Here is a 72,089-nt window from a genome sequence, read left to right on the forward strand (position 1 = left end):
GAGGAAGATAATTTTGGGAAACTCATTTAGAGACAATCTTCACAGGAGAAGGAGGTGATGTTAATAAAAGACAATGCAATGTTCTATCATAACTGAGGGTTAAACAAATACCATATCATCTCATTGTTATAAGCTGATGAGTCATAGGACATTCAGTTTACAGCTATAGGCTGAATGAAGGACAGGTGTTATGGTATTGGAAAGTCTGTCTCTTCCATTTTCTGAGTTAGCATCTGCCAATGAGAAGCCCTCTCATGAAGTTTCAAAAGTGGGACCAAAAGAGAGAGTTGCAGGCAGACAAGTAGACAGATGGCAGTTATGTGATTTGCAGCAGTTTCTGACAGTTTCCAGCGACCCACCAAATGCAGTGCAGTTGGGACAGATGGCAGAAAATTCTTGCTAATCACTTGAGTTGGTACTGCAAATTGAGATAGTCAGTAGGAGGCTCCCAGAGGTTCTTAGATTCCCAGCTGTTTCTAGGTGAACTCTTGAGAATCACTCAGCTTGATGCTCAAATTACGTTTGTCTTCTCTGACCTCTGATTTCTCACCCCAGCCAACACTTATATAAGCCTCCAATCTCCTGAATACATAGTGATTTGTTTTGTTTTGTTTTGTTTTTTTTTGAAGCCTGAACTGATACACACTGTCAAGTTCAATATCTTGAGTATCAGAAATTAATTTCATGTAAAATCTGGCTCAGTTATTTCTGGGAATACCTACAGCTGTACCTCCAGATCATTTATTGGATACAGTCACTGAAATGCATCATGTATGACACCCGTAATCCCACTTTTATGTTATTTAAAGCCACTTGAAAAGCTTAACCACTGTCACTGCACATGATGACCAAGAATATTCTCCATTAAAAAAAAATTTAACATTTATTTATTTTTGAGAGAGAGAGAGAGAGAGTGTGTGAGCAGGGGAGGGGCAGAGAGAGAGGGAGACACAGAATCTGAAGCAGGCTCCAGACTCTGAGCTATTAGCACAGAGCCTGATGTGGGGCTCGAACTCATGAACCATGAGATCATGACCTGAGCTGAAGTCAGACGCTTAACCAACTGAGCCACTGAGGCACCCCAAATATTCTCCATCTTAAGCGAGATTTTTATGTATGCTCCCAACACATTTGTTATTCCCACCCAGAAGCAAGTAGAATGACCTTTTCCCTAAGTCTTTTGCAACTTGGGCTTATATTGAACCTAGAGTTTCATAAATCTCTCTGAATTAATGATGCAAGCATTTAACAAATGCAGGAGTGAACAATGCCTACAAAAATAATGGGGTTGACTGGTTACTGTTGTTGTGTTGACTCATTGGAGAAGATAATGACTGAGGGCTTTTAGCAAGCAGTTTTATGACTAACTATGAAGAACAGGGTATCTTGTGCAGGAGAACACACACACACTTGAATAACAGACTGAAAACCTAATTGTTAGAGCTCTAGGGCTGCTAAGATGTTTGAATGCTCACCAAGTCAGGTATACTATGCAAAGTTCATATCACTTGTCAAGAAAGATTGGGATATTAGAACATGGGATAGATATATCTGCCTGCATATCTCAAGGACGTTGATTCTGCAACTACCCTGGGCCTCTAGGCTTGCAGAAGTATGTCACTCTTCTTTAGTTAACAGCTAGTGTTTCCACTGTGCTAGAAGATGCTGCAGAAGCCTCTTTACCACAAGGCAACAGATGTCCCCCCACCCCGCCACCGCCAACACACACACACTCCTGCCCTCAGGAGCAGCTCTGACATCCTCTTCTGACTGTCAGACTGATAACAAACATTAAATCTCAGCATCACCTGTCTAGAAATGTGCTAAGCCTGATAAGAAGGAAAGAGAATATACATCTAAAGAATTACAAGAATTAGCTTGCATTCACCAAAAATAATTAGGGAACACTCCTAGCATTTGATTTTGAAGGTTCTTTATCAAAGGGGGCCAGCATGTAAGACTGGATACACACGAATTCGTTGATTTGGGGGCACTTGCTCAGGACATGGGACGCAACATAGCAACGACCCAGGAAATGGAATAAACTCACTGCTGAGGTGGCTCTTAAAAGTATGAAAAAAAACTTAACATCCATGGAAATGATGGGTTTCTAAATAATGGAAGCCAGGAGGCTGTGAGCACCATAATAGCCAGTAAACTTAATATGTATCCCTTGTATTTGAGGTCTGAGTAGACTGGTATCTCACTCCTGATTAAAAAAAAAAAAATGTAAATGGCAAAAGAATGGCTGTTGAAATCTTGTGGGTGAGCTGAAGGAGAGGTGACTTAGTTTGACAGGCTGCACAGCTAGAACTTGTATAGCTTGTCATGCAATAAAACAGGAGTGTTTTCTGTGAACAAGATGGGACATCGTAAGAGACATAGCCTAAATGCAATGGTCTTAGATCTTAGCCAACAGGGCCTCCTGGAGGGCATAGAGAACTCAGCAGAGAGAAGCTGAAGTGTATTTTCACTTGTCTAAAGGATGAGGAAGAAAGAAGTAACACTCCAGAAAAGAAATGCATTCACCCACGTGAAGAGACCTGCAGAAGAAAGCTTGCCAATAATAAACAGAAATCTCTATAATGCACGCAGTAGCGGCAATGAGATAAAGAATCAGGTCTCACACCTTCCAGAATTCTCATCTCCAGGTGGCTTGGGCTGGAAAAGAGAAAAGTCCTCAAAGTTTAGACAATCACAAGATTGTATATTTTAATGATTAAATTGAGACTGTTTTTTGACCCCTCCAAAGCCTTATATAAAAGTCATAATGATTGCCTAAAGTTTTCTCTATGAGCAAGGAAATTACTAGCCCAAATGAGTAAAGTGGGAAACAAATAAACTTGCTTTGGGATTGCATCACATAAGTCATAACTGATTAACTTAATAGGTACGTAAACCAGGGAAATTATTGATGGAGGCCTTAGGTGGCTAAAGCAACTGACTCCCCAACGAGCTAACTAAAAGTATTTATTATATTATATTATATTATATTATATTATATTATATTATATTATATTATTACTAAGGTATGTAAACCCAGGTTAGACTGAGGTATCCACTGATTAATATTGCACTGTGAGAGTATCAAATGGTCAATTCTAGCTTAAACTTTTTATAACATTTTCATTCACTTTATTATCATACTTTATTTTTATACCCATAAATTCCATTAACATTTTGAATATTTTCTCATTCAGATCACTGGCTTTTTTTTTTTTTTTTTTGAGTAAGTAGATGGATTTCCAAAGCAAAAGAAGCTTGAGAAATGAAATCATTAAACAACTGTCACTTTTGTGTAATTCCTGTAAGTTTCACACCTCTTCAATCTCCTTATCTCCATATCAGAAATGGCAGAACTTGAGAGATGTAGCTTATGATTTCCATATCTTCAAAGATACTGTATTTCTTTGTTAAGTCCAGTGTGGAGCCCAACACAAGGCTTGAACTCACCATTCTGAGATCAAGACCTGAGCTGAGATCAAGAGTTGGACATTTAACTGACTGAGCCATCCAGGCTCCCCAAGATACTGTATTCTTATAGATCTTCTCCAAGCTCACCTATAAACCTACTTGACTGTTCATTTTTAACAGACAGTGTGAAAGTGATTGACATGCAATTAGTGCTGGCAGTGAGTGGTTTGGCAGTTTCAAACAGGTAATAAAACCATTTTGTTTACATAAGTTTAACAATTTTAAAATATAAAAATAATTTTATTTTTAATAAAGTACATTTTTTTTTCTAAGAAATAGTCACACTTTTAAAGACATGCATGTATTGCAGAGATATGTCAGTCTGTTGGTCTTGGCTACATAAATTTCCCAGGGTGTGGTTCATCTTACTTAATATTTCCACAATATTTTCATGTAATTTCTAAATTTTGTTATATTTGAATTTTAGTTATTTTCATTGGGTTATGTTATGTCTGCATATATATTATAAATTAAAATAAAAATGAGTGGAACATACGTTTTATTTAAGTGAAATTAGTTTTACATTGTACTTGTGTGTATGTAATTTTACATTTTACACATATATATTTTACATTATACACATATATATTACACATATATATTTTACACAAAAACTGTATAAAATGCTACATACATGTAAATGATGAACATAATTTCACCATTAATATATGCAGATCTGAATTTGGATGTTTAAGAACAAATGAACTTATAAATTTGATGATTTTGTATAAACAGTTAAAATGAAATGGTAAAGAGGAAGTACCATTATAAATACCTACATTTGAATGTTACTGAATTCATGATATATTTACACCCGGCTCCCTGTCTATTGTTTGTAGCCGGATAATGGCATGAAGCTTTTGAAGCTTTCATGTCATTTTCAAACACTGTGCAGTGACCTCCCTAATAAGCTAATTTATTTTCACAATAAAGCACAAGGTAATTCTTTTCATTATAAAGTTGATAAAATGCATCACCAGAAACAGAAAAAAAGCCTAAAGTATAGGACATCTTTCACGGTTGTGGTCCTCAGTACAAAAATTAGTACTATCTCTGAGAAGCATGTTAAATCAGCCAAAAGAAGTTACAGGCAAATGTGCTCAGAAAAAAAGCAGATGAAGCATTTAGCAAAATTCCTTTAATGAGACACACTCTTTGTGACAGCAGAATACCTAAGACAAGCAGTGAGGAAAAGCACCTATTTCCATGTCTGTGCACCAGATGCACAATTTAATAAATGTGTTGAGTTTAGAACGTGACTCAGCTCTTGCTACATATGAGAAAGAAGCCCTCAAACACTTTGTTCTGTTGTTTATTGATGAAAACTCATGCCATGACACAGTGGAAAATATTTTGTCTTGATTAATACTATCTCTTGAGTTGTGTCCTTCGCAAAATTCCTTTATGTGGAAGCTCTACCCCTGTCAATGTGGAGAAAAGGTCCTTAGGAAAGAATTAAGGTTAAATGAGATCACAAGAGTGGGACCCTAATCTGATAAGACTGTGGTCTTATAAGAAGAGGTACAAAGCGATGTCTCTCTCTTTCTCTCCCCCACATGAGGACGCAGTGAGAAGGCAGCCATCTGCAAGACAAGAAGAAGCTCTCACCAGAACCCAATCATGCTGCACCCTGATCCAAGACCTCCAGCCTCTGCAACTGTGAAAACAATTTTTTTTTTCTGTTAGCCCACCCAGTCCATGGTATTGTGTATGACAACCCACGCCGATTAAGGCAATTAACAATCCCTTTGAGATTCATGATGTAACTTGGAAGAGCTGGTATATGGAGCATTGGCTGTATGAACATGGATAGCAGTGAAGGTTTTGTTAAGAGAGTAAGAAATATAAGAGAGTAAGAAGTATCTGAAAGCCAATGCAATAACAGTTTTAGCTACAGAGAACAGATAGTAGCAAATACTATGCCTCTCAATTTTGATTCAGTACTGAACCAAAAATACCAATTGGGAGAAATGAAAGAATACAAATTGAAACTTTAAAAATCACAGCCATTAAACATACATCATTTCAATCTGGTGTGCTAAAAATGGACACCAGGCACAGGAGTTTGTGTCTCCACACTAAATACATTGACCAATGATGGGTTCAAAAACTTCAAAAACCATCATTTTAAAGTTAAAAACGAGACTTACAATGAGATATCTCTATGAAAATATGACTAAAGCTCATCCTATAATTCCAAGTGGATTTCCTCAGTGACACTACTCAGCAATGTAGTCTACTACTTTAGGGTCAAAATATCACAAATTTTCAAGAAAATGAGAAATCACAGATTTGGAGAGGATATTTGCAAAACACATATCTGATAAGGAACTGTTATCTAAAACATAAAAAGAACACTTAAAACTCAGCAATAAGAAACGATACAACCTAAAGAAACAATAGCAAAACACCTGACAGATACCTCACCAAAGAAGGTATATATACGGCAAGTAAGCATCTGAAAATATGCACATCACATGTCATTAGGGAACTGAAAATTAAAACAATGACATACCACCGTATGCCTATTAAAATGGTAAAAATCTGAAACACTGACCACAACAAATGCTGACAAATATGTACAGCAATAGGAACTTTTATTCATTGCTGGTGGGAATACAAAATGGTACAGCTACTTTGGAAGACAGTTTGGCAGTTTCTTACAAAGCCAAACATGCTCATATCATGATCCAGCAATCGTGATCATTGGTATTTACTCAAAGGAGCTGAAAATATATTCCTACCCAAAAATTTGCACATAGGTGGTTTATAGTAGCTTTATTCATAATTGCTAAATCTTGGAAGCAACCAAGATGTCCTCCAGTGAATGGATGAATAAACTACGGTGGTCCATCCAGACAATGGAATATAATATTGTACTGAAAATAAATGAGCTATCAGTCCATGAAAATACATGAAGGAATCTTGAATTCACATTACGAACTGAGAGAAACCAATCTGAAAAGGCTACATACTGCATGATTCCAACTACATGACATTCTGGAAAAACTATGGCAAAACTACGGAGACAGTAAAAAGATTAGAGAGAGGATTGGGTGGAAGAGAGATCAGAGCCCAGAAGACTTTTAGGACATTGATGGTGAATATATGTGTTATACATTTGACAAAATCTACTTTTACAATCAATTTCCCATTTTTGTGTGCCTGTGTCAGTCATTTTTAAAAATGTGTTTATCACACATTGAAATGAAAATTGTCACTACCTGACAGTGACTTTCATTTTAACAAACACTTAAACAAAGAAGATTTAAATAAGCTTCTGAAATAGGGGCGCCAGGGTGGCTCAGTCAGTTAAGCATCCGTCTTCAGCTCTGGTCATGATCTTGCGGTTTGTGGGTTTGAGCCCTGCGCCTGGTTCTGCACTATCAAAGCTTGGGATTCTCTTTCTCTCCCTCTCTCTCTGTCCCTCACCTGCTCCTGCAGGTGTGTCCACTCTCTCTCTCTCTCAAAATAAACTTTTAAAAAAGATTCTGAAACAGACTCATTAAACAATATTTTTGCTTCATTTTAATGACTGAGACTAGGGGTGCCTGGGTGGCTCAGTCAGTTGAGCATCTGACTCTTAATTTTGGCTCAGGTCATGATCTCACAGTTTGTGAGATGGAACCCCAAGTCCGGATCTGTGCTGACAGCATGGTGCCTGCTTGGGATTATCTGTCTCTCCCTCTCCCTCTTCCCTTCCCCCATTCGCTCTCTCTCAAAAATAACATTTAATGACTGAAACTAAGATAGACTTTATTGCAATAAGACATTTTGTTAAGGAAAGTGTCTAACTGTGTCGCTTGGTAGCCTGGCACTGAGGGATGGAACATACAGCAATGCAAAATAAAAAGAAGTTCCAGAGGCTTGGATTGGGCTTGCCCATTTAATAAACCAATTTCTTAGCCTGGAACATTGTTTCTTATGGCAAACCATCTACAGGATAACGATGTTTGAATAAAATAAATTATCATGGATTATGTGTCATGAAAGTGCTCATTTATAATTTAATGCTATCTTACTATGTATAACATTTTTTTCTTTTCTGTCAAAAGTAAAATCATTAGGTCAATCTTAAACACATAAATTTTATTTGAAAATGTCACTACAAACAATGTCACCATAAACTTATGAGTCCACACTGAGTCAAAATTAGTGTTTTTTTAAACAAAAAAATGAGAACAAACTGAGGGTTGATGGGGGGTGGGAGGGAGGGGAGGGTGGGTGATGGGCACTGAGGAGGGCGCCTGTTGGGATGAGCACTGGGTGTTGTATGGAAACCAATTTGACAATAAATTTCATATTAAAAAAATAAAAAATATTTTTTAAAAATTTTAGTATAGTTGACACACAATGTGACATTACTTTCAGGTGTACAACACAGTGGTTTAACTTGTGTGTACATTATGCTATGCTCACTGAGAGTGTAGCTACCATTTATCACCATACCACACTACTACAATATCATTGACTGTATTCCTTATGCTGTGCCTCTTATTCCCGTGATTTATTCATTCCATAATTGGAAGCCTGTATCTCCCCCTTCCCTTCACCCATTATACCCATCCTCCAACTCCCTCCCTCTGGCAACCACCAGTTTGTTCTCTGTATTTACAGGTATACTTCTGCTTTTTATTTGCTTCTTCATCATAAACAAAAGCAGTCTTTAAATAGAACAGTGATTGAATTGCTTCTTGCATTTCCAATTTAAGTTTATAATATACCATCATCCAGATAGAACTCACTATGATTCAATGGGTTTAACTTTATGACATTTCTTCCTGTACATATTGAGGCTATATCAGATCACAAAGTTGGTAAATAACAAGGTTTTTTTAGTTGAGCATTCAATAATTAGAATTTACTTTAATCTTAACATTAACACCTAAAATAGTAATAATAATAACAATTCCAGAGTGAACCTTCACATAAATCCTAAGGATTGTAAAAGTTCGTTGACTTTATACCAAATGTTATGAAGTAAAGACTTATTTAACTACCTGTTACTTCTCAAATTAAATCAATTTCAGAGAAACACGGAACATTCCTGAAACATCATTCTTCTTTGCTGCTATGTTCATTTTATTCATTTCAATGAAACAAATTTCATTTGAAAGGCCTCAAATAGAAAACTTTGACAAACTCTTCTCTATTCCATTATATTCTCTACCCCTCACTTTAAGAAATATTTAATTTATCTTGGCAGGCAATTCCAGTCATGCAGATGGCTAGAGTGGTAGGATATTGACATGGGCTAATTGGAGAAGTGATGAGGCAAGACATCCCTCTCAAAAATACTTTCACCTCCTAAAAGACTTACCTCTTTCACTGATAATATGATACTGCATCCTTAGCCATATTAAAATGAGAAGATCAGAAAATATCATATCTGAAGGAAAATATTTATTTCAACTCCATTCCCTTATTCAACTAAGTCTCAGAGATATTCAATTATTTGGCTGAAGTCATCCAGACACACAAATAATAACACAGGACTAAAGGCTGCCTTCTTATTCCCCACCAGTATACATTTGCTTCATTAAGCTATTTTAGCAAGATCATCAAAAAATAATTGGCTTGACTAAGTAAATTTGGCTTTCTCTTTCAGTTTCTCATCCATCTAACCCAAGGCCTAAAGCCAGGTATAGCAGAATGTATTAACAATTTGCAAAGACTTCACCCTTGTCTGTAAGGTAAAAGTCTTAAACAGCAAATTCCATTATCCAAACAATTAGGACCCATAAACTATAACTGCCCTGAATGCCTTCAGGCTGAGGCAGGCTCATTGTTACTTCAGCAAAAGTCAGGAATAAATTTCATACAACCTTTCTAATGGAATAATACCCACCATAGGCAAAATTCCCACAGCGTACATGTCTGAAGATTATGTCTACTAAGTATTTTCCTTAGGCACTGGAACACTTCTGATAATAACACTGAGGTATAAATAATGGGGTTTTCAAGACTGGGGCAAGTTAATGCTTGCCTTTTACTCACACGGCAAGGCACCATCCCAGAGGGCACACGTGGAACTGTCAGAAACAGAAAGTTTACAATTGTTAGGGATCCCCAAGCAGTGTTCCATGTCCCCTCAACCCCTCCCCCCCCCTCATATACCCTCCCTCAGGCCTTCCAGTTTAGTCCCAGTAATTCAAGTTCAGTTCAGCCATTGTTGTCAAGGGCGTTGCCTCGGGAGCATTCAGTTTCAAGCAGTCCTGTTTGCTTATGCTTATTCATCTGTCCCACAAGGTACAGACATCTAGAAGTATCCTTTGGGGAAAGAGCAGTAGCTGGGCCATCCCATGTTCTCTCACTGTGAAAATCTTCAGGAAAGGATGATTTGCTTGAATTCAAAGTGCTTACAGCCACTTGGAAAAATTACATGAGGCAGCTAGCTAGAAGAGCTGCACAGGTAGTTTCCTCCTGGGGAAGTGCTGGGAGACATTTCTGAAAGACAAATATCATTAAAGCCTCTATCTCTATCACCCCAGGAGTCTAAATTGTTCCCCCCACTACCCTGGGTGCCCTGGGTTTTGCTTGCCCCTACTTTGTTACAAAATCTTTGTGTCCCATTTTGGTAACTACAGCCTCACCTTTTTTCAATCATTCCTTACTGGACCTCTCAAAAAAAAAAAAAAAAAAAAAAAAAAAAAGAGGTTTTTCACAAAATCTCTTTCATACCATTTAAACATACTTAAATCCAACTGTCCTAAGCCCCCTTTCAGCCAAGCTGATCTGAGACTACCCTTAGGAGAAAGACGGACATCATTATGCCCCAGAGACTTGTCAAAGAGAAATCCTGAAATGTACAGTTTTTCAGATTAATCTATATTTCCCCACCCCTTTTGTTCTGATTATAACAAAATAAGAATTCTAGTGAGATGAGCTCTATTATATGCCATTACTTTTTATGATTTATTCTAATCTTCTAAACAATCCTACACTGTTATACCTGCTTTATGGATGAAGAAGTTGAAATTCAAAAAGGTTTAGTGACTTTTCCAAAGACATGTAGTCTTTGGTACATTTAGTAGCAGGTAGTCCCAGAATGAACTCAGTTCTAGCCGCACCTGAACTTTTTGTACATTATACTTCAAAAATCTTTAGACTGCTCCATAGTGTGCTTTAGGGTGGAAGAGAGAAGAGGAATGAGTTTGTGAGGAAATGGGGGCTGGTTAGAAGGAGGTGAAGGGGCACATCATGAACTTTCCACCCCTATTTCAACTAGAACTCCTCTACTTTAATGATGGTAGATACATAGATGATAGGTAGGTAGATATAGAAAGATTCTGAATAACATTTAGTTTGAAAGGAATAGACTTTTAAAAGAAAAAAATTTTAAATCACTATGCTACACCATGCTGTATCTCCTTAAAAACAAAAAAGTTAAATTCTCATGTTAAATAAACTTCTTATACTTCAATAGTCCCAGAACATTCTCTCGGTTTAGATGTGAAATTTTTACTGGTGTTCCTGAATATTTGGTAGACGACGGAATTTCGAAAAATAAATCATCTATAAGCATGTGCGTGTATTGTTTAGGCTAAATTCATCTTTAAGTACCAGTTTAGGAATGTGTTGAGGAAAGTAGCACTTAGACACACTGGAGGAATGGTTAAATGACTGGAGAGATCAAATGTAGAAAGAAAAAAAACAAGATTTGCCCATATTTACTATTAGTCTTAGTCCTTTATTAAGTACTGTTAAAAAAAAAAAAAAACAGAAAAAATAGAAGCTATAGTTACATGTCTAAGTCTGGCCCTGTTGAAGGATGGCCCATTTTGACCTGGTTTGAAATAAGTCTATGATAAGAAGCCTACTTCATAAAGTACAACAGAACACGTAAGCTCAGATTTATTTTGAGGGTAATAGTGGTAAAAGAAGTAATGTTGGGGCATCCAGGTGGCTCCGTTGGTTAAGCATCCAACTTCAGTGAAAGTCATGATCTCATGGTTTGTGAGTTCGAGCCCCACATCGGGCTCTGAGCTGAAGCAAGGAGCCTGCCTCAGACCCTCTGTCTCCCCCTCTCTCTGTCCTTCCCCCACTTGTAGGCACATGCACACACACATTCTCTCTCTTTCTCACTCTCTCAAAAATAAACATTTAAAAAAAGTTATGACAACAAAGGTAGTGACATTAGTACTATTAGTAATTATAGTAATAGTCAACACACTTGAGGGCTTTTGATGTGTTAGGCAATATAATAAAAAGTTTTATACATAAATTACCCCATTTAATTTTCACTTCAATTCTCTGAGAAATAAAAGAGGTGAGTTCTTATTCAAGTCAAAAGGAAGTCTGGGAAAAAAATTATTTAAAAGAGGTCCAAGGGATTTATTTTGGGCTTTCCCTTCTGTCCAAGATGGAATAGCAAAATCTAGATTTATCCCCCTGTCTAAAACAATGAAAAAAATGAACATAATGGTTAGGACAATGGTTTTGAGACACTGAACACAGACAAAAATGACAGTGATTCTTGAGAGATGGAAAATATAAAAAGGGAGTCTATGATTTCCCCAAGCTTATTGCCATGAAAGCTATTATGCAACTCATGGTGGGAGAACCCAGGCAGATCCCAGCAGACAGGGATGAGAGTCCAGGGAGAATAAAGTATCTAGACTATGAAATTCAAAGGGCCCAAAAGAGATTAAGCATATTTGAAAAAGAACAGAGTTGAAGGACTAATTCTATATGGTTTCAACAGTTAAGAGTTACAATAATCAATACAGTGTGGCATTGGCTTAAAGACCAATACATCAATGGAACAGAATGGAGATTTAAGAAAACAACCCAACACATGGAAACAACTGGTATTCAAAAAAGGTACACACGCTGTTAACTGAAAACGGATAGTCTTTTCAACAAATAATGTGCGATTAAATATCCACATACCAAAAAAAAAAAAAAAAAAAAGAACTGCAATACATGTCTTACACCATATTAAAAAATAATTAAAATTAAATGTACCTAAATGAAAAACCTAAAATTTAAAAACTTCTGGAAGAAAAAATAAGAAAATATTTGTTAACTTGAATTAGACAAAGATTTTTAGATATGGCACAAAAAGCCCATAAAAGGAAAGATTGATTGGTCTGTTCAGATTTTCTATTTCTTCCTATTGGTAGGAATATAAATTGGTTCAGCCACTGTGGAATATAGTATGGAGGGTCCTCAAAAAATTGAAAGTAGAACTACCAAATGATCCACTAATTCCACTACTGGGTATTTACCCAGGGAAAACAAAAACACTAAGAAAGATATATGCACCCCCATGTTCATTGTAGCATTATTTACAATAGCCAAGACATGGGAGCCAGCCTAAGTGTCCTTCAATAGATGGATAGATAAGGAAAATGTGATGTGATGTCTGTGTGTGTGTGTGTGTGTGTGTGTGTATGTGTGTGTATGTGTGTGTGATGTAATATTACACAGCCATAAAAAAGGACAAGATCATGCCATCTGAGACAAAGATGGACTTAGGGGATATTATGCAAAGCAAAAAAATTAGACTGAGAAAAACAAGTACCATATGATTCTGCTCATAAATGGAACCTAAAAAAAATGAATAGACAAACAAAAAGCAGAATAAGAACTGTAAATGCAGAAAATAAACTGGTGGTTGCCAGAGGGGAAGCGGTGGGGAGAGTGGGCAAAATGTGTGAAGGGGAGAAGGAGATACAGGCCTCCAGCTATGGAATTAGTAAGTCACAAAAATAAAACCAAAGTATAAGGAATACACTCAATGATATTATAATAGCAATGTAACAGGACAGAGGGTAGCTATACTTGAGGCAAACATAACATAATGTATAAACTTATCAAATCACTAAGTTGTCCACCTGAAATTAATGTAACATTGTGTATCAACTACACTTCCACATTAAAATTTTTTTTTAAATAAAGAGACTGCTATTTTCCCATTTAAAAAAAGAAGGGGCGCCTGGGTGGGTCAGTCAGTTGAGCATCCAACTTCGGCTCAGGTCATGATTTCATGTTTCATGTATTCAAGCCCTATGTTGGGCTCTATGCTGACAGGTCAGAGCCTGGAGCCTGCTTCAGATTCTCTCTCTCCTTCCCTCTCTGTCCTTCCCCTGCTCATACTCTGTCTCTCAAAAATAAACAAACATTGGGGCGGCTGGGTGGCTCAGTCAGTTGAGCGACCGACTTCAGCTCAGGTCATGATCTCACGGTTTGTGAGTTCGAGCCCTGCATCAGGCTCTGTGCTGACAGCTCAGAGCCTGGAGTCTGCTTCAGATTCTGTGTCTCCCTCTCTCTCTGCCCCTCCGCTACTCATGCTCTGTCTCTCTCTGTCTCAGAAATAAATAAACATTAAAAAAAATAAAAAAATAAAAAAGGAAAAAAAAGTAAGAAGATTAATTCATTGAACTTGATCAAAATGAAAAGCTTTGACTCTTCAAAGGACACTATTATAAGAGAAAATACTTGCAAAGCATATATTTGATAAAGGATTATATCTAGAATATACAAAAAACTTTTACATTCAATAATAAGAAAACAAGCAAAAGAATAAAAAAGTTCAAAAGGTGTGAAAAAACACTTCATTGAAGATATATGAATGGTATATATACACATGAAAAGATGCTCAACACCATTACTTGTTAGGTGAATGCATATTAAAACCATAACAGTGTACCAATATATATATACTCGAATGTCTAAAATTTAAAAGGCTGTTCACAGAAAGTAGTGGTGAGAATGTGGAGGAATTAAAATTTTTGTCCACTGCTGATTGGAATGTAAAACAATAGAACCACTTCGGAAAGCAATTTGGCAGTTTCTCAAAATGTTGAATATATACTGAACATATAATCCAATCTATTCCTAGATATTTACCCCCTCTCTGCACAAAATGAAAACATATGTCTGCACAAAGACTTGTACACAAATGTTCCTAGAAGTTTTATGAAAATATCCAATAACAATATGCCCATCAAGAGATGAGTGATAACAAATTGTGGGACTTCACCAATCCACTGGAATATGACTCAGCAATAAAATGCAATCAACCACTGACACACACAAAAAAGTGAATGGATCTCAAAATAATTACACTGAGTAAAAGAGGCTATGCAACAAGGCTGTATATTGCATGACTATTTTTATAAAATTAAAGGGAATGCAAACCAATCTCCATGACAGAAAGCAGAATAATAGATGCCTGTAGATGTGAGGAAAGATCAAGGAGGGGAAGGAAATATTTTAAAGGGACATCAGGGAACATTTGGAAGATGATCGATATGTTTATTATCTTGATTGTGGTCATGGGTCATAAGACACATGTCAAAACTTATCAAATTGTACTTTTCATATATATGCACTGTATTATATATCAGTTATATTCCATAAGGTAGTAGAAGGAAGGAAAGAAGGAAGAAGGAAGGAAGGAAGGAAGGAAGGAAGGAAGGAAGGAAGGAAGGAAAACTCTAGCTTCAGATGCGTTCTGGTGAAACTAGGTTGAATTTAAAGTGTGAAAATGAAGCACAGAAAAAACTCAATATCTGCGTTGTAATATTATTTCAACATAGCTTCCCTGATTTTAATATATTCTTATTTTAGAAAATGCCTCCATTAGACTTATTTCTTCCTGTAAAAAAACTCTTTTGAAAATAATCCTTCTTGTTTATGTCTAGATAGGTCAAGTTAAATTGAATTGCAAGCAAAGATTTCCATGTCTATCTTCAAACTCAGAACTGACCAGGCTATAATTGATCCCAACCATTCTATTGCAAGGAAATCACTTAGACTTTCTTAAACCTACTGAGATGCAAATTAACCAGCTGTTTCCTAGAGTGCCAATCACACTGGCTTGTAAACTTCAAGTGCTTTATTAACCATTTTTGGGCTGACCCTTCTTAAACTTCCAAGATCTCAGAGGGAAAAAGTGTAGAAATAGCAAAAGGATTTTAAATTTCTCAAGTCTCAGCATCAATTAAGGAAAATATCATAGTACGTAACTGGACATTTTGGGAACTCTTAAATAGATTTAGTATCAAAACAAATCATTAATTTGATAGAAATTCATGGGTATGCTATTGTTGAGAATTGTATTATGCTGTTCCCACACTAAACTTGTGCTTCATTCCCTCTTCCTCCATCTGGCCCTTTCACACTATCCTCCACAACACTATCCCATTATATAATTCCCTGCTATGGTCACAAATCATATATAAAACAATATGAGTTCCACTACCTCCAAGGCATACATGGTCATACCTTGTTAAGAAGAAATTTTGGAGAAGATAGGTCAAATTGTTAAATGAAGGATATAGGAGAGTTGACTTTTTAAATTTTATTTGAGAGAGAGAGAGAGAGAGCATACCAGGGAGAGAGGCAGAGGGAGAAAGGGTGAATCCCAAGCAGGCTCCATGCTCAATGCACAGCCTGAAGAGTACTCCATCCCACAACCTTGGTATCGTGATCTGAGCAGAAATCAAGAGTCAAATGCTCAACTGAATAAGCCACCCAAGAACCCCTAGATAGGATGGCTTTTTGAAAATATTTACAAATGTCTAGATAAAATATAATCTTTAAGATGTTATATAAAGCACTAATATTTGCAGGCAAATAGAAAATAGAGTATAATAATCTGTTCATGCATTCCTTAGTCAAATAATTCACTTTCAAAAGACAAAGTCCTTTGCCTATATGACAAGTAGATTGACAGAAAAATCAGTGCATATAATTCAGTATGTCTGTCCATGGGATTTTTATCTCATATTTGTCTATATTTTAAATCACTGTTTTTTTCTGTGCAGAGACTTAAAACATGTGATGTGTTTCTCAACATTTATATTTATATCTCTCACTGTACTGAAAGATATCTAGCTAGTTGAGATCCTTGCCCCTCAAGTTGAATTCACTAGGTAGCTTAAATATGTCAGACCATTTGAAACAAACCATCTAAGTCTGATGAAAAAATACCAGATATATTCAAACATTTCAGTACAAAACAGAGAAATGCAAAACTTCTATTTTATTAAACATATTAATCTGATAGCAAAATCTAAGGCATATTAGAAGGATGTATCAACTGGTCTTACACATGACTTGTGCTGCAACACTATGATGAGCAGGGCAAGAATAGAATACCATATAAACATAATCAACATCCCAGGAGATGCCAGGGTATACAGGTGCGTATTCTAGAAAAGAGAGCATTCTTAGAGAAAAAAGGGAGTGGAAGAATTTCAAGCTTCCAAGTGCTTTACCCCTTGTCTGAGCTTTCCTTACTCATTTATCCCATGTATAGTAAAGAGATTTTACCAAGTGCCTTAAAAAATAGAAATTAATTTCTCACAGTTCTGAGGGCTAGAAGTTAGAGATCAAGATATTGGCAGAATTGATGTCTTCTGAGGCTTCTCATATCCCTGGATGTAGATGGTCATCTTCTCTCTGTATCTTCACATGATCTTTCCTCTGTACCTGTCTGTGTCCTAATCTCTTCTTCTCATAAGGATACAAATAGTATTGGAGTAGGGCCCACTCTAATTGCCTCATTTACTTTAATTACCTCTTTAAAGCCCCTAGTACCAAATATAGTTACATTCTGAGATACTGAAGGTCAGGACTTCAACAATGAATTTAGTGGGGTATGATTCAGCCCATGACACCATTCAACATGATACTTCATCCTATACACACACACACACACACACACACACACACACACACACACACACATTCCTTTTTAGCCCATTCAGCTAAATCCCACTCTAATCTGAGTCCTGGTGAAAGAAAGAGAATAAATCCAATGAAATGTTGATGTTGAATGGAAGGCTCCAAGCAGGTCAATAGTTTTCATTCTTCAACAATTTCATAATGTTAAGCTATCCCCCAAGCTTCTGTAAAGTGAAAATGAATGACATTATTAGGATGTGATTGATAGGGAGGAAATGGTATATAGCTCTACAGGGAATATATTTGTCAGTAACAAACTCTGTGAGAATTCTGTCTCAGATACACATACTTCTCAGGGGAGAAGAGTGTTGGAGATTACTGTTGATGGAGAACATTTTATTAAGGTAGTACTAAACGTCCAAGTTTTCTTAAACTATAGGATTATGTGAAAGCTTTGAATATATATCTTTATTACTCTGCTACTTAGAACACGTTTCATTTTTTTTTATTTCTGACAAATAGTATACAGCAAATATTAAATGAATGAAGGCCTCAGTAAATAGGTGCACTGAATGTTTTGAATTCTGTCAGTACACATTTATTAATGTTATTTATGTTTGTGAATTTTTCCCTTATCAGACCATTACAATGCAGAGAATTTATCAATTTAAAGAAGAAAGCAAGAGGAAGTATAGAATTTGGGAACATTAAGAAGTGGAACCTCTATATTTATAATAATGGTCTCAACCTCAGAAACACTGACCTCACTCTCAAAACTAAATTAAATCTATTAGGAGTAGGACAGGTCAAAATGAAACTACTGATTTCCTCTAGTTCTGAAAACTTACCCTACCTCTGTCTTCTCCTTAGATCCACCACTTTATTAAACCAATAATCTAGGAGTGATCCTAGAATCTTTTCATTTTCAAAGCAGCCACATTCATTTTACTAGTAAGTTTTGACAACTCTATGTCCAAAATATATCTCAAATCAATACATTTGATTCCATTGTATTTCTACTACTCTTGTCTAGGCCACCATCGTCTACCACATAGATTACTCTAATAACTCTTCACCACCCGAAACACATTTTTCACCCAGTAACAAAGTAATTTGGCTAAATGTAAATCAGGTTCCATCACTCCCCTATTTACAGCTATCTAGTGTCTTAGAACAAAACCCAAATGTCTTATTCTCTCCTAAAAAGAATATCATGATCTGGTCTCTATTTCCTAGGACTTCCCTTCCTATCATACACTCCCATCATACTTTTCTTTCTATTATCTATCACATAAGGTTTGCTCTCTCCTTGGGGTCTTAGTTTTTAATTTGAGAGAACAGTTCTACTAGCTGTCCTCTCTGATCAGAAACTCTCTGCCTAATCTTCGTATGTCAAGGTCTGCATGTCATTTAAATCTTAGCTTAAACACCTCCTCCAAGAGTTCTTTGTGATCCTAGTTTTAAGTAGCTTCAAAATCTCTATCACCCTATTTCAGTTATCTACACAGCACTTACAGTTGTCTAATATTTTTCTTGTTCATTTGTCTTTATTTTCTATTTCTTCTATTTGTCTATATACTCCATGAGAATTTGGACCTTGACTGTCTTGACTGATGCTATAGCCCCAGAATATAGAGCAGTGCATGATATAGAGTGGCACTCAATATTTATTGAATACATGAATGGCTAACTGCTCTTCAGAAGGATTATGTAGGATTCTTGAACTTATAAGATGATCATCCAAAATCACCCTACAACTCTGTCTTTTAGCTGCCCTAAATGTCTCCTAGATCACTCCAAGGAATGAATAAGGCCAATTGTGGATATATCTTTATTTCTTTTCACTCATGAGTCAGCACTTTGCAACATACAAGTAGGTTATGTTTGATAATTGACCCTCGGGAGCATCTGATTAGATACACTATCATCTGATTAACTTAGTCACTAATGACTTTTGGCAGAGTCTGAAAAAATCAGGAAATCATCCCCATCACATTTAAATATTCATGAGCTGCTTATGGAGGTAACTATTAGCAGCTGAACACCAGAAGAACTTTATACACAAAAACATAGGCAACAAGAGTAACAATTCCAAAATGGAATAAAAAGATTTGACTACTCAGACTTCCTACAGCCATTTTTCCTGAACTTTTTGACTATGGTACTGTATTAATAAGCTTGAGGTAAATAGAGTGTGTGGGGGGAAGCCCCAGGACCATCCAGTTAGGTTGAATTCTGCATAATTGCATAGATTTACTCCTTTAGAAAAATACAAATCTACAGGTTGTTCTCTTGAACATAAAATATGACAAACTTCAACAATGTGAGAGATAATAGTTGCACTACCCTCTCTGATAATCACAGAGTTCTCTCAGTGTATGTGGACCAAAAGGAGCACCTCAAAAGCCAAGGAAGAATTAATAATTACTGTATTTGAGCAACAAGATCTAAGACCATTTCAATTAACAGGATGTGTCTTTTGAGGAACAGCTGGTGGTTTTTAACTAGTGCTTAACTTAGAAATACAGAGTTGAATATATTTTAGTTTTACTGTTCTTTTCCAATTGATAAATTATTTTCTGTCTCTGGTCACTCCATTTTGCTTTGTCTTGACAAAGGACCTCATCGTGTATCTTATTACCAACTGAGCCACCAACCTTAAGTAAGAAAAGATTCAAAGATCTTGGTTTTTTAGGCCCAAATAATGATATTAAAGACTTTACTTTCTAAGGCAGTCAGTCATTTATTCACTACCCTGTTGATGTTTTGGGTCATGAATCACTATCCACTTTTGGCTTTTCTATTCTTAGTACTCTCTGCCTCTACCTTGAAGAGTGACTTCTTCCTTTATCTAGTTCTTCATTTCCCTCACCTATAGGTGTAGATCTTTTTTCACCAGAAAATGTATGTACTGAGAAGCATTCTTTGTATATCACACAGCTTCCAAGAGAAGGATGGAGATTTATTGGCAAGAAAGAATGTTAACGTGTCAATTTCTTAGAGGTTCTTGGATTGTTAAGTTTAAAATTTGGGTAGGGTGGGGAGTCTGAGTGGCTTAGTCAGTTAAGCATCCAACTCTTGTTTTCAGCTCAGGTCATGATCTCATAGTTGGTGAGATCAAGCCCAGCGTTGGGCTCTGTGCTGACAGCATGGAGACTGCTTAGGATGTTCTGTCTCCTCTCTCTCTGCCCCTCCCCCTGCTTGCTAGCACTCATACTCTCTCTCAAAATAAATAAACTTAAAACAAAATATTTGAGTAAGGAAAAAATAATTTGTCATTAATTACGGTTATTCATTTAACTTCCTTAGTCCAATCAAGCAGCACAAAATTTATGAATGACATTGAATTCTTCGGCCAGTTATCCAGTTTGAAATTCCTCCCCCAAAGAGGATGCTTGAGGTTGCATATACTAATTGCCTTTCAGTGAGTAACGGTGAGTATGCAGAGTTACATGTTTAAGGAAAGAAGTGAGGCGGCTGGACTTCCTGCTACTCAGTAACAGCCAGGCCGTGTGTGTCTAACTCAAAAGCACTACTTGACAGGAAAGACCTTATTGTCACAATTTCTCATGGTTTGTGGTGTTTTTCTAACAAAGTTAGCTTTTCACCTGAGGGCATCTTACCTCACATGAAGGGAGATGACTCACAGGAACTCGGAAAAAAAGGAAAACTGACAAATTTCCTTGAATAACTCTGCCTATTGCTCATATAATTAGCATTTTTCAGGAGACATTTTGAGCAGTATTATTTGGCCACTCATTTGGGTAGCCAAAAGAAGGGGTCCCTTAATCATGCTAAGAGAGTGAAATACAAAGGGTTCAGAGTCCAACAGTTTGATTTGAAACCCAGTTTTGGCATTTATTAACTATATGACATTTGGAAAATTACATAATCTCTGGGTTTTAGTTTCTTCATTGGGAAAACATGAATATAGTAAGAATGCTTACTCTACTGGGTTCTTAACAGGATAAAATTAAGTAATACACTTAATCTTTGTGTGGCACTTTGCAGTTTTTTCACATATTGTATCAATAAAGTTTTTGTTTCATTATTATTATTTCCAAGAAAGGTTACTAATAGTTCAGCAACTACTTCAAGCCAAAAAAAAAAAAAAAAAAAAAAAGAAAGAAAAAAAAGAGAGAGAGAGAGGAGAGAGAGAAAGAGAGACAGAGAGAGAAACTAAGACAGGGATTAAAGAATTTGCCCAGATCACATCTAGTTAGTAACAGTTAAGACTAGAACCCACATTTCTAAATTTCAGAGCTATATTCTTTCCATACCTATAACTCCTTTCCAATCATTGCTTCAATAAAGACTATTTCACTTTACAGTTAGAATCATCAATTCGTATCTCATGCAGCTGGTAGAGGGAGGTCATTCTCTGTAAGAAAGAACATTTATGTATTGAAAAAAAGAGACACAGATAATATGTTTTTCTGGTTAGAATTCAGAACCAAACTGAGGACCATCTCCACTATAAGCTGGGGCTCCCAAAGTGCTGTACCCTCAAGGTTAAGGAAAACTAAAGGTGAGGAAGCTGTTACATGGAATATGGGCCCAGATTTAACTTTCTTGGATCAAATAATCTCAAAGTTAAACTTGGTTTAAGTAGTTGCAGACTGGTAATGTATGATAAAATAATCATGCATAAGGAAATAAATATATTTGTTGGCAGTCTCAAATTCTAATTAATTCAGAACTATAATAAGAAATGTTTTGTTTACCAAGTTTAAGATAAAAGGAAGAAAAATCTGACAAATCAAAAAGAGAAAGTCATCCTTCCTATGATAATAATATGTAAGTAGAATATCTCAATATAAGTGTTTCAATGATTAAAAAACACTCTTGTTCCTCTCAACAAATGAATTAGAAAAAACGCTTTGTACGATTAACAGGTTTCACTTAGTATATTTGCAGGGAGGAGCTTCAACTGTGTATTTGTACAGTTGAGTATACATAGCAATGAGACTGAAAGAACTATCTCTATTTCTTTTTTTTTTTTAATACTTATTCTTAAGAGAAAGAGAGAGAGTGCATGCATAAGTGGAGGACGGGCAGAGAGAGAGAATCCCAAGCAGGCTCCCCACTGCCAACACAGAACCTGTCGCGGGGCTCCAATCCATGGACAGTGACATCATGACATGAGCCAAAATCAAGAGTTGGATGCTTAACCAAACGAGCCACCCAGGTGCTCTGAACTAGCTCTATTTCTATAAGTAAAGGTTAATGATTCATCAGACCTATAGGCCAGAATGCCAGCAATGCCTCTCCCAGCCCATTTTAGTGAATTTTCTAAGGGTCACCTTTTTAAAAAAAAATTTTTTTTAATGTTTATTTATTTCTGAGAGAGAGACAGAGCATGAGTGGGGGAGGGGCAGAGAAAGAGGGAGACACAGAATCAGAAGCAGGCTCCAAGCTCTGAGCTGTCAACACAGAACCTGACGTGGGGCTCAAACTCACAAACCATGAGATCATGACCTGAGCCGAAGTTGATTGCTCAACCGACTGAGCCACCCAGGCGCCCCTCTAAGGATCACCTTTAAAAACATACAGAAAAAAAAACCTGATAATTACCAGAGGGGAGGTGGGCGGAGAGATTGGTTAAATAGGTGATGGGGATTAAGGAGGGCACTTGTGATGAACACTGGTGTTGTATGTAAGTAGTGAATCATTAAATTGTACATCTGAAGTTAATATTACAGTGAATGTTAACCAACTAGAATTTAAATACAAACTTAAAAAAAATAAAAAAGTGCTTGAGTAGTAACTGTAGGTAGGTATGGTCAGTATGGGGATAATCTTAGAATATTTAAGTAGAGTACAGATGTAAACATTTAGAGTCCTTTTTATTATACTGTTGTGTAATAACCTGATTGTCTACATGTAGTAATGCTTCTCTCCGGATTCATGCATCTTTTTACCTTAATGTGCATATGAATCACTTGGGTATCCTGTTCAACTGCAGATTTGCAGAGCTGCAGATTCACCATGGCTGGGGTGGGCCTGAGATTTTCAACAGGCTCCAAGTGATGCTGATGCTGATGGGTGTAACTAAGAGGATGCAATGTAAAGGTTCTCAAACTTCAGTATGCATTAGAATCACCTGGAGGGCTCTGTAAAAAAAACAGATTCCTGGACTCAACAGCAATTACTGTGACTCAGTAATTCTAAGTTAGTGCCTGAGAGTTTTCATTACTAAAAAATTCCCAGGTAATGCTGGTACTGTTAGCCCAGATGCCAGACTTTGAGATCCACCAAACTAGTGTATAGGATTTGGAACAGGCAATAGACAATGCCAAAGAACACAGCAGGAAACAAGTCTGTTCATCATCCAAGGCTCAAACCAATCAAGCTTCCCCTGAGAAGGCACCACAAGGAGCCTGGGCAAGTAAGCTCTTTCAGATATCTCATCCACTAATTAGTTCTTGTGATTGCAAAACATGTCACTGATATGATGGGACTCAGATGCTTCCAGAATCTGGCCAGTGAAAGGTTTCATCAGATGGATTTTGTTTGAACCTTACCATTTTGATAGTACATGCCAGAAACTGAAGGTAATTTTATTCATAGTATTTCAGATGGACAAAGAATATAGTATGGTCATTTCATAGCCTTATTTTTAGAAAAGAAATTTGGAGCCAGGGAGGCTTCTTGAGAGTACTCAGTTAGTTGGTGGCCCAACTGAAATCAGAAAAGGCCTCTGACTGTTACAAAATGTTATAAAATGGAATATTATTCTCTACTACATTATTATTCCACCTAAATTATTCCTCCTTAAAGAAGACGTTGTTTGAAGTTTAGGGATATACTCTGTGTTTGGGGAAGGGGAATTTACTCAGTTCTCTTCTGAAAGTAATCAAGCAGCAGATCAGTGACTATTTCCTGATAGGATTTTTAATTCACCTCAACTAACTAGAAAAAAAAGGTGATGTAGAAAACCAGCATTTATTGAACACTGGTTATTTTCAGACACTATTCCACACACTCTATCCCACATAGAGATGGCACCCTATTCATGGTGTTTCAATTTATGATTTTTTGACTTTATGATGGTGTGAAAGTGATATGTATTTAGTAGAAACCGTACTTCAAGTTTTGAACTTGGACCTTTTCCCAGGCTAGCGATATGCAGTATGCTATTCTCTCGTGATGCTTGCCAGGGTCAGCAGCTGCAGCTCGTGGTCAGCCACAGGATCAAAAGGGTGTAAACAACTGATACGTTTACAACCATTCTGCATCCATAAAACCATTCTGCTTTTCACTTTCAGTATAGTGCTCAATAAATTACATGAGATATTTAGCACTTTATTATTATTATAAAATAGGCTTTGTGCTATGGGATTTCCCCCAACTTTAGGCTAAGGCAAGCGTTCTGAGCATGTTTAAGGTAGGCTAGGCTAAGCTGTGATGTTCCATAGGTTGGGTGTATTACATGCACTTTCGACTTACGAGATTTTCATTTTACGTTAGGTTTATCAGGATGAAACCCCGTTGTAAGTCAAAGAAGATCTGTATTTATTTTTGATTCTCATAATGCTCTTTGAAGATGAAGACACTGTACCTCAAAACTGAAATTACTATTCCAAAGTCAAATACCTAAGAAATAGTGGAGTTATTTGTTCTATCTTCAAGGGCCACATTAGAAGAGGTAGAACATTAGAAGAGGTAATGAAATGATGCTAGAATGGAGAAGTGGTCAAATAATTTAGGGGAAAGACTAAAGACTGCTTTAGGTCACTTGCTGTGTAGAATATACCACATAATCAGCTACATCTTTTTCATTGCACCTGGATTCATCCATTCAATTATCCACTAGGCTGTCCTCTATGGATTTGTCATAGGTATGCTGAATCCAAATTCTGTAAAACTGAAACTATATTTCTTCCAAAACTTTTTCCTTCTCTCTTAGACCATATTTTAATAAATGGCAGCATCCTTTTATGCAAGGCTGAAACCTGGGAGTCAACTCTTCCTTCTCCCACACCATGCATCCACGCCTGTCACTAATACCTTTCAACTCACTCTTCTTATTGTGTCTTAAAACCTCCATTTCCCTCCATTGTACTTACTTCACCAGAGTTCAGGTGTAATTAGCTACATTTTACCTTGAATATTAAAATATTTTGCTAACTGACCTGGTTTCGAGTTTCACCTTCCTATAATCCTCCACAGTACTATCAGAATAGTTTCCAAAAAGATACATGACCCCCTGAACCACACCCTCTGCCACCAGGATCCTCCAAATTCCAGAAGTCCTACATAGTATATTCATCCTTTCATGGTCCTGTCTCTTCATTTTCCTTAACCTTGATTTTCTCCTCTCCATGGGGTTTATTGCATCCCACTAGTGTTTAAACACAACAGCCTACTTCATGCTTTTGTGCCTTGTCCAGGCTGTCCAGGAACATTAAGTGTAGTTTATAGCTCCTGGGTAAACGGCTTGTTACCTTCTGAAATAAAAGGCACTAAGCAGATGCAACAGAATCACTTGTAAGATTTCTTGTGAAAACTTTTAGTCTTCACATTGCCACAAATCCTAGTCATGAATCCAAGCAGAGGCTTCCTAAATGTTAGTTCTTCTCTTTTCTTTTCTTTCTTCTTTTCGTTTCTTTTCATTTCTCTTCATTTCCTTTCTTTTCCTTTCCTTTCCTTTCCTTTCCTTTCCTTTCCTTTCCTTTCCTTTCCTTTCCTTTCCTTTCCTTTCCTTTCCTTTCCTTTCTTTTCCTTTCCTTTCCTTTTTCCTTTCTTCCTAATTAGAAAGCAGCTAATGTCCCCAGCCCTGTCCTCTGCAGCTGTGTCCTCCCTCAGCCCTGGAACTGGTAGTAGGATTTCAAAAGTTTAGAAGGTGCTCAAACCTGTCAGGATAAAAAATAAACACATACCAAGCGCCTACTAGAGACCAGATACTCAATTTTGCAAATTTTTATATGCATATGAATCATATATGCATGGGGCTGAGATGGGGCTTTCTATCAGTTCTCAGGTTATGTTTTTGGTGCTTATCCACAAAGTGCAATTTGAGTATAGCAAGATTCTGATCTATTACAGCACATTTCCTGTTGATGCGGCATTGTGTCGGAAATTCACACAATTTTTATTCCTCTGTGAATATCTTATACAAGAGCTAGTCTATAGCTGATGACATATTATTTCATATTTAGAGATGAATCACTTACCTATTCAGGCACTGAGTAAGGTTGAGAGTAGCCATTAATGAGGTATGCACACTTTGATTGGAGGGAGCAAGGTGATGGAATGGCAAAGCCCTCCCAGAGACAGCAGGAGCCTACAGATGTCTCACTGTGGGAGTCGAGGAATTCAAAGAAAAAAGGGCAAGGAGCACCAAACAGCCATCATAACTATCACTTCATGAACATTTGTGACATGTCCACATATGCACTTTACATGCAGTTAATAAAATGCATAGTGTTTCCGAAAATAATTACATTGTCTATTTTGCAATGAGCCCAAGATGCAATTTTACTAAGGCATATATAAATCATTTCCCTTTTCTGCTTCTTTTTGGCACAGAAAACATTTACAATGTTATATCTATATTTTTTTAAAAAAGCAAATAAAACTATTCCCATATACTGAGGCTGAGCCATAGGCATAGGATACCACTTTGCTTCAGGAACGACTTTCATCCACTGACCAGGGTTTAAGTCTGATATGCTGTTTCTAAGTCTGATATGCTGTTTCTCTGACTTTCTGGTTCAGGCCTCCCTATAGTAGATGGGTTGGCTATTTTTGCCCAAGGTCTAACACATTCTGATCTCAAGGAAACTTGTATTGGATGGCATTTCATTTGTACTCAGAGTGGCCTGAGGCTGAGTTCTTTCTTCAGATGGCACTCTGAACTGATTTTCAGTGAAACAGATTAGCTACGATGTTTGTGCCCCAATCTAACCAAGATCACTATAGAGATGAATACATTCTAGGCCCTGCTATTTTTTTTTAACGTTTATTTATTTTTGAGACAGAGAGAGACAGAGCATGAACGGGAAGGGGCAGAGAGAGAGAGGGAGACACAGAATCGGAAGCAGGCTCCAGGCTCTGAGCCATCAGCCCAGAGCCCGACGCGAGGCTCGAACTCACGGACCGTGAGATCGTGACCTGAGCTGAAGTCAGACGCTTAACCGACTGAGCCACCCAGGCGCCCCTAGGCCCTGCTATTTTTTAAATGCATATGTACACATGCCGAGTATCTTTAAGAGTTTCCAGAAAGCTTCTTGGAAAATCAAGAGACTGCTGTCAGGTACGGGACCCTAGAGGAAAGCAATAAGCTAACCCAGTAGCCAGAGTTTCTTCTAGCTGTATTTCCTGTCGTTTCAGCTACTTGAACACATTTTTAGCAAGATCTTAAGGCTGTGTAGGACACAAAATCTTTATCTGCATGTTCATTTGTATATATGTGTACGTGTGCGCATGTGAGTGTGCATATATATATATATATATAGTCACAAAGTCTACATTTATAACAATGCATGAGCCTCTGTGTATCATGTTTTGTATTAAAAGCCATAATACCCACTGAAACTGAATTATCTGAAGACGAGAAGATGAAAACCAGCATTCTTAGTTCATTACAAGGCTCTTTGCAATCTAACTTGGTTGACATATCAGAACTCATTTTGTACACACTAACATAGGAACAGTGTTCCAGAAATATTGAATGATCTGTTTTTCCTTGAGTGTTGTAAGCAATTTTGCTCCTCTGTCCTTTTTGTTCAACCCATTTTCTCTTCCTGAAATACCTTTCTCCATAATTTTCTCCTAGTGAACTCCTACTCATCCTTCAAAATCCAGTTTAGTTATCACTTCTTCCTGGTACCTGCTTCTGCTCCAGAATTAATCATTTCATGTTTGATCATAATATTATACTTTGTATGAGTTTTTCTTATAATACTTATATATTACAGTATAGTTATTTGTACTCATGTCTGTAAGCAACTATGGGTAGCTTATTTCTTTTTATCTTTTTACTTTCATACCTAATGTAATGGGAAAATACTTTGCTGGCAAAATACTTTTAGGATGGAAAGAGATTTTAGCAAGCAGCAGTTCAATAGTCTAATTATACAGATAAAGAAACCAAGGACTGGGGAGATTTGGTGACTTGCTAAAACTCATACATGGTCAGGGGCCTAAGCCAAATTGGAATTTAGTTCTGAGCCATTGGAGTGCTGTCACGGTATTTTTTAAAGTGTGTAAACAATGCAGTAGTGTCTATCTATAAATCTGTATTATGAAATGCCTCATATTTTTATGGATTTGGTGCTGTATTTAGTACCTTTCCTTATGTAAGCAATGATGTCCAAGTTTTCCCCATGTAACAAGAAGGTGGTAGGATTGATTTTAGTTTTATCTTGAATAAATAATGTCAGAAGGATATTCTATTTTACACATTCCCCCCCCTTCCCCATTTAAGGTGGCAAAACTCATGAAGTCATGCATATACTCATTGTGGGCATTATTTTACCTCTTTTCCAGGGCTATGTGGTTTGTCAATTCCATTTATCATAGGGTGACAGAAACTCCCTGCATGCTAATTCCTAAACCGGAGGGTCAGGGGGTCCACAGTAATGTCTTGCTCATAGTCACTGACTCAGCGTAGGCAGAACATGGAGAGATGGGTGATGCTGAAGGCCCAGAGTTGGCAAGGTTTTCCCTTTCTCCAAAGAACCAGGCACACAGGGCGCCTGGGGCCTCAGTCAGTTAAGCGTCGGACTTCAGCTCAGGTCATGATCTCCTGGTCTGTGAGTTCAAGCCCCACGTTGGACTCTGTGATGACAGCTCGGATCCAGGAGCATGCTTCAGATTCTGTGTTTCCCTCTCTGTCTACCCCTTCCCTGCTTGTGTTCTGTCTCTCTCTGTCTCTCAAAAATGAATAAATGTTAAAAAAACAAACAAAAAACAACCAAACTTCAAAGAACCAGGCACAAAAGACAGTAAAAAGAAAGTAAAGAATGTGGTGACACATTTCCATTTGCTCTACACCCCTCCTGAGAAGAGACAATGTGGGACAATGATAAGAAACAACAGGCTGATAATCTATAGAAATCAGAAAACTTGTGCCTAGACCTAGAATCTCTAGTCCTGTGCATAAGTCAGCTCCCTAATTTTCAACTTTCCTCAAATATAGAATAGGAAAGTGGGACAATAATAATTCCAAAAGGCAGTAGAGCTCACGAGACACACTGAGGCAGGTACATCATGTATATCATTTTATTTAAAAGTGTAACAACCTTCAGGAGTTCATATTATTGTCCCCATTTTACCCACATATGGTGAAGAAGTGCTAGAGATGGGACTCAAGCCCAGCTCTGCCTTAAGTCCCAAACCTACAGTCTTAACCATTATGCTATTCTAGTTTCACAACTGAATGATATAATAGAACTTTACCATCAGTCTGAATGTATGCTGTGGGTGACTCAGCAGAGATATTCATTAGCATTCTTCTGGGGAGGTGGTCACCTTCCACTCAGCACCCTAGGTTTATGCAACGAACATCAGGAAAACAATGTAAGTGCAATGAAGGCATATGTACAGACCACATTTCCATTCAACAGCATCCGACTTCTGAGACAAAGATGTAGGCTTCTGGGCTCTAGCACAAAGTCATGTACAGTGCAAGGGCAGTCTTCAAATGTCTATTTTATCTTCTGTAAATCTCAATTTTATTTCAGAAATCAAGAAAATCTACATTGTTCTACCCCATTACAAAGAGGGAAGAATAAGCACAAACATGAATAATCTCACGCAATCCCCATATATAACACGTAAATGAGGCAGTATATATAGAGAGGCACACTAGCAATCATTGAGACAAAGCTTTAGAAAGAAAAAGAAAAGGATACAACCTGACCTTGGCTTGAGTTTTTGATGTTTATATAACTAGAAATCTTCTTTAGCCAATATATAGCTGTTGCCCAGTTATGTCATAAGTAAAAAGGAAGGCATTAAAACAAACAAACAAAAACAGAAGAAATGGAAGGAAAAAACAAAAACAAAAAAACAAAACCAAACAAAGCCTGAATTGGGAACTGAGAATTATTTTCTCTATTTTTTCTTAGATTTCTGGCTTCTGTGTACCCATGATTAAACCATGTCCTTTCTCTGGACTACATTTTTATTTATAAAATGAGGAGATTAGGCTAGATTATTTCTACAGCCTTTTAGATTTGTTCTACATTCATGTGTTAAACAAATGCACTGCTATGCTTGTGATACTGGAGGATGCTCACATACAGTGATTTATTGATTCATTCATTCAACAAATACTTATTGGGAGTCTATAGTGTGCCAAAACTAAGCCATATGATCAGAATCCATCAGAGAACAAAACAGAACAACTTATGCTTCACTTTTTGTAACTGTGACCTTTCCTTTCAAGCCATGCACAGAAATACGAATCCGTGTAAATTACTTTTGGGAATCAAAAGTATCAAGTAAATGAGAAGCCTTTCAAAGTATCATTCTATCTCAGGAAACCAGTTTCAACCAACTGTTACTCAATCTCCTGTCAATGCCATGTTAAGACAGGCATTGACAATGCCTGTCAATGTCATGATGTAATGGGTACCTTCCTCCAGGGCCAAACTTTGTTTTCCAATTCCCCTATGTCAGTAGTGCTTGAGCCAGTCTAACCTGGGCCACCATCTTGTTTGGAGTGGTTTCTTTGTTCATTGGTTCGCTCTGTGGCCATCTCTACCAGAGTCACCTTTGGTCCTTCCTTTGTCTACTGTCATGCCTTTGGTTAAAGTTCCCTTTAAAACACTGCTATCACCTGTTACTCTTATCACATGGAGAGATCATTCACATCAGTCACTAGCTATCACTTAGGGAGGGAATTTTTATAGAAAAGAAACAATACACGCCTTCTCCAAAGGATCTTCTTTTACTTGATTTGCAGGGATATATCATCAAAAGTCAATAACTCACCTCAAATGCAGTGGTAGACAATATTATGGTGGAAATTATGGCTGTGAGAAGGCCACTACCTTGTTGTACAAGCTCAGGCAGGGTATTCGATCTTCAAGTCTCAGATTCCAGTGGAAAAATATTATGTAACTCAAAGTGTTGTTATGAAGACTAAATAAAATAATATGCAAATGCCAACCACCTATTCCCAAGTATTACACAGATGATACACCCATCATCTTTGTAAGAAAGGACACCATAACATGCAAGTGAATAGACAGTCATAAGTTATAGAAGAGTGTTCAAATACAAGAAAATTTTCAATGATGGAGATAAAACCTAAGGAAGGTGAACTTATTAATTCACTAACTTTTTGAAATTTATATAGAAGTTTCAACATAACAAATGCTAGTTTCCTTCCCTAATATCCTACCCAAAGTTCCATAATGAAATCAACTGTTTCTCTAGATTGACAACCCTAGTTTTCTAGGTGTTAGGAGCTCTTATCTCATTTCTCTGTCTGGTTCATCAATGATCCAAAAAAGCAATCTTAGTGAAGGAAATGTCAAGAACTGGGCTTAAGTCATGGATTTACCACTTTGTCCTCTACATATCTTTAGCATGTTGACATATCTGGATCCAAATTGTTTCAGCTATAGATTATCATAGCTGCTTTTACCAATCTTTTCAGGTTTTATGTAAAGAGCAAAAACTCATCAGCTTTGTATTGGGGACTTTTATCAATATAAGTGATATTGTTATTTCTCTATTTCAAATAGAATTATTTGAACATATTTAAATAAAGTAAAATAGTTGTTTATATATATATTTATAATGAGTAAATCCAGATTTCCTTTCTATTCTTAAAAAAAACTATAAATTAGAAAGAAATTAAAACTTGGACATGAAAACACAGGAAATAGCACCATCATGAGACAAGCAGTGTGATTACACCATTTACTGAACTAAATGTATATGGTGGGAAGAAGATGCCACTCTCTCCCCAATAAAATATGAATTAGCAAATTTGATGCACAGAATATTATTGGGGGAGGGTATAAATGGTATTTTATTTTATTTTGTCAACCATTTTATATATGCAATTAAATCATTTTCTGTGATACTTGTACCAACATTAAAATTCTGCAGCACACTATGAAAATATGAATATTTTTATTGTATATTTCTAGGGTGTACAGTATGATGTTTTGATATACATATACCAAATGTGAAATGATTAACACAATCAAGCTACTTAACACATCCATAACCTCCTAGAGATATGACTGTGTATGGTAAGAACATTTCAGATCAATGCTTTCAGCAAATTTCAAGTATAAAATACACTGTTAACTGTAATCACCATTCTATATATATTAGATCTCCAGAATTTATTTATTCTGTATACTTGAACCTTTGAATCAGTTGACCAGCTATTCTCATTTTCCCCACCCCTGATCCCTAGCACCAACATTCTACTTTTATAAATTCAATTGTTTTTTAGATTCCACATATAGGTGAGATCATGCATGTTTTTCTTTTGTCTCTGCTTCATTTCACTTAACATGATGTCCTCCAGATTCATTCATGTTGTCACAACTGGCAGGATTTTTTCTGTATGAAGACTGCAAAATAGTCCATGTATATATATATATACACTATATTTTCTTTATCCATTCATCTGTCAATGGACACTTATGTTGTTTCCATATCTTGGCTATTGTGAATAACGCTGCAATGATCATGTGAGTAGAGATATCTTGAGACCCTGATTTTATTTCCTTTGGATATATACCCAGAAGTTGGATTGCTGGATCATATGATAGTTCCATTTTAACTTTTTGAGGGACATTTCATGTTGTTTTCCACAGCAGCTGAAAAATTTCACATGTCTACCAATGGTGTATAAGGGTTCCTTTTTCCCCACATCTTACCAACACTTATCTTTTCTATTTTTGATAATAATCAATCTAACAAGTGTGAAGTGATATTTCACTGTAGTTTTGATATACTTTTCCCAGATGATTAGTGATGTTGAGCACCTTTTCATATACTTGCTGGCCATTTGTACATCTTTGCAACATCCTAAGTTTTCCAGCTTCTTTTCCAGACCAAATGTGTCTATTTAATTTTGTTCTGTTTTCTGATAGTGGATGTTGAGCCAGATTGTGATATGGTTAAGCTAAATGCTTTCAAAGGTGTATTCAATCTATAATTAATTAGCCATTAAACGCCACTGGAAATATAATCATAGGGAGAAGAATGCATTTATCATAAGAAATTCTCTCTGAGACTAGTCCTAAGCGTAGTTGAATGAGATTCCCCTTTATTGCCACTTAAACTGAAAGCAAGGGGTTGGGCCAAGGGACGAGGGACAAGGGATGTGAAAATGTAACCCTAAACTACCTTGGAAGGATGCTATTATCTGCAGGCATTGTTTGACTAAATTGGTTATACTGGGTTTCTAATGCTGCTGCAACAAATTATTACAAACTTAATTGGTTAACAACAAAAATGCATTATCCTACAGTTTTAGATGTCAGAAGTATGAAATGGGTTTCACTGGGCTAAAATCAAGTTGTTAGCAGGAATTAGTTCTTTCTGGAGACTTTAGGGAAGAATCTATTTCCTTGGCCTTCCCAGTTTCTAGCGTCCACTTGCATTCCCTGGCTCGTGGTCTCTTTCTCACATCACTCTCACGTCTGCTTCCATTGTCACATTTCCTTTTCTCACTTTGACTTTCTTCCCTCTACTTTATAAGGACCCTTGTGATTGCATTGCTAGCCACATGTAAATATTTACATCTTAATTTAAATTATTTTATTTTATTACTGTTTATTAATTTATTTTGAGAGAGAAAGAGACAGAGAGTACATGACCATGAGTGCGGGTGGGACAGAGAGAGAGGGAGACAGAGAGAATCCCAAGCAGGTTCCATGCTGTCGGCACAGAGCCTGATGCAGGGCTTGAACCCACAACTGTGAGATCATGACTTGAACCAAAACCAAGAGTTGGACACTTAACCAACTGAACTACCGAGGTGCCCCTAAATTATTTTAACTAAAAGTCTAAGTTCATTAGTCACACTCGTCCCATTTCAATACTTAATAGTTACATATAGCTAGCAGCTGCCATGTTGAACAGCATAAAATTGAACATTTTCATTACCATAGAAAGTCCTGGACAACACTTATTTAGAATATACTTACATGTATCTATTTATCTTTTTAGATTAAAATAAAATGCATAAATTTAAAATTCTTATGGGATATCCTGTATCTTTAGTAGACATCCACTAACCTTCAGGGATTGAAAGATACTATGACAGATGGTAGGCCATTAGTAAAAGAATTATTCCTATCTTGTTAACTGCTTTCCCCTTAATCTTACTGCTTAATAAATACTTGTTCAAAGACAAGAGTTCCCTATTTAAAAAGAAAGCTGTTTATATAATTCTCAAAACTAAGGAGTTTTGTAATGGAGTAAACACCTTGGAAATAGGAGTTTGGATATATATACCTTTTTTTTTAGCAAACATTACATTAATATATTTTAGATAAATACTTTTCACAAAGCTCATTATGCTCCCAATATGTTTATTACAAATAATGATGAACTTGAAGTTAGAAAGTCTGCCCTCCAGCATAACTGAGTTAACTTTTCCAAGCCTTCTTATTTGTGACATTATACCCCACATTATGGTTAAAAGGGACTATAGAAGAAATTACTATGTAAATTTGAGAGCAAATCAAATTAGAATTATTGGTATGCTATGAATAATGACCATCAAGTATTAGGTTAAGATTACTTTTTCTTACTTAGTGGGCACTGTCATAATAAAAAACTTCATGGAATTTAGTATAGTACAAGGGTTCCAAACATGTTTTGGGTGTTTTTGTTTTGTTATGTTTTTTTAGAGACAGAGAGAACACAAGTGGGGGAGAGGGGCAGAGGGAGAGAAGAGAGAGAGAGAGAGAGAGAGAGAGAGGGAGAGAGAGAATCTTAAGCAGGCTGTACACTCAGCTTGGAGCTTGACTTGGGGCTTGATCCAACAACCCTGGAATCATGACCTGAGCAGATATAAAGAATTGGATACTCAACCTACTGAGCCACCCAGGTGCCCCCAAACATGTTTGTTTTCAACATCAATGTCTTTGCATATCTCATAGCTTCACCGAATAAATTTGTTTCTGCAGTTACATACAAATTGAAGTTTTATTTATGCAGGTATGTATTTATTTATTTTTTAATGATTATTTATTTGCAGAGAGAGAGGGGAGAGAGAGAGATAAAGTGAGCATGAGCCAGGAATGGGCAGAGAGAAAGGGAGACAGAGAACCTCAAGCAGGCTCTACACTATCAGCACAGAGCCCAACATAGATCTCAAACCTATGAACCGTGAGATCATGGCCTGTACTGAAACCAAGAGTTGGACGCTTAACTGAATGAGCCATGTAGGCACCCCAACAAATTGAAATTTTAAAAGTTGAATCTTTCTTTAATGAAACTAGGTATTTGGTTGTAAAGGAACCCTAACTTTTTTCATTACTGTAGTTTTTTGTTTTCACACAATGAAATTATTATGTCATTTGAAAAATTATCCCTATGTTTTTTTTGGTAAATGTATGGCTTTAAGAAAACCAAAACTTCTATTCCTAAGACTATATTGACAAGAATCTAAACATTTCATCTGTATCTAATTGTATAAGCTTTACATGTTGGCATTTAAGAATCTTCCTGTAATAGAAATAGCTGTTATATATTATTGATGTATTTCTGAAAAACTGAGATAAACTTATCAATGATGAAACCGATGCATGTATCCTACTTTATGAAAAGTAAGATATTTCATTACTTGGATGTTTGATTTACCAAAATTACAGATTTTATTGAAAATTCTATAAATAACGTTGGTAAAATATAATGGAAAACTTCTATTTCTCTCAAGAATACTCTGATATATTTATATTTCTCTGGATTTGAGGGGAATAGTCTAAAACTGTGTGTTATCAAAATGCAAATGTAACATCATATTGCCAGGAACCTACTCTCTCCAGCAGGAAATATAGAGCACAATAATTTAATTCATGCTGGAAAATGATGCTTTCCATTAGCACAGATTTACTTTCAAAAACAAATCAAGTATTGACTTAGAAGTAATCTCAGTCCTCATCTTTTAAAAGATTCCATTTTTCTTAGAGTGCAAGTACTTCTAAAAAAGTATATAAGATATAGCTATATTTCTCTTAACCACATCAATTTTGGCCAAAGTTTGATTTGATTTATCTTGAAATATAGGTAAAGTGGGCAATACCATGGACAACAAAGCATGGAAAATACAAATACTTTTGAAAACCAGTAACTCTTAAAGAGCTGGTATGCTGTCTCTTACCCTGGAACCTAGAGTAATGTTGATGTCCTTGCACAAAATGATATATTAACACACATGACTGGCTGCCATTGGGATTTAAATGGCCTACTTTAAAATTGTGTGTGTGTGTGTGTGTATTTCTCTGTAGTTTTCTTCTGAAAATCAAATTTGAAAGAACTTCTTCAAACCTTTCACATTTTTATACATCTTTACCTTTCCGCATGCTGCTCTTGTACATAGCTCTCCATCCTCCCTCACTTTTTTTTTCTTTTTTTGACATTTAACTAAATTATATCATTCTTTACTATAAGCCTGAGCATCTTTAGGAAGTTTTCTCTAATGTTAGGAATAAACAAATCTGGTTTATGAGTATTTTTGCAGGTGCGTTAGTTTTCTCAAAAATTTGTCAAATATTTTTATCTTCTATAGTTAATATATTAATCACCTATTTTATTGAATGACTATGTATCTAAGTCTCTCAAAGATTCACACGAAGCTTTTTTTTCTTTAACCAAATTCTACAAATGGATTTTCTCTAGCAGTAAAATAAATAAAGCTTAGATTCTATGTTTTGTACTTGCAGTAATTCATTGATTTAGTAAGCAAATACTGCAGTGTTTTAGAATTTTAATTAACAGGTCATCTAAAACTTAGAACATAAAAAAGACCAAAATATAGTTATAGGTTCTCCTTATAGTAAAAGTAACTGGTCCAGTTTGGGCTGACCAAATCTTTTAGGCTTGGAACAACTATAGTGCCTAGAAAAACCTTCTAAGACACAAATAAAAGATGTTATGCTACATTTTACTATTCTTCCAAAATTTCAGGTGTGAAATAAATGACAAATTACCTGCCTGCCACACTAAGAAAGGAGAAAAAGGTAGAAGTTCCAAGGAGGAGGATTTTCCAACAAGTTTAACTCTTCTGGATATAAGTGATTCATCATATACACATACTGTTTGAAGTTGCTAAAAGAGAAAGACAGTGATTTGGACTAAGCTATTAGTGCTCCCATTTTCAGATTTATCCTTACACATTAATAATATCAATATCTCCCAAAGTAGAGATTTAATTACACTTTCCAAACAAAGCAATAAATTTGTGAGCATACTTAAAACTGTCATAAATAATTAAAGCTAAAATATATTCTTCAAATAAATGAACTAAGTAAATCTATGTTGCTATATCCTTGGTATAGTAACATGGGAGTTTTTAATCACTCATTTGCTAATCAAAGAAACATTTTAATCTTGATGGGGTATCCCTGAGTTCTAGTTTATTACCTTATTTTAATAAGGCAGGATACATTTTTCATGAAATGTTATTTAAAATGGCATTATGAGGGCGCCTGGGTGGCGTAGTCAGTTAAGCGTCCGACTTCAGCCAGGTCACGATCTCGCGGTCCGTGAGTTCGAGCCCCGCGTCGGGCTCTGGGCTGATGGCTCAGAGCCTGGAGCCTGTTTCCGATTCTGTGTCTCCCTCTCTCTCTGCCGTTCCCCCGTTCATGCTCTGTGTCTCTCTGTCCCAAAAATAAATAAACGTTGAAAAAAAAAATTAAAAAAAAAATAAAATGGCATTATGATCAACAGTTATTTAGTAAATATTTACTGGAAGCATGTCAAGCACAAGACTCATCACTCACTCAAGCTTCACCAAACTATTTTCTGGACTGAATCAGTACCAGATTCTTCGGCAAAAGGCATTTCACAGTTGGGCAAATGGCTTCATGGTGTTTCTGGTTTCCTAGAACACAATCTATTCCCATCTCCTCAAGTAATCCCCAAAGCCTTTATTTGTTTGTTTATGACTGGGTACAGTGTGCTTTATTGATGGTACATGACAAGGTAGGGCTTCCTAAGCCCCTCCACTTCTTCAGGGGGGTCTGGGATGAAACTGTGCAGAGGTCAGGAGATTCTCAGTGTGTTGGGGGATGAGTTGGAGCAAGAATTTCCCAGCAGCTGAGGCCTTCTCTCTTCCTCTCTTTTTCTTGCTGGAGCTGGTAGTCCAGGGGCTCAAGGAGGCCATGTGGACCGTAAAGTCCACCATCCTGTTGCTGTAGCCAAATTGATTGTCATATCAAGAAAGAAGCTTGACAAAGTGGTCATTGAGGGAAATATCAGCCCCAGCATCAAAGGTAGAATGGGTGTCACTGTTAAAGTTGCAAAAGACAATCTGGTCCTTGGTATAGCCCAGGATGTCTTTCAGATAATCCCCTAATGTTTGCTTCACCACCTTATTGATATCATCATATTTGACAGCTTTCTCTAAGACTGCAGAGCAAATCTACAACTGACATTTGGGGATGGGGACACAGAAAGCCATGCCAGTGTGCTCCTATTCAGATCAGAGATAAATTTGCCCATAATCTTGGCAGTGCTAATAGAAGCAAGGATGATATCTGGAGAAGCCTCATGGCCATCATGCCACAGCTTCCCAGAGGGGCCGTGAGGGACCATCCAGTGCTGGCACGGACTGTGTACATGAGTTCCTCCACCATGACAGGCCAAGCTGTCATGGATGACCTTGGCCGAAAAGGCCAAGCACTTCGTAGTGCAGAAGGCATTTCTGACAATCCCAAGGGAGTTGTCAAACATCTCATGGTTCATACCCATCCTAAACATGTGGGAATCAGCAGATGGGGCAGAGATAATGACCCTTTTTGTTCCACCCTTCAGGTGAGCCATAGCCTTCTCCAAGTTAGTGAGGACACCAGGGGACTCAAAAACACCAGCATCACCCCATTTGATGTTGGGAGGATATTGCTCCTGGAAGATGGAGATGAGCTTTCCATTAATGACAAGCTACCAGGTTTCAGCTTTGATTGGGCCATTGGACTCACCATGGGTGGAATCATACTGGAACACGTAGACTATGAAGTTGCAGTCATTTAAGGGGTCACTAACAGAGACAATATCCAGTGTCAGTGTCAAAAGCAGCCCTGATTACCAAGCACCCAATGCAATCAAATTAGTTTTCTCTAATATTTCCCATCATGTCTCAGGAATGTGACCTGCACTGCTCAAGAAGGTATGGCTGCTTGCATAATGGGGAGGAACAAAGAATCCCAGTGACTTTAACTACTTTTATTCTTCCCAAACATGGGTGATATTATATCCTATGATATCTCCTAGCTCTCTTTTATTTATATTTTTCTTCCATTTATTCATTCATTCAATAATTTTGGAGAGCTACTGTCTGACCCCTTGGAAGACACAGAACATGTTACTTATTATCAAGTGTGTACATAAATAATTTTTCACTGATAAATAATTTTGGCAAGATAACCACACTATATTAGGTAGCTTTACAGCAATAACAACCTCAAACAACATTTATTTTTCAATCATATTACATGTAGATAGCTGTGGGTGGGCTACTGTGACTCAACTCTTGGTTGCATTCCCATTTCAGAACTCAGGCTTAAGGAACAGTCCCTTTTTAGGACTTGACATTCTCATGGCAGAGGGAAGAATACAGGAAGATAATTGGGCAGTGGCTTTGAATACTTCTGCTTAAAGTGATACACAGTCAATTCTCTTTATTCCTAGTAGTTATGTTCAAACACTGAATGAGCAAAAATCGAACCATTGCTCTAAAAGGACTTGCGAGCCTCTGCTGACAGTGTTTTGTCAACCATTTGAGTTATATAAGTGTTTTTGCTGAAACCCTTGTAAAATGAGCCAGTGTCATCATTATTGAAAACCTGCTCTTCACATAACCTCCTATATAATACTTAGCAGGTATTTAAAAAATTCCATCCACATCTTCCTGATCTGCAGAACCTGCCCCACTTGCGAGCTCATTTTTCATGCTGTTTCACCTTTTGAGACGTATGATCCAGACAGTATGAACTGATAGGGCTTAATATTTTCCTGACCCTTGTTACTGTGCCTTTCAACAAGGAATCCCCAGTAAGAGAAGTATTCCTACAGATCAACAAGCCAGGAGGGGAGTCCAGAATCTCTTTCATAGAAGCAACAGCCCACACTTTCTCAATGAGAAATATCCAGAGATTTGGTGCCTTGGATAAGCTTCTTCTCTAGTGCAGAAGTGTAGGGGGAGATTTAATAAATCAGTGAATTATTGGTAGCCTTAAACTATTTCCCAATAGATTCAATGTCCTGAGTTAGCACATTTGTAGAGTTCTATCTGCAATGGAGGAAAGAATGTGTGTTTATGTTAACCCAGGTCATAAACAATAGCTAATTTTAGTTGAAATAACACTGTTGATATTCACAGGATCTATATGGTTTTGAATGCTGCCCTCATTATTTGTTGTTTATATCACTGTTATAATTTTTTTTATATCTTAGTAAGTAAATTGGAAACTATTAGGTTTACTGGGGGTCTTGGCAAACTATAACCAGTGAGTCAAATCCTGCCTGCTACTTGTTTTTGTAAATACATTTTTATTGGAATACAGCCATGCTTTCTGTTTACATACTGCCTATAACTGTTTTCATGCTACAACAGCAGAGTTAAGTGTTGCAGCAGAGACCATATGGCCACAACACTGAAAACAGTTACTCTCTGGATCTTTACAAAAAAATGTCTGTCAACCTTGGCCTTATACTAATGGTAGATGTGTCAAAAAAAAAAAAAAAAAAGCCAGTCAATAGTGAAACTATGAATAAACAGGTTGAAAAAAGAATATCCTTCCACAGAAAGTATATTTCCAGGGCTTCTTGCCTAGGTCAGTGACATTGAATGTAAGCTGATTACAAAGTTGTGCAAGGAAGGAATGCAAACACGTTTATAATGATTGAACATTCTGCATTAAGGAAAGCATGTAATATTTGGGAAAGCTGTTATATTTACATCAGATTGGGAAATAATATGTTTGTGAATAGGTTAAGTTGAATCGAAATATTTTGATCAACCATTTAGCATAGTAATTATCTTTGATTAAAATATTTGAGTTTGGCTAATTAGCATATGAAGAGACTATCTGGGAGACTTGTACTTATGCCCGTGAAAGATTATGCACAGAACTGTACACTGAAAAAGAGTGAATTTTATTTGTATAAATCGTATCTCAATCAACCTAATTTGTTGATTTATTTTTTTAATTTATTCTTTTAAAGATCATATATCTGCATAGATATTTTAAATTATAGTAATTAACATAAGTTTTATAAAAAAGCTTTTCGACTGCCAGTATTATTGCTGTTCAAGTTAAGTGATAACAGCACTGATGGCATTAGAAGTCCAGAAAGAACAATTCAGTTTCTCTCCACTTAAAAAAAAAAATTCTGGGGCATCTGGGTGGCTCGGTCAGTTGAGGGTCTTGGCTCAGGTCATGATCTCACAGTTTTGTGAGTTTGAGCCCCTGTAGCTCTCTTCTATCAGCACAGAGCTCACTTCAGATCCTCTGTCCCTCTCTCTCTGCCCCTCCCTCTCTCCTGCTGGCACGATCTCTCTCACTCTCTCTCTCTCAAAAATAAATAAACTTAAAAAAATTTCTGCCTGAAGAGCTGGTTACAAGGTTTGTCGATTACACCGTAAGAAAGTCACCACATGTGCTTGGGAATAAGACACGCATGAAGAAGAGCTGCCCAGGAGAGCTACTAGATGGCATAGAGAAAGAGCTCCTTCCACCTACAAGCAGATTTTATGGCTGCCCCTGCCTTATTGGAGCTAACACAGGCCCATTTTCTGAGGAATTTGGTCAGGTCTTGCTTTCACTGCAAGGAACCATCTGACAAAGAGGCTGCGAAGATGGAGAACCAGAACCATCCCCAGGCTCTCCCTACAATTTCAGAGTACCCACATTCATGACAGAACAAATAAAATTTACCATTTACCCACAAGCCACATTTGTTTAGGCTAGCTTGATAAATAACTTTTCATTCACAGAGCACTGAGTTCTCAAAAATAAAAGAAAGGGCAAACTTAATTTTTTTTAATGTTTTATTTATTCTTGAGAGAGAGACAGAGCATGAGCAGGGGAGGAGCAGAGCAAGAGAGCAACACAGAATCTGAAACAGGCTCCAGGCACAGAGCCTGATGCGGGACTTGAACTCACCATCCCTGAGATCAGGACCTGAGCTGCACTCGGCTGTTCAACCAACTGAGCCACCCAGGTGCCTCAAGAAAGTGCAAACTTTAGATTGACTGTTGACCACTGTATTAAATGACGTCGGCCAAATGGAAACACTGTGCTTGGATATTTATTACATTACATTTTTCAGGTTGCCACTTTGAAAATAAGTTACATTATATGTCTTTTGGACATAATATGGACTTTTGTGGTTTTTTTCTCTTTAACTTTGCTTTTTTTAAAATTTTTTTGATTATTCATTTTTGATAGAGAGAGAGAGAGAGAGAGCGCGTGCATGAGCAGGGGAGGGCAGAGAGAGGAAGACACAGAATTCAAAGCAAGCTCCAGGATCTGAGCTGTCAGCACAGAGCTCCACCCAGGGCTCGAACTCACCAACCACGAAATCATGACCTGAGCCAAAGTCGGACGCCCAACTGACTGAGCAACCCAGGAGTCTCTAATTTTGCTTTTTTAAGGTAAATTTGCATTTATCACAAGGTATGGAGTGTTTCTCAAACTACATATGGTAAAGAACATCAATACAAAAAATAATGGTAATGCAGTATTAATATTGAACATAATGAGCTTTAAAAACTAGAAAGAGTTGGGGCGCCTGGGTGGCGCAGTCGGTTAAGCGTCCGACTTCAGCCAGGTCACGATCTCGCGGTCCGCGAGTTCGAGCACCGCGTCGTGCTCTGGGCTGATGGCTCAGAGCCTGGAGCCTGTTTCCGATTCTGTGTCTCCCTCTCTCTCTGCCCCTCCCCCGTTCATGCTCTGTCTCTCTCTGTCCCAAAAATAGATAAATGTTGAAAAAAATAATAATAAAATAAAAACTAGAAAGAGCCAACCTGGTGGCAGTCTTGTTAGGCAGATTTTGAATGCTGATTGATAAGCAAGGCTAGAACATTTGTTTAGGAAACAAATCAGTTTAGGAAAGGAACAAACAGGTCCTGATTTTGCTGAAGTTGTCAGCACCCTCTAGTGGAAATAAGTTTTTGAAAAACCACTTCTTTAATACAGAGATCTATTTTAATTATTTTTGCACAAACGTATCATCAGTCATCAAAACTTGGCTGTTATAAAATTTAAAACTTTGAGACAGTAATAAACAAGGTACTATTTCATTTCATTGTATTAAATAATTGTAAATCTTTTAATATGGTTTGTTGTCTCATTCAGAAAAGCAATACAAGACAAAACAAGACCAAAAACAGGGACCAGAGAATAGGAATTACTCCTACAACGTCTCTGCTTTGCCCAGTGAAAATAAAATCCAAATGAGGGTTTCTGCATTTAAATTTCATTAATGAAAATTCAGGTTATCTCTGTACTCACTAAATTAATATCATACAAATAATTCAAGAACAATATTTTGAATGTATGCCAAACTTTCAATTGGTGCAGGGCACCAAATGATCAGTGTAAGGGTGTTCTGTCTTCTTCTAGCTCTGCCTTTAAAATGAAAAGAGAAATAAGTAAATAGAAAGCCTCTTAAATATTTCACATTAACATGGATGAATGTTTCTTTAGTAATAACAGCAGTATGATAAATCTGACTCCAAACTCTGAACATTTTAAATTAGTAAGATCATACTGCTGGTTTATTAAAAATGTAACATTACAAATTAGGTCAGTGTCTTTTAACTTTTTACTTTGATTGATTTAATGGTACTGCAATTTCATCAATATAATATTTCAATCCATTTAACAATCATTCATCATTTCCTTAAATTTTACATAGTGTAAGGGCAAAGGTCTTTGTGAAGTTTCTTTTCCCTGGAATGCTTCTCATTTAACTGGACGCAGTAGCTATAGGACTCTTTTTCAAAAAGAACAGTTCCTCTTTACATAGATTTTTTTAAAAGAAAAATTAGATGTATTTAAGTATGAATTTATACAATAGAAAAATATTAACTTGGGGCGCCTGGGTGGCGCAGTCGGTTAAGCGTCCGACTTCAGCCAGGTCACGATCTCGCGGTCCGTGAGTTCGAGCCCCGCGTCGGGCTCTGGGCTGACGGCTCGGAGCCTGGAACCTGCTTCCGATTCTGTGTCTCCCTCTCTCTCTGCCCCTCCCCCGTTCATGCTCTGTCTCTCTCTGTCCCAAAAATAAATAAATGTTGAAAAAAAATTAAAAAAAAAAAAAAGAAAAATATTAACTTGTATTTAAATTCTCTTTTCCACCTGCTGAGGAGGAAGGAATCTCTATGTTGTTTGGAGATTAACTTTGTGTTTTTCAGTAAGGTAAAGCCTGGAGATGAAGAATTGGATAAGCCAAATTCGACTCCAGGAGGAAAAAAAACAAGAGAGAGAAAACACACAAAAAAGACCCTAGACAGGTGGCAAAGCAGGACATGTGACCAGAAGAGCAAAGGCAATGTAGAGGACTACAGTGTTCTCGAATTTAGACGTGCATCAGGTTCACCTAGGAATTTAGGAGAATCATAATTGGTTATTAAATGAATGTTTACAACACAGATTTCTTGGCTCTGCCCCCAGAGTTTCTGTTTCAGTAAGTCTAAAACATTGCTTAATAACTTGCATTTCTAACAGGTTCCTGGGTGGTGCTAATGCTGCTGGTCCAGAGACCACACTTTAAGAACCATTGTTATACAGGATATGTAGGAAGTTTTGCTTTGGTTTGTATGGTATAACTTTCCAGCTGACCAACCATCTCTGTTTATCTGGAACCAAAGGATTTCCTGAAACTTGCAAGGCTACAACTGGAAAGTCTCCAGCAAACCAAGAAGATTGGTCACCCTACATCATACCTTCAAGATACTTTCAGCAAAGAACTAAAATACTGGTTAACACATTTATATCAAAATGTTGCATTGTTTTCTTTTTAATTAATTCATTCATTCATTGGTTAATTATAAAAGTTTTTTCGTCAATATGTTGAAATTGAGCTCAAGGTTAGACTTGCTTTTTGAATGTCATCATGTATGATTTTGCCCAAGGTATAGTACCCTGCTGTAGTTAGAACTGTCACCTAGAACTGAGTAAGCCATCTCACGACTATCAGTATCAAGTGATCAGTGTTTTGGTTCAGTAGCAAGTGAAAAGCATTCAATAAGAGGAAGAATGGTACTTGGTCTATCACTTCAAAGTAAGAGGGTACTTAGACAAATTTCTCTTAGAATTACAGTCTTTAGGGAAACTCACTGTTTGGAAATTTATGTTCCACAGAATTCATATACACAATGTTACATGAGTTCATCAAATTAGGAATGTCAGAATTGATCAGGATGGGCTAAGTTTCATGGCAGTAATAAAGGCAAAATCTTAATGGCTTAAATCAACAAATATTTCTTTTTTTAATGTTTGTTTGTTTTTGAAAGAGAGAGAGAGAGAGAGTGTGCATGCCCCAGTGGGGGAGGGGCAGAGAGTGAGGGAAATAGAGAATCCGAAAGTAAGCTCTATACTGTCAGCACAGAACGCCACGTGGGGCTTAAACTCACGAGCAGGGCTTTAATTCAAAAGCAGAGATGTGAGATCGAGATCATGATCTAAGTCAAAGTCGTATGCTTACCTGACTGAGCCACTCAGGCACCCCATAAATATTTACTTCTTGTGAACACTACCTATCCTTAGAACTCCAACAGAAATTGCTTATTTTTCTTGCCTAATTTTTTATATCATAATTCAAATAGCACAAAATAGAGAACTTAACTAATGTTCAATGATGATGGAATTAGTGTTGACTCTTTTCCACAAAATAAACATCTGTGGGAAATTGGGGTTGAAATCCTGAACAGAGAATGCAAAGTGAATATGAATCATGATCCAGTTTTAAAATATAAGCCTAATAAAATATAGCTTACTTCATTAAAATCCCCACAGGTAGCTATTTTATTAGGTCTTGATTTAGTGGCAGCCTTTGGAAAAGCATTTATAGGTTACTGGAGATGTGGTAATCCCAAAGTGGATATATGACAAACCTTCACCAATTTGTAAATAGTAAAAATAATTCACCAACAAACTAGTAGAGTATTCTGTGAAGACCACTATTGAACCAATAGGATTTCTTAGCATTCATGTTTTGCACTGATGGTTTCCAAATCTGAAAATTATTATTCAGTGGTTTGAGATGGTACCCTGGAATCTAATTTTTTACAAGGCTCTCCAGCAGATTTTAATACAATTACTCTGCAATGTGGACATCTAAAAAAAATGACACCTGTATTTTCAATTTGGTAGATAAAAACATAAAGGAGTCGAACATAGATGTAAGGTTACCGGGACTAACAAACATTCATTTCAGTATAAATTGAAGATTGTTTTAAACAATAACAACATGGGGTTATTTTATTACTCTTGAGCTGATATCCTAATTTCTACCTTTGCCTCTGTCACTAATTTCCTATGTGATTTCAGGTAAAGCACTTATTTTAACTGCAGCTGATTTTCAGAAATGAAATCAATTAGATTAAAGAAGATCCCTAGCAGTTCTAAAGCCCCATATTTCCTTGAAACATTCACGTAACCTTAAAGGGATGTGTGTGATATCTATAGGGACAGGATGTATAATGTAAGCTCTTGATGGCAATCTTTATAGAAAGAAATTTGTAGCACAAATCTCTGGCCTTACTCTACTACCTTGAAAAATTTCCCACTATTTCAGGGATAAGTCAATAGACTGCAGGGTATTGATGGGGAGGGAGGTTTAAGACATGTTAGCCCCAAATATGATAACTTGTTATATTGAATATTTCAAGCCAAAGAAATTTGAGAAATGGCATGTGCAGGAAGGATTTTCTGGTCTTCCAATGAAGCAGATCATAAAACCTAGAGAGGACTTTCTGACCTCCTGAAGGAGATCATAAAACCTTTATGTGAGAGGTGGCCTTCCTACACACAGAGGAAAGAAGCATCCTTATTTTTGAAATTGAAGGAACATAGAGGAATCTGAATGAACAGGCCTTGCTAAGTTTCTTCCAGTTTACTATACTTACCTCATACTTTTTGTCTTATCATACCCTTTCACTACTTTCCACTCTTCATCAAACCTAGCATAAAAATGCTCAGATTGAACTATCTCTTCAAGTTTTCACTTCCATACGAAGGCTCCTATGTCACATAAAATTTATATTAAATATACTTGTATGCTTTCTCCTCATTAATCTGTCTTTTGTTACAGAGCTCCCAGTTGAGAACTTAGAAGGGTAGAGGAAACAGATACTTTTCCTCCCCTACAGTATATATGTCACCTTTGAGTAAATCATGGGATCTGGGGCCATTACTTGTAGACCATTACCTACTTTTTGAAGACTGAATCATCTGGACATGATTTTAAATAGGTAAGCACATTATTGACCCAGTAATAAAATTGGAGATAATAGAGAAAACAAAGCTAAGCATCACATCAAAACAGAATCCTGACATGATTTGATTCCAGTGGCTTAAATATGTTTCCATCCCACCCCTATTCACATTGTGCCCTTTTATTAATGAAGAAATAGCAGAGACTGAATAGGGATGTAGTTTAATTTGTCTAAATTGGGACAGTGTGAATTAGCTTGGACTCAAAGAAAAATGAACTGAGAACCTTGAGGTTTGTAACACTAAACAAATCCTGACACTTTTCTAATGTATTCCCACCAAAGACAATCTGACTGAGAGTACCCAAGAGGGCATCCTTGAAAACATGCCAACTATGTTCAAGGCAAAATTACAAGACATAATTTATCTTCAGCATTCTTCAAATATTCTCTTTCACTTCCTGCCCCTAACTCCTAATACCAGAAATGTGCGAAATCTACACAACCTGTAAACAGTTTACCAATTTAAGTGCTTAGTATGTGAAAGCCGTTTGGGGGACTACAAATATTACTGACACACAGTGCCACCCATTAATATGTTCATGCTTATTATTTAGTAGTAAAAATAAAATACTGCAGCAGAGATATGAACGAGAACAAACTTGCAGACACAGAGAATCCTTTCTTATCTAAAACACCCCAAATCCTAAAAATTTCTTTCCCCAGCTCCTACAGAGTACTGCAATCTGGTTATCAGAGTGCACTATGAATGCCGACTTAACTAAATCCTCTTTGAGAATATCCACATTCTAAAAGAGGTCTTTTTTAAACCTTAAAAAAAATCCTCTAATTAAGTGAAGTTCATTCAGCAGTGAAAAGCCTCTTCAGACATTCAAGTTTTAATCTGGAATTCGTAATCTTAGCTTCCATAACCAAAGTTCCCCTCCTACACTCCAAAATTGATGAAACCAAATATCTTGGAATCACAGGTTTCAATTCAGATCACATGAAAGAAAAATAATTAGGGGGAAAGGTGCAAAATGTCAGGGCTTGGGGATTGCAAACGTGGGGAAGCGATGCCACCTCCTGGTAAGAGATGAGAACGAGCAGGAAAAAAAGCCAAATGCAACTAGAGGGATAAACAACTGCGGCTTTCCCTTCAAAGCCATCTAGCCGCGCAGCTACAGCGCCTGTAGACTCCGGGATCCGCCCCTCCCGGTGGCTCTGACCACTCCAGTGCGACCTGCGCAACGTGATTGACAGGGCAACAGCCCGGTCCGTTACCTAAACTCGTCACTCCGGAAACAGTGACCGGATCCCTCCGGAAGATCAGGGTCCGGGCTCTCCCAGCATCCTTTGCTTTCCGGCTATGCTCAGTCCTGTCCGGCCAGTCCCGCCTTGCGCGCCCATTTCGAGCCCGAGTTTCAAGCTCGACTTTGCAGGCTCGAGAACCCGGAACAGATTTTCCAGGACTGGGTTCTTGGGCAGTGGCTATGGGGGCAGGAATGGCGCAGCTCGAGGGTTACTACTTCTCGGCTGCCCTGAGCTGTACCTTTTTAGTGTCCTGTCTCCTCTTCTCAGCCTTCAGCCGGGCGCTGCGAGAGCCCTACATGGACGAGATCTTCCACCTGCCGCAGGCGCAGCGCTACTGTGAGGGCCATTTCTCCCTCTCGCAGGTGGGGTCCCCAACCTACCCCCACCCTAGGGCAGGCCAGAGAGGGCTGACCCAGCCCCAGCACTACTTTCTCTCCCCCTCACCCCCTTATCCTTTGGTCCCTCCCCTCTACCCTTCTAGTTTCGAATTATGAAAGGAACTGGGTAATCTTTTGTTCCTGTCCCTGAGATCTGTGAAATGTTTGTTTAATGAATGGATATAAGCAGATCTGTGTCTCAGGAAGTAATGTTCTGAGAGATTAGCTAATGGAATACTATATTTGCTTTGTCACAAGGTACAACCCAGGCGCACGGTACATTTGTTTCCCTCTTGGTGGCTGGTATTAGCTATCCCAGCTTTTCTTCCCCAATCCCTAGATCAGAGGCATCGGCCTGCCCCCTTGGAAATGTCAGGAAACCTCACTTTAGTTAACCTGTTAAGAGCTTCACCCAGTATTTTGGGTGTGCGATACTGTGGGGAATGGGGGGAATGAGGGGAATCTTCAGCCACCAAGAAGTGACAAGTTACATTAATTCCATCCTTGGTGTTTTTAGGAACCTTCAGTTAACTGGAGAAACTAGCACCCAGTGAGGTGGCATCATGCTTGAAAATATAAAGGCCTATGTAAATATAAAGATAAAAAATAAAATAGATGTATTACCCTTACTTTTCTGGGGACGCAATGTGGTTAGAAATATAAAGTCTGAATCGCTTCTCGGCCTTTTGGCTAAGATCAAGTGTAGAAATATAAAGTCTGTAATTTTTGTGTGGTTATTTACTAGTTATGTGACCTAGGAAAATTTTTGAGCCTCAGGTTACTTCTCTGAGAATGACAATTTTAACAGGATCTACTATAAGATGTGTTGCAGGATTAAATAAAGAGGATTTGGCACAATTCTTGGCTCAGTACATGTTAGCTACCATTATGGAGCCTTTGGTTTGATCTCTTTAAACACTTCTTTCCCTCCAAAACCATCAGAGTTCTAGCCAGTGTTTCCACACTTTAAAATGGGAACATTTGCAGTTTGATCACTAAAATACAGGGCTTCTGAAGGGTAGGTCTTGGAAAATGGAAACTGGTTTTAAGTTGTTGTTGTTTACTGGTTACAGATACCTCCGCACAGAACAGGTACAGAGGCAAAATATAAGCAAAACTTTTCTTTAGAGGAGATATTTTATCTGCTGAGGACTTACCTAACCACCGTGTCACAGACTAACTTCTCAACATACCTGATCATTGGTAGAGATGTTTTTGAGCTTGACTTCCTTGTGTAGGTCCTGTTAGTATTTCATCTTGTTTTTGCTTCATTGTTGGCCTTTCCTTTTTAAGTGGGATCCCATGATTACTACATTACCTGGCTTATACCTGCTGTCAGTTGGAGTGGTCAAACCTGCCAGTTGGATCTTTGGATGGTCTGAACATGTTGTGTGCTCCATTGGAATGCTCAGATTTGTTAATCTTCTCTTCAGTGTAGGCAACTTCTATTTACTATATTTGCTTTTCCGGAAGGTACAACCCAGACACAAGGTATGTTTCCAAAATAATTTATGGTAAGTTTCTATGTAGTCAGATCCACAATTTTGATAAATCGATTTTATGAGATTTGGTGAAAAGTATCTTGAACACTTAGTCTTTATGTATATTTTGTTAAGATAAAGCAAGTCTCCTACCCCCATTTTAGAAGAAGTTTGTATTTAAATACTTGAATGATTTGTAATACTTTGATTTGTGAAACCTAAAATAAATATTTGTGAATCAAATGAGTTCAGTAAATGTTTATGGTGCTTATTATGTGTGGTAGGCACTGAGACTACAGAAATAAATAAGGCATTTTTTTTTTTTTTTTCTTTACCAAACTTTTATCTTCCTTAGGGAAGACAGACTTTGAGGAATTGTGAGGTGGATTGCCTAGCTTTGAATTCTGTCCATTTCCAAGTTGTGTTACTTTTAGCAGGTCACCTTTAGTGACTCCTTAGTGTATTCTTCTATTAAATGGAAGTATAGAATCTACATCAGAGGACTGTTGGAGTACAGGAGATTAATAAAGGGAAGGCATTTGGAATAATGCCTGATAGAATAGTAAGGACTCAATAAATATTAATTACGATAATTAGGTTTAACTTAAATGATTTCAATAGTGTAAATGATGAGAGGGAGATAGGTATAAGATATTATAAGGACTCAGAAGGATTAGAGGAGCACTTATTTTGTAGCCTGAATGGCAGTAAGATGTATGGGTGGCATTGGGTAAGACTTCCCAGAAAAGATGGTATCTGAACTGAATCCTGATGAATAGACAGTACTGTAGGGTGGGGAATGAATCCTGGCAGGAGAAAAAGCATAAGCAAAGGTAGAAAGGAGGTAAGCAACAAGATCATAGAGAATTGCTCTTTGGAATCACAAGATGATAAAGTACAAGGATGTGAGGCTAGACAGGTGGGTAGGGGTGAAGTCATGAATGCCTTCATATGTCATGGAAAGGATTTTGAACTTGAGCTAGTAAGTGATGGCATACAGCTTTTAATTTTAACCAAGAGAATGGCATGGTCTGATTTGGTGATTTAGATTAAGTGGAAGATAAAATTTCAGGAGATAAGAATACTTTCAAAATCTGAAATAGCTTTTGAGAAAGGCCAAAGTAAGATATTTAACTTTAGACTGAGACCACTATTTTCAGTAAAAAACCTGTAAATTCATCATGAAACAGTAAGACCATTGGGTATAGTGGTAAAAATGCTATATACATATTTACATTGCCTCTAAAGTTTTGGAGGGAGTATCTTTAAAAGAAATTAAGGATGATGGCTAAATGAATGCTTATTAGAAGCGCTAAGACTTAGTTCAGGGAAATGAAACTGTGTGCCCTGTGTCCCGTTCATCAACATGTTCCTCATAGAATTTAGTTCACACAATAACTGCTTCATTATTTGTTGAATCATTCAAAGTGTTTTAGAACATAGAGGCTTTGGCATACACATGTGTTGTCTTCATGACTTCCAAACTGATAAATAGAACTAAAAGTTACCAGAAAGCATCCTTACAAATGTATGTTGTGTTTTTGCAAAGCTAGAAATAAGATTAATGTTGAATAATTTTATTTAAATAAGATTAAGGCAGTTTTTGTTTTTTTAATAAATCTCTGTTAGCCCAGCAGAAATAGCATATTTGTTTTATTGTGAAAATAATTGTAAATGTATTTTCTTTTCCTCTTAGGCTGCCTCAAGTATCCAGAGAATCTTGTCAACATTAACATTAGCAGTATTTCCCACACTCTTTTTTTTTAACTTCCTTTATTATACAGAAGCAGGATCCATGTTTTTTACTCTTTTTGCCTATTTGATGTGTCTTTATGGAAATCATAAAACTTCAGCTTTGCTTGGATTTTGTGGCTTCATGTTTCGTCAAACTAATATCATCTGGGCTGTCTTCTGCGCAGGAAATGTCATTGCACAAAAATTAACAGAAGCTTGGAAAACTGAGCTACAAAAGAAGAAGGAAGAGAGGCTTCCCCCTATTAAAGGACCATTTTCAGAATTCAGGAAAATTCTTCAGTTTCTTTTGGCTTATTCCATGTCCTTTAAGAACTTGAGTGTGCTTTTCCTTTTGACTTGGCCGTACATCCTTCTTGTGTTTCTGTTTTGTGTTTTTGTAGTTGTTAATGGTGGAATTGTTATTGGCGATCGAAGTAGTCATGAAGCCTGTCTACATTTTCCTCAACTCTTCTACTTTTTCTCTTTTACTCTCTTTTTTTCCTTTCCTCACCTCTTGTCTCCTGGCAAAATTAGAGCTTTTCTTTCCTTAGTTTGGAAACGTAGAATTCAGTTTTTTATGATCACCTTAGTCTCTCTGTTTTTAGTTTGGAAATTCACTTATGCTCATAAATACTTGCTAGCAGATAATAGACATTATACATTCTATGTATGGAAAAGAGTTTTTCAAAGATATGAAATTATGAAATACTTGTTAGTTCCAGTATATATATTTGCTGGTTGGAGTATAGCTGACTCCTTGAAATCTAAGTCAATTTTCTGGAATTTAATGTTTTTCATATGCTTGTTTACTGTTACAGTACCTCAGAAACTGCTAGAATTTCGTTATTTCATTTTACCTTATGTTATTTATAGGCTTAACATACCTCTACCACCTATATCTAGACTTGTTTGTGAACTAGGCTGCTATGCAGTTGTTAATTTCCTAACTTTTTATGTCTTCCTAAACAAGACTTTTCAGTGGCCAGAGAGTCAGGACATTCAGAGATTTATGTGGTAAAGAGATTATGTCAGAGATATCTTGAGTTCTAAAAATAGACTTATATAGACTATCTCCACAATGAACAATTGAAGAGGTAAAAATTACGGACTTTGTTTTAGGCACAGTGGTGATCCACAGATCACATCAAATTTTTTGTGTTTTAAACATACATAATAAATCCAAGGAACTGATAAAGAACTGATAAAAGTTTAAGACTTGCTCCATAAGCCTGAATAGTGGAAAATGAAATTGTTTACAGTTATTTCATGATATCTTTTTGATACTGCTGACCACTCAAAAAGCTTGAAAACATTTTACAGGTACAAGTTTAAGAAAACTGAGCTTTGTAGTACTGAAACTTATTTATGAATTCTCTTCAGAAAGCAATAGCAGACAAGTATTTGAAACATATTGACAAATGATCAGGTAATGTTCTTGATTAAAATATTTCAGTGATTATAATTTGAATCATAAGGCAAAATAGACTCAGATAGTAAATGTTATAAATTAGAGGCTCATCTATGTTTATCTTGGAATTAAGTTGTTAATTTTTGTTAAAAATCTAGAAATGATCAAGCCCTTTCACTAATTCTTTTTTTTTTTAAAAAATATATTTATTTATTTAAGTAATCTTCATACCCAATGTGGGGCTCAAACTCACGACCCCAAGATCAAGTCACATGCTCTACTGACTAAGCCAGCCAGGTGTCCCCCTTTCACTGATTATTAATATGAAATATATGATGGCCAAAGATAAATTGTGTTGATGATAATACCTTTTAAAAGGGATTTTCGTTCAGAGATACATTAGTGTGTTCATTTCTTCTGGTTGCTGTAAGAGATAACCACAAACTTGGTAGCTATAAAAATATCTAATTTCTAAAATTAAGGTGTGGCCAGGTTGATTTTTTCTAGAGGCTCTGGGAGAGAATCTGTTCCATGCTTCTAGCTTTTGGTGACTGTCTGCAGTCTTTGATTTATAGCTGTGTCACTCCAATCTCTGCCTCTGTCTTCACTTGGTCCTCTCTCTCTTATAAGGACAATGTCATTGGGTTAGGGTTTACCTTAATCCAGGATGGTCTTATGCCAAGACCTTTAATTAAATCTACAATGACCCTTTTTCAAAAGTAAGGGCACATTTATAGGTTCCGTGTAGACATCTTTTTGTGGGATACTTTTCACCCACTGAAGTTACCAAAGGATATTTTAGGATAAACCTCATAAAATTTGTAGGAAATAATTTCTTTCTTTGCTGAGATATTTTAAATAAAATTACGTCTTCACTAAGAGCTGATTCCAGGGTTACAGAATTACAAAAGTAAGGGTAATTTGGTATTTGATTCCATTATCCAAAATAGAAGTGAAAGGAAGTTTAGAGATCCATTGAGCTAGTCTTATTTTGTAGATTAGGAAGCAACTGTTCAGATAGGAATTTTATATGAGTCTTTAAATTCTGTGTCTACGGTTTCATGTGAATTCACTTGGTTGTCATTCCTTTACAGAAAAGTAGTACTTGGACATGTTTACTTTGACATGCAAACTTAGAACTGTGAACAGAATTTATCTTTTAATATCATTTTACATTTGTAAACTTTTAAATAACTGTGAACAAATTACTTTATCTTCAATGTTAGATTATGGTTTCTCTGGGTTTTATTTTTTTTTTATTTTTTATTTTTAAATTTTTTTTTCAACGTTTATTTATTTTTGGGACAGAGAGAGACAGAGCATGAACAGGGGAGGGGCAGAGAGAGAGGGAGACACAGAATCGGAAACAGGCTCCAGGCTCTGAGCCATTAGCCCAGAGCCTGACGCGGGGCTCGAACTCACAGACCGCGAGATCGTGACCTGGCTGAAGTCGGACGCTTAACGACTGCGCCACCCAGGCGCCCCTCTCTGGGTTTTAAACAATGGGTGGATTTGGAAAATATTCTGCATTTGCAAATATAAAATTGTGTAGGTGAAAATTATAGGTATAGTCTTTAGTAATAAGTATAGGGCAGTCTTGTATTCTGTTCAGTACTTAGAAAGTGTATTGATTTAGTAGTTGTAACAGTGATTGTTGAGAGATGTTTTTAACAACTCATTTTTTTTTGATAATTAGATAAGAAAACACGAATTATTATCTTATAATGGAGATCTGAGTTCCAGGAAGTCAAAATAAACAACTTTCTTATCTGATACTATTAATGCAAGGCTTTTGTGACTCGGAATATTGTTGAGATGAAAAAACTTCCCCTCTAACCCATTCTGGCAACATGAGGAAACCATTCTACTCCATATTGGGGGAATCACTGTTCCAGTTCATTTGTAAGTGTTGAATTCCTGCTATTTTAAGAGATTTTTTTGGAGGAAATCCACACTCAGAGGGAAACAGGGTAATCTTCCATGTTTTCCATACAGTATATAAAATACAGTACTTAATACTTTAGAAAAGAATACTGTGAATTAAAAGGTGCTATGGAGCATAGCTTTTAGAAACATCTTAGGTTGCATTTGTGTTTTGAAGATTTTTCAAGAATTATTGGATATGTATTTTGACATTTTTTGAAAATTAAATTGAATTTCTTGATTAAAAGGTAATTATTGAAAAAAAAAGAAGTACTGATAAGCTGGATAGCCTGTGGAGCCTTGTGATTATTGTTAAAGTCTTTAAGTAGGATTATTTTAAAGAATGTCCTAAAAAGATTTAGTGCATAAATTTTCTAAGCCTTATAATAAATCTTTTTGAACTGTTTTTAGCTTACATGAAATTCCATAGATACAGAGTATTCCCTTTATATGGTGTTAGTAAGCAGTGTGCTGTGTGTTTCCTCACACACTATTTGTGTTTTCTTTTGTTAGATATCTGGAAATCTTTTTAATGTGTCCAACTATGTTTTTAAATTATTTGGAAGTACAGTGTTCCTCAGTTTAAATATAGAATGTCATTTTGTCATAAGACAAATTATGTTAGCTGTCTGGCCTCTTCCTCTTCTTAAAGTTATTTCTGGAATGTGCTTAGTCTGTCATGAAGTACATTAATGTAAGTAGCTTAATGCAGTTTATTTCTAATAGATAAAGCTTAATGTAGTGTACTTCTTGTTTGCATTTAACTGTCACTGTTCTTGATATTTTTTTTCTTCATAATCATCTGAAGATAGGAGAGGAGAAGAAAAGAGATCCTTATTTTTATTATACTACCTAAATAGTGGACAGTTATTTTAGATAAACATTTAAGTAAAATGTGGAAATAGAAAAATGAATTCGCATTGATCAGGTTAGAGAGCATTTATTATCTTTGAGGCAATTAGAATTTCCTTTAGTGAAACAAGAAAAATATCTGGCAAGTAATATGAGAAAGCTTTTTCAAATGGAAATTTAAATATGACATAGAAACCATGGGCTTGTAGAAAAAGCATTTAACATGAAAGTTAGGATTTCTGTATTTGTGACTTTGGATTCAATAAAGCAAGTGGTTTTAAGCATTTGACCTCATTTCAAGTGGAAACAGTATTTGTCCTAACTCTAGTTATTCTAGCCTGTCATGTGTCTAGCCTAATTTCAAACTAATTCAACCTCCACCGTATATCCATAAAATTCATAAATGTATAGTAAATGTGAAGTGTATACTGAATGAAGTTTTTAGTATAGAATGAAGTGAATGTCCTAGAAAAGATATACTATATAACCATAAGACAACCTTAGGAAATAAATCACATGCTTCATAACGAAAACCGTCCTAAACTTTTTTCTGCCTAAATTTTCTGCCTTATTTAAAATTTTTTTTATTTACTATACTGTTTAATACTTATATTATGTATCTATTTGTAAATATGTTATGTCGTTATAATAGGATGTGATTTCAAAATTATTGCTGTTTTATTTAAAATAAGTAACTCTCAACCATTAAAATATAATAGCAGTAAAACTTCTGATGCTTATTAAACTCTTAAGGGAAAAGAGATTTCAACCAATTACAAATAATTTGTGTTATTTTAGTTAGGCTGCATTTTACTACTTTAGGAATAAATGTTATTTTTTATTTAGGGTACTTTTTATGATTTAAATGTTGACAATTAGACAAATATTTGCAATATATTAAAACTTGTATTATAAGAAAGAAAGAAAGAAAGAAAGAAGAAAGAAAATTATAATAAAAGTAGATAGATGATATATTTTTTAACACATATCCATGAACCCAATACTAAATTCTTTAACATTTAAAAATTATTTCTAGAGTAAGAAATGTTGCCACAGTGAGAAATCTAATAATACTGTTACATTTTGCTCATAAAAAATGGGCATTTGATGAATTTAATGTTAATTGTAGCCCAGTACATCACCATCAGGCAAAAAGAAATATGATATTTTTCTGAGGAGATAAATATTAAGCATTGTATTGATTTTTTGCACACTGACTGAAACTTTTCTGATGATTCAGTTCAGCTGAACTTTGTTGGGGGTGGGAAGGCACGTACAAAATGAGAAAGAGAGGGAGGAAAAGTAATGGTAACTAACAATTGCTGTCATTTATTGAGCACCTACAGTGTTCAGGGCATTACGTGGACTGATTTATAAATATCGTCTCATTTGATCCTCATATTTGTATGGGGCAGATACTGATTTCTCTTTAACCGCTGGAGAAGCTAAAATCATGCTGACCAGGCAAGTCGCCCAAAGTCCGCATTGTCACTGAAGAACATTGATTGGCCTTACTCCCAAACCTGTGAGTTTTTAATTGATACTCTGCCTCACTGTGAAAGTTTTTCATTAAGAGAAGTAAAATATGGAGAGCTGGTCATCTGTCTTTACTGTGCATTAACCAGAACATTCATGGCATATTATTGTTTGTGTTGGATTTTGTATTGTAATAGTCATTTTTTAAAATGCTAGCAGCTGTTTAAAAAAGCATGAACAGATAATTATGTTGTAAGAGAAATGGCTAAAAGATTAGTGACAATGTTTAACTTGGAGAATTAGAGATCCTACAACTTGATAGGCTTTCATAATTGTAGAATAATTATTTGGAAGAAGGATTGGACTAGTCTTCATTCCCTGAAGTGTATATCAAGGGCCAACAGGTTTCAACTGATAAAAAAATGTACATTTTCTGTTTAGTCTCTGTGGGGAATGGATCCAGAAAAAAGTAAGTTTCCCCTCTCGTTGGAGACAAGATTTCTATTTATCAGGAATGCTTCAGAAGTGATTGAGATAGTAAGTAGAGTAAAATGTTTTTAAGATGCTTCACAACCTGGTGATTTGAAATTCATGTTTGTTACAACTGACCTTTTTTTCATGAACTGATAAGTCATGGTGAAGTATTTCTGGTGACTTGCATGCTGTCTCTAATATATTTTAAATTTCTGAACAAAAATTGTACTTCTAATTCTGTTACCTTGTCTTAGAAATAAATTTGAGATACACAATTTAGTGGAGGTATTTTTATCTGTAATGTTTAAGAGTACTGCTAATATAGTATTAAATTTGTTTTCTATTTTTTTAAATCCCCTTTACATTCGTGAAGAGAATGTGCTTCTATTTGAAAAGGATGTTCCTCTTAATGATAAATAGGGCAAGCACTATCTATAAAATGTTTTTAAATGCAGTATCCACTAGGTGGTGATATTGTACTACATTTCTGAGTGTTCTAGTAATTAAACTTTCTTAATAGTCTGAATTTACTTTTCTTATAGTTTTAAGTTTTGAACTGCAAAGTAATTTATAGTTATCCATGTTTATTTATTATGTTGTTCAGGATATTTTCTAAATTCTGTGAAGCTAAAGTAAATGTAAAAAACAATCATTTTGTGTTTTGTAATCCTGTATTATGTGATTTAATCTAACATATCTTCCTGTATGACATTTTTTACTTCATATGGCATAGACAAAATCTTTTCCCATATCAGTGAAGGATGATGGTGAAAAATTTGGAAACTCCTCTATTTCATTGTATTGGCCAGTGTTATAAGTGCTTTACCCACATTATTTATGCCTCATAACAACCCTGTGAGATCAGTACTGTTTTTAATATCTCCCATCTATACATGAAGAAACTGAGTGTAGGGAGATTAAATATTTTTCCCAAGATTGCAAAATAACTGGCTGAGCAGGGATTCACATCTAGGCAGGGTGACTCCAGAATCCACGTTAACTGCTATCAACTGATTGGGGGAAGGGAGAAGACATGGATTCCACCCTCAAATTCATAGCATTTCAGAAAGAAAAATAAACCTGAGGAGTGTAGTTATACTCCCTGATTTTATAAGTCAGGATTGTGAGGCCCCCACTAATTTGGCTATCCCAGAGGCACATAATCTTCCATCTGCCATATTACCTTCCATTTTCTGGAGGGAAAAAACAAACCAAAAAACCCTCAGGATTGGAGTCTTAGCCATAGTTACACTGAAATAAAGACCTTTGTTTCAATTAGATAATTCCAGCTACCAAAGGCAGGAGCATAGGTGTTTGAAAATTATTACTTAGTTTCTCTGAAGAGACTTTTATTTGGAAGCAAATTGTTAGTCAAACATGATATACTTTGGGAATTTTAAAAAAATTTTGACTGGAAAACTTAATCTTTAAAAAAATTTATAAATATATGTTGTATATAGATGCTTTTAAGTTTTATATTTTGTTAGATAACTGTTCTGTAAAATTATATTGTGGGTTTATGTCATTTAAAACTGATTTTTAAGTAAATCTATTTCTAAGAATAAAATACTTCTGTTTTCCGTTTTAAAAAGTTTGTTCAGATATCATGGTTTCACATTGCTTGTAAATAAATTCAGTTTTATAATATTTTATAATTTATTGTGTCTAACATACTCTCTAATTCTAACCTGGATACTAGTGGCTCATTGTACTACTACCAGTTTTCCTTGTCTACCATCCACCAATTCTACCTTTGTTAGTCTTGAACTAGTAGAGCTGAATTATATATATGTGTGTATATATATATATATATATTAATTTTTTTAATGTTTATTTATTATTTGAGAGACAGAGACAGAGCGTGAGCAGGGGCGGAGCAGAGAGAGGGGGAGACACAGAATCTGAAACAGGCTCCAGGCTGTGAGCTGTCAGCACAGAGCCCAACGCGGGGTTCGAACTCACAGACTGTGAGATCGTGACCTGAGTTGAAGTCAGATGCTAACCGACTGAGCCACCCAGGCGCCCCTCTTAATGTTTATTCTTGAGGGAGAGAGAGAGACAGAGTGTGAATAGGGGAGGAGCAGAGAGAGAGGGAGACACAGAATCTGAAGCAGGCTCTAGGCTCTGAGCTGTCAGCACAGAGTCCGATGTGGGACTCGAACTCACAGACCATGAGATCATGACCTGAGCCGAAGTTGGATACTTAACCGACGGAGCCACCCAGGCGCCCTTGAATACTATATATTTTTAAATGTTTTTTTTTTAGAGAGGGAGACAAAGTGTGAATGGGGGAGGGGCAGAGAAAGAGAGGGAGACACAGAATCTGAAACAGGCTCCAGGCTCTGAGCTGTCAGGCCAGAGCCAACAGGGGCTTGAACTCAAGAAAGGTGAGATCTTGACCTAGGCTGAAGTTGGATGCTTAAACACCTGAGCCACCCAGCTGCCCCAGAACTGAATAATTGTAAGCATCTGTAATGAGTGCTTAAATAAGTATATAATCTTCCTTTTATCCTCATAGTAATGGAAGGCAGTTAAATGCTGGATGGTCACCTTGAACTTGTAGAGGTTTGGGTTTCATTGTTAGTCTAGGACTTTAGAAAGCCCAGAATGTTTTCCAAGGACTTTTAACTTGGCAGGACTAAAACCCCAAATTTTGACCCCTTGTGGTAAAGAGAAGAGATCCCTGTTCTGTGTTTTAGATGCCCAGTTCTTGCTTTCCACTGGGCTTCTTAAGTTTCTCCCATTTATATATGTCAGCCAGACACAGGTTTGGGGATTCCTTCTTTATGTCTCCCTCCTTCCAGGATTTCCCTTCTTAATTTATAGCCACCTTAACACTATCCTCTCATGCCTCAAGCCAGTGCTGTTGCAGCTTCCTGGACTCAGAAAAAGTCACACAAACATGGATCTCACCCAGTGAGATGTTCCAATTATCAAATCCTATCCAGTTCCTGCCTGCTTTTGTTTGCTCTTTAGTGCTTGTATAAATACATTTTTTTTTTCCGTTTTCAGTTTATCAATCTGCAGAAGAGTCAATAAGATAAAGTTCCTCTGCTATTACCTACCTGCCCAGGAGTTTTGTCTTGATTATAGTTGCCATGTATTATGTATATAGTCTTTCTGTTTATGGACAAAGAAGTTGGGGTGTTACTTTTGCTTTGAAGAACTTAAAAAGAGTTTCTAAAAATTGGTGGGGGTATTGTCTGAGCTGTCAGCACAGAGCCTGACATGGGGCTGGAATTCACAAACTGTGAGATCATGACCTGAGCAGAAGTCAGACGCTTAACCGACTGAGCTATCCAGATTTGTAAAAATTTGTATTAAATCCAACAGCTATTTAAAGGTCCCTTATATAAGAATGATATCAAAAACCTGAAAGTGACTAATCTATTCCAGATAAGAGTAACTCACCTTTTAATTGGGGGTAACTAATGCAAAGTATAGGGTAATCACTAAGGAGGAGTCTAAAGCTAGGGAGTTTACTTGGAAATAGAAATTATACCTGACTGAAAGGACAAAGAAAAATTTCATGGAAAAATTAGCCTTTGAGACTATACTTGCCGGGGACGGATAAAGACATTGTGAAAAACATTCCAGGCAGCATAAAGGGGCATGGATAGAAATTGCATAGTAAAACTTTGGCACTTGAGTAGTAGGTAATGATAACTGACCAGTATTAACGGAATGCTTGCTATGTACTAGGCACTGGTCTAAGTCTTAAATATGGATTAATTTATTTAAGTCTCATAACTGTGAGGCAAATGCAATTATCCCCATTTTATTGATGAGGAAAGTGAGGTACAGGAAGTTGAAACCTTGCAAACTTAGGAAGAGTGGCTCCAGGACCACTTGCCCTTTTATGCAAAGTGCTACACTAATTCCAAACTTGTATAATCTGACAACCTATCCTTCAAAGGAGTCGAGATTATTTTTATATAAAAAATAGGTAGAAAATGGTCTGCTATATGCAATGAGGAGCAAAGAGAACACACATCCTATAAGCAGACCCTATGATAAGTGGGGCTGAAAGAAAAATAGCTATTATTTGAGAAAGGATGTCCAGAAGATGAAGAGGAAGGGAATTGCTCTGTAGTCCCTCCTCAGATCCTTTTATACATGGTACAGAGACTAGGGAGAGGGACATTCTTAATAAGCAGCATGAAAGGTTGAAGGGGGCACCCTAAAACTAGCCTGAAAGATTTTGAAGCCGAGAAATGTAGCCTTGTTGGGAGACACGTTTCATGAGAGGAAATAGGTATCTATTAGTGTTTTTCAGTAAGTACTGTTCAGTGCAATTTTTTTTTTTTTTTTATTTTACAATCTGTCAGTCTCTAAACCTATGGTGAAAACACCAAATGTAGGTTAAGAAACCTGGCCTGACTTGGAATGTTAACTTTAAGTAATACCTGTGTACTGGGTTGGTCTTATGACTGGTTGACCAAATATACTGCAAAGTCGCAGAGGTGTAAGGAGGCCCTTGGATTAGGGAGATCCATAAGCAGAGGAGACCTTTCTGATCTAGGATATCAATTTTTAATTAACCCACCTAGAAGTCTATGCCTTCCTCATAAGACTTTGTCCCTTTTTGAAACAATGCAGGGGAAAATAACACATTAAGGCTAATCAGGCGTTTACGTTTTAGTATGAGAATATCTATGTGTGTCTCCTCCAAGCCTCCAGCCATCACCGTCCTCACCCCTACCCCGCTTACTACCCACCTACATGTGTGCAAGTACTTCTGGGGATGGTGAGCATGAGCACTTTAGGAATATTGCCAGGAAAAAAAGGAAAGTGAAGTAGGAAGCCTGAAGAAAGAGTAAGGGCCAGCAAGAAATGGTAGCCCAGAGAGGAAACATTTCTTCATATGTTATTGACTCTCAGAATTTCTTTATTAAAATAATTTATTTAGGGGGCACCTGAGTGGCTCAGTCAGTTAAGCATCCAACTTTGACTCAGGTCATGATCTTGTGATTCATGAGTTCCAGCCCCACGTCTGGCTCCGTGCAGACAGTGCAGAGCCTGCTTGGGATATTCTCTCTGTCCCTCGGCCCCTTCCCCACTTGTGCTGCATCTCTCTCAAAATAAATATACTTTGAAACAAATACTTTATTCAGGTGGCTCATTTCTTATGGAAGGCATACAAAATACTGATGTGAAAAGAAAGAAGAATGTAATAGGATCTGGGTTGAAAGACCATACTGATCTCTGCTTGCACAATTAAAATCCAGAGTAATGTTAATTTTTTAGTGGAGATAACTGGGCAATTTTTAATCCCCTTTTTGCTAATCTTGTTTTCAAAATTCATTATTCTCAATTGCACTGAAGGTGGCAATCTTGAACATCTTTTCCAGTTAGTGTTACGGGAACTTTATACCATTTTATTTACCTATATAATGTTACAAATACTAATGATTTTTTCGTCATCTTTTGAAAGACATTCTTTAAATATGCTTAGCTTTAGGCAAATGTTACTTATTTTTTGTCAGGGAGCATTTTGGAAACGTGACCAGTACAAACTTGAATCAGATAATTAACAACTGCATTCCATTCCTCATTATTAAGAATATGTGAAAAACTTTGTATTTTCTACTTACATTTTCACTTAGAATACCAGTAAAACCTGGAATTTATAAATACAGTTTTAATTCCTATGGAATTTATTTTATATGTGTAATATATGTGTTCCCCAAAAGGTTTGTCAGTGGGAAATTCTTGTTTTCCTTCTATCTGGCCATTACACAAGAAGTCAGCCATTCTCTGACAGCTGAGCTATGGAGCTGGTTACTTGATAAGGGAAGAAAGCGAAGTAATTGTATTTGTAATGCTGTATGAGTAACATGGGAAGTGAATGTTTTAAATAATCATTCATTTTAGCTGAAATAAGTGCAATTTAAAGTTTCTGCAAGTCTCCCAATAGTTTTCAGTGATATTTTATGTGACTTGACAGACTATTTGTGGGTCTTTTGTGATTTATAATGTTTGATATTATAGTGGCTCTCTCTTTATGTTAGTTTTTCCATAATATGTATGTATGAAAACTTCCATGGACTATTTATCATCCAATGGTATTTTCTCAGTCTCAAGAGATAAATAATTCAGTTTGGAAGATCATAAATTTATTATCATGAGATCTTTGAATCTCTGGATGTACTCTCTTATTTTCTTTTTTTCTTTTTAATGTTTATTTTTGAGAGAGAGGGAGACAGTATGAGCAAGGAGGGGCAGAAAGAGAGGACACAAAATCCCAAGCAGGGTCCAGGCTCTGAACTGTCAGCACAGAGCTCGACATGGGGCTCTAACTCCTGAACCACAAGATCATGACCTGAGCTGAAGTCACATGCTTAACCAACTTTCCACCCAGGTGCCCTATCTGTTATTTTGTTAGTAAATTCCCAGCTAAATGTTTATCATTAAAGTTTAAGGGATTAGTATAATTTTACTTTCTTCCTAGTCCAGTTTTCCTCCACTTGCAAATTCTTATCAATTTGAAAGAATGGTAGTTTTTGGAAGAAAAGTATCTCATTATGACAAATAATTGGCAAGCATCTAAGAAGAAAACACTGATCCATATGGCCTTCATGTTATTAATGGTTTGGTAGTTTGGGTTTACTAGTTGATAAGGATAAATTAATCATGGTAAAAATTAGAATTAAAAATATTCTAATTTATAACTATAATTATTAAAATAACTCTAACACGAGAAAATGATTGAATAAAATAAAAATAAACCAATTTCCTATTTACTGTACCCTAAGTTCTGATCAGTTGTCTTTCATCTAGAGCAGTAACACTGTTAAATATAGGACATTCAGCTGGCATCAGAAGACCTGGATTCAAGTCCTGACTGCCTTCAACATGTGGGATACTAGGTAGATGAGCCTGCCAAGATCAAACGAGAAAAGGAAATACAAATGAAAATGATCTGATAGCTGTAATCACACACCATGTAAGGGATATGTATTAGTTATTAAATGTGACTCAGGCTGTGTTCCAAATAGTTTAATTAACTTTTATTATATGTTTTGTATAATGTTAAATAGTATTAGATAATTGAATCATTACCATCTGCAGGAGTGTTGTGGAATGGTTTTTGACATTATTTAAAATGGAATTTTTTTCTTTAAAAAGCCATGGATTTGGGTAACTGTTTTGTGACCTCTTGGATACTTGCTAATTATTACAGTTAATGAACTTGTTTTCTTTTAAAAAAAACAGCAGTTTGATGTTCTAAAAAATGTTACATTCTTTAGAATTACATTAGTCAAGATTTTTAATGATGCAAGGAAGAGATAAGGGGAATCATTGAGAGTGGACAAAGAAATATAAACTAGGAGACGATACTGTCTCCCCATCTATGTCGTCTGTCCCCGTGAGTCCCAGTGCTTATAAATCTGGAATGTATAGCAAACATTGTGGATAAGTTTGGACAACAGCTCAGCATCACTGGAGATAAACCAAGTTTAAAATATTCGCCATCTCTTTTGGTCCTCTATTTCCTTCTTTACACCAAACCCCACAGCAGTTCTTTTTTTTTTTTTTTTTTTTTTTTATTATATGAAATTTATTGTCAAATTGGTTTCCATACAACACCCAGTGCTTATCCCAAAAGGTGCCCTCCTCAATACCCATCACCCACCCTCTCCTCCCTCCCACCCCCCATCAACCCTCAGTTTGTTCTCAGTTTTTAACAGTCTCTTATGCTTTGGCTCTCTCCCACTCTAACCTCTTTTTTTTTTTTTTTTCTTTTTTCCTCCCCCTCCCCCATGGGTTCCTGTTAAGTTTCTGATCCACATAAGAGTGAAACCATATGGTATCTGTCTTTCTCTGTATGGCTTATTTCACTTCGCATCACACTCTCCAGTTCCATCCACATTGCTACAAAAGGCCATATTTCATTTTTTCTCATTGCCGCGTAGTATTCCATTGTGTATATAAACCACAATTTCTTTATCCATTCATCAATTGATGGACATTTAGGCTTTTTCCATAATTTGGCTATTGTTGAGAGTGCTGCTATGAACATTGGGGTACAAGTGCCCCTATGCATCAGTACTCCTGTATCCCTTGGATAAATTCCTAGCAGTGCTATTGCTGGGTCATAGGGTAGGTCTATTTTTAATTTTCTGAGGAACCTCCACACTGCTTTCCAGAGCGGCTGCACCAATTTGCATTCCCACCAACAGTGCAAGAGGGTTCCCGTTTCTCCACATCCTCTCCAGCATCTACAGTCTCCTGATTTGTTCATTTTGGCCACTCTGACTGGCGTGAGGTGATACCTGAGTGTGGTTTTGATTTGTATTTCCCTGATAAGGAGCGACGCTGAACATCTTTTCATGTGCCTGTTGGCCATCCGGATGTCTTCTTTAGAGAAGTGTCTATTCATGTTTTCTGCCCATTTCTTCACTGGGTTATTTGTTTTTCGGGTGTGGAGTTTGGTGAGCTCTTTATAGATTTTGGATACTAGCCCTTTGTCTGATATGTCATTTGCAAATATCTTTTCCCATTCCGTTGGTTGCCTTTTAGTTTTGTTGGTTGTTTCCTTTGCTGTGCAGAAGCTTTTTATCTTCATAAGGTCCCAGTAATTCACTTTTGCTTTTAATTCCCTTGCCTTTGGGGATGTGTCGAGTAAGAGATTGCTACGGCTGAGGTCAGAGAGGTCTTTTCCTGCTTTCTCCTCTAAGGTTTTGATGGTTTCCTGTCTCACGTTCAGGTCCTTTATCCATTTTGAGTTTATTTTTGTGAATGGTGTGAGAACGTGGTCTAGTTTCAACCTTCTGCATGTTGCTGTCCAGTTCTCCCAGCACCATTTGTTAAAGAGGCTGTCTTTTTTCCATTGGATGTTCTTTCCTGCTTTGTCAAAGATGAGTTGGCCATACGTTTGTGGGTCTAGTTCTGGGGGTTCTATTCTATTCCATTGGTCTATGTGTCTGTTTTTGTGCCAAAACCCCACAGCAGTTCTAATTGGATCAGCCTACATAGCAGGATTGATTACATTAACAACATAAGTTACACATTGCACCAACTTTATTCAGCAACAGTCCTTTTAGAGCTGCTGTCATAAGAATATCCATGGATTGATCCAATTTAGGAATATATCATTCTTTATAACAAACAAATATTTTATTCTAATATTTTATACTATAACATTTTATAGTAAATTTAGATGTGTATGTGTGACTTTACTTTCCAAGTTTTTTTTTTTTTTCCTGAGAGCCCCATGAAAAACATAATTACAGGATTAATCAACAGTTATTTGCTAAGTGTCTGAGATTCTTCATTGCTGTAAAAGTATCCATCATTTAATATCAAATGAGAAGATAGGATAAAAGAAGATATATTCAGGAAGCCTTCTGTGAATTCCTCTCTTCATTACTGAATGTTTTTCTATTTTTCTCATAGTCGTCATCACACCATGGAAATTGACAGCTTCCTTGTCTTTATTCCTTACTAGACTAGTATGAGCTTCATGTAGTCAAAGACTGTGTCTGTTGTACTCACAAATGTCAGGCACTTAAACAGCAAATATGCAATAAATTGTTTTTGACTTACTGCTTGAATAAATATGAATAACTAGATGCCTCAGGATGCTAAACTTTTAAATATAGAACTCTAGTCAGATTTAAATCTGGCAACATTCTATGGAATTTTCATATCCTTATCTTTTATCTGATATTCAACTAGATACTTAAAGGCCAATATAGCTTTTTAGTAGAATGCCTCCCTACCTTAAAATAAAAGTAATATATAAGATCCTCTAGCAGAAATTTAATTTATAGCAATATTCATATTATTAACACCTAGAATATTCTCTTTGTGTAAATGTTGAAGTATTTATTTTGAAATATATATAGCTATATATGGATTATTTAGAAACATTTACCACTTATTTGGAAATAACCAGTGTTCTAAATAAACTACTTAGAAATGTGTGTTGTGTGAGTAGTAGCTATAAAAAGAAAATCCTGTATTTTTGATGATTAGAATTAGTTATAGTATCAGTTTGGTGATATACAATGATATAAAGCATTTGACACATATCACCAGTGAATGTCTTCCCAATACTATTCCAAATTAAAATATTCTTGCGTGTAAATGTATAGTGGGAAATCAAGGCACAATTTATAGAAAGGACATTGAGACTACAGATAAGTCACTGCTCTTTGCAGCATCAACAGTTGTATTTGCAACCCATGTGTCTCTTGTCGTTTACCCCGTTTTAAAACAGAATCTTTTGTCATTCAGTTACATTGATAAATTTTTCAGGTAGCCAGTTTCACAGCTCTCTCTGAAGATGTGTTGGAGTTCTGAGTCACTGAGGTTTGGTTTGAATATTACATATTTGCTGTTACATTAATACTTTTTAAATAGTGGGCCATCATACCTAATTTTTTTTTTGTTTGTTTTCAAATCAAGTCATGTCAAATAATGGTCACAATGCAGCATTAATTTTGTTCTCACTTGTATGCATAGTGCTCTTCTATTGCTTAAATGTGAATGTAATATTCTTGCCGTTACATTTACAGGTGTTGAGGGAGGAAAGTTTTGTTTTTTGTTTTTACATAAATAAATAGGGCTGTTATTGGATGCCGTCTTCTCATCATGGTGTTCCAACAAAAAATAACAGTTCACTCATCTTTGGGTACTCAGTTTTTCATTTATGTTAACCATCTTGCCAATTAAAATAGACAATTCTTATACTTAATGAGAAAGTTCTTGTGCTTCTCAAAAGGTGACTTAAACCACAATAATTTAATCCATGCATGATATAATAGGAAGTTATAATCTTTATTAAGCAATTCTATAAAATTCTACATTCATAATCAAGACCTCTTTATTCGCTTTTATAGATCAAAACATAAAGTAATATCCAAGAAAGTCATAATAGTTAAAACAACTATTTATATAGCTCATGATTCTGATTAAGTCAGCAGTGTGGAGTGGACTCAAATGGGTGATTGCCTACTGGTCTCAGCTACACTCACAACTTCAGTTATACCATTCTGACAAGGAAGATAGTTAACTGTTCACTGGGGTTGTCAGCAGGACAGGGCCACATGTCTCCAGCAGGCTGGCTTGTGCTCCTTCACATGGCAGCATTATGAGAGCTCCCAGGAGCAGCAAGAAAGGGCAAGTCACAATGCACAGGCAATTTTCAGTTTCTGCCTTTTTTTCCTAATTTTTAAAAAGTGTTTACTTATTATTATTTTTTTGAAAGAGAAAGAGAGCAAGCACAAGCAGGAGAGGGGCAGAGAGAGAGGGAGACACAGAATCTGAAGCAGTCTCCAATTTTGTGCTCAGGCTGTGCTTAGGCTGTTAACACAGAGCCTGATGTGGGGCTCAAACCCACAAACTGTGAGATCATGACCTGAGCCTAAGTCAGACGCTTAACCAGTGAAGCCACCCAGGTCCCCCAAGTCTCTGCTTGTTTTATATTTGCTACTGTTTCATTGGACAGAGCAAAAATCAGAGCTAAGCCAGAGTCACTATGGAAGGGTACTGCTAAAGGGCTTAGACAAAGGGAAGGGAAGAATTTGCAATCTCTTTGGATGGATTTTGGGGAAACTGATTTATATACTTCTATGTAACTGTCTTTTTAAAAGTATCAATTTATTTGTAATTACAACTGGTATCAAACACCAAGTTATTGATAGGTTAAACAGCAAATGTTTGTACTGTCTTTTTTTTTTTTTTAAGTTTATTTATTTATTTTGAGAGAGGGAGAGTGAGAGAGAGAGGAGAGAATGTGAGCAGGGGAGGGGCAGAGAGAGAGGAGAAGAGAGCGATCCCAAGCAGGCTCCACAGTGACAGCTGGTAGAGCCAGATAGATGCAGGGTTTGAACTCACAAACTCAGATCATGACCTGAGCCAAAATCAAGAGTCAGATGCTTAGCCAACTAAGCCTCCCAGGTGCCCCTCCACTCTCTTATGTTGCCAAATCTGGCAATTTTTAGCTTACCCCCTTGATATTAAATACTTAATTTTTATAATATATAAACTTATGTATTTTAAACCTTTCATTATCAGTTCACATTTTTTGGTTAATGGATTGAGAACTCATTGGACATTTTTAGACATTTGGCTAAGATGGTATATATAACATTCAATATAACATTGAATTATGTGATTCTAAATCTCTCAAGTATTAAAAATATATAAAATCAGCAATAAGTCTTGAATTTTGTTCTAAGAGAGTAAAAACTTACTACACTGACCTTAATAAGTAACTGATGTTATATATATATATATATATATATATATATATATATATATATATATTATATTATATATATATATAATAGTTCCCTTGTGGGTCTACCTTTATTGACATGATTAATCTGCATTCTAAATATTCTGGACTCCCCTTCCTTAGAATCATTTTCAGAATTCTGAAGCCACATATTTGGAAAACAAAAACAGAACATTTCTTTATCATAGAGCCACAGACTACCAATTTATTTTTCCCTGTTTTTTTTTTCTCTTCCTACTTCACTGAGTTCATTAATGTTGTCCTTCTGCCCCTGAAGCCAATGGCAAAGGATCCTCAAGAAAAGGCTTTGTGGAGGGGTGCCTGGTGGCTCAGTCGGTTAAGCATGGGACTTTGGCTGAAGTCATGATCTCGCAGTTTGTAGGTTTGAGCCCTGCATTGGGCTCTGTGCTGACAGCTCAGAGCCTGCTTCAGATTCGGTGTGTGTCTCTCTCTCTGGCCCTTCCCTGCTTGTGCTCTCTCTCTCTCATAAATAGACATTAATTTTTTTTTTCTTTTAAAGAAAAGGCCTGGTGGAAATGAACACTGGAGCTAAACTGAAGCCTAAGAGACTGGCAAGCCTAAATGAGTAGGTGATCTTTCTGTCCACTTCATCCATCACATTACTTACCACCATGTTCCAGTGAGAATCTATCAGTGTAGGTAACAAAAACAACCACGATTTAAGCAAAAACAAAGTAAAACAAAAAGGAATTTATTGGAAGATCAGAGAAAGAACTTTAAGAATCTGAGCCCTCCCTAGAACCTCAGGGTTAGAACTGGGCCTCATAATTTCTTTTCCCCCATCTCTGTCTCATCTCTGTTTCTCTTTGCCTGTTAATTTACTCTCTCCTACTGCAGCCAGATTTCTCCACTCAGGCGGGAAGAATGACCAGCAGGAGTCCTTTGTTCATATCATGTCAGCTTGGCAATCACGGAGGAAGGAAGTATTTAGAATGAAGTTTCTTCCATCCATTACTTTTGATTATTCTGGCTCCAGCACTGGAGAAGCTTATTACCATCATTAAATACAAATTATTGGATTTTACTGCATGCCAGGTACTGTTCTGTGAGCTCTCCATGATTAACTAATTTAATTCTC

General features: G+C 36.6%; 1 protein-coding gene and 2 pseudogenes across 1 annotated transcript; 2 read left to right on the plus strand and 1 right to left on the minus strand.

Annotated features, from left to right (window-relative positions):
* Nucleotides 1-38,278: 38,278 nt before the first annotated feature.
* LOC123591810 lies at nt 38,279-42,142 on the minus strand (annotated as a pseudogene).
* A 6,860-nt stretch (nt 42,143-49,002) lies between these two features.
* Nucleotides 49,003-55,207, plus strand: LOC123590239 (dol-P-Glc:Glc(2)Man(9)GlcNAc(2)-PP-Dol alpha-1,2-glucosyltransferase). Its single transcript, XM_045463156.1, has 3 exons — nt 49,003-49,380; nt 50,689-50,886; nt 52,573-55,207. The coding sequence occupies exons 1-3, from the start codon at nt 49,198-49,200 to the stop codon at nt 53,626-53,628; spliced, it is 1,437 nt and encodes a 478-aa protein (XP_045319112.1). The 5' UTR covers nt 49,003-49,197; the 3' UTR covers nt 53,629-55,207.
* On the plus strand, nt 50,066-50,201 carry LOC123592376 (annotated as a pseudogene).
* Nucleotides 55,208-72,089: the final 16,882 nt, after the last annotated feature.

The sequence above is a fragment of the Leopardus geoffroyi genome, chromosome B4 (assembly GCF_018350155.1).
Source record: "Leopardus geoffroyi isolate Oge1 chromosome B4, O.geoffroyi_Oge1_pat1.0, whole genome shotgun sequence".
Lineage (NCBI taxonomy): Eukaryota > Metazoa > Chordata > Mammalia > Carnivora > Felidae > Leopardus > Leopardus geoffroyi.

Excerpts from the sequence above, each read along its gene's own strand:
- LOC123590239 (XM_045463156.1), top strand. The coding sequence starts at position 49,198 with ATGGGGGCAGGAATGGCGCAGCTCGAGGGTTACTACTTCTCGGCTGCC. Across the intron at positions 49,381-50,688 it reads GCCATTTCTCCCTCTCGCAG|TGGGATCCCATGATTACTAC; the intron begins GTGGGGTCCCCA and ends TTCCTTTTTAAG. Across the intron at positions 50,887-52,572 it reads AGGTACAACCCAGACACAAG|GCTGCCTCAAGTATCCAGAG; the intron begins GTATGTTTCCAA and ends TTTTCCTCTTAG.